The sequence below is a fragment of the Neopelma chrysocephalum genome, unplaced genomic scaffold, assembly GCF_003984885.1.
Source record: "Neopelma chrysocephalum unplaced genomic scaffold, ASM398488v2 Primary Assembly neopelma1_96577, whole genome shotgun sequence".
Taxonomy (NCBI): Eukaryota; Metazoa; Chordata; class Aves; order Passeriformes; family Pipridae; genus Neopelma; species Neopelma chrysocephalum.
In genome coordinates this window covers 2,436-74,524 of record NW_020925222.1, presented here as the reverse complement: position 1 = coordinate 74,524, position 72,089 = coordinate 2,436, and the positions used below count along the sequence as shown (strand labels likewise).

At 40.1% G+C, this 72,089-nt stretch overlaps 2 protein-coding genes and 1 long non-coding RNA gene across 4 annotated transcripts in view; 1 reads left to right on the top strand and 2 right to left on the bottom strand.

Moving 5' to 3' along the window:
* Positions 1-723, bottom strand: part of LOC113981478 — a 4,698-nt gene extending 3,975 nt beyond the window's left edge. For both annotated transcript variants that reach the window (XR_003538431.1, XR_003538430.1), the window contains exon 1: positions 1-723. This exon is cut by the window's left edge and continues 966 nt beyond it. This is a non-coding gene — a long non-coding RNA (uncharacterized LOC113981478).
* Positions 724-21,942: 21,219 nt separating this feature from the next.
* TMEM215 (transmembrane protein 215) lies at positions 21,943-28,225 on the top strand. The gene has a single exon (XM_027708888.1). The coding sequence runs from the start codon at positions 22,124-22,126 to the stop codon at positions 22,841-22,843; it is 720 nt and encodes a 239-aa protein (XP_027564689.1). The 5' UTR covers positions 21,943-22,123; the 3' UTR covers positions 22,844-28,225.
* A 3,227-nt stretch (positions 28,226-31,452) lies between these two features.
* Positions 31,453-69,894, bottom strand: LOC113981477 (atrial natriuretic peptide receptor 2-like). The gene is made up of 24 exons (XM_027708886.1): positions 69,814-69,894; positions 67,609-67,705; positions 64,550-64,682; positions 62,013-62,136; positions 59,436-59,540; positions 58,732-58,834; positions 57,028-57,173; positions 54,388-54,460; positions 53,373-53,404; positions 51,989-52,176; positions 50,479-50,565; positions 50,081-50,224; positions 49,097-49,218; positions 47,310-47,451; positions 44,506-44,554; positions 43,480-43,584; positions 42,410-42,529; positions 41,456-41,549; positions 40,577-40,664; positions 39,687-39,826; positions 36,358-36,510; positions 35,333-35,431; positions 32,858-32,949; positions 31,453-32,313 (listed from the first exon to the last, which is right to left on the bottom strand). The coding sequence occupies exons 1-24, from the start codon at positions 69,871-69,873 to the stop codon at positions 32,164-32,166; spliced, it is 2,646 nt and encodes an 881-aa protein (XP_027564687.1). The 5' UTR covers positions 69,874-69,894; the 3' UTR covers positions 31,453-32,163.
* Between the last annotated feature and the right edge of the window lie 2,195 nt (positions 69,895-72,089).

Here is a 72,089-nt window from a genome sequence, read left to right as displayed (position 1 = left end):
TGCTTTAGACATTTAAACAGCCAATATGGAACAGCCTGGTTTTGGGAGCCAACATGCTCTGCAACCGTGGTGAGTCCTCAGAGTCAAGATGATACTGCAAGGCATGAACTGCGTGTTCAAGTTATGTAAGCAATTTTCACTAGAGGATATATAAAATGCCCAAATCTGGTACTATGCCTTATGTTCCTCTGCTCCAGAGTTTGAACACTGAAGCGAAAAACTGCTGCTGCAAAAAAAAAGTTTTTCAGTCGCACCAGTATCATCTACAAGTTTTGAGCTTTAAACATTTGAGATACCTTTCAAGATCAAACTTGATGATTTCGTAAGGTTTAAAGATTTGGTTTTCATTTAATATCAAATTTTAATGTTAGCATTCCTGGAATTTGGAAAGTTGAGTGTCCAGCTGGATCTCATAGTGTTAAGACTTTTTTTTTTAATTCTGAGGCAAAATAACTCGACATTCACAAAAAGGCAGTTTGTAAGTATCTTTGAAGCCCAACGTGCTTTCCCTTACCATGAATATGTGATTAAACTGGCTGCCAGTACAATGACTGGTAAATGTTGAGAAGGTTTGCAACCAGCCAGAAAACAATCTACACTCCCTTCGTCCCAACTTATACACCATAGTACTACATGAAAATATATCATTATCATTGAACAGAAAGCAATCACATGAAATGAAAGTAGTGAATATTTTCTTATCCAGCCATTAAATGAGGAAAATACTACTTAGATTGAGGGAAACAAAAAAGGGAGAGTCCTATTAGCAGACTCTTGCCTAAAAAGCAATGTGAACAACACAAACTTAAAATGAGCTGGGAGGGGAATACAAGTACACCTGTGTTGTACCACGTTGTGTCGTAAAGGCAAATTATCTCATTTCTCGCAACATTTGTGAAACCAGGAGAAAAAATAAATGAGGATGGGACAAGAAGGGAATTTGAAATATAGAAACAGAGCAAAACCCCATACTCTTATTCAAATTTCACAGCATCCTCATTTGCATATGCATATCTGAAAAGGTAAGTTTCCTCCTACCCATTTTAGACAGGGTATTGTACACATTTCTTAAGGGGCCATAGTTTGAAAAGATACAACCTGGAGTCCAAGGCATCTCTGAAGCACCAGCAGGATAAGACTTGTGCAGGGATAGAGCAGCCAAGATCAGTTCACAGCAGCAGGTCAGCCCCCTCAGCATGGTCTGAGGTGCCTGTACTTCAGAGAGGGTAAAAATAGAAAGTGGCAGGTTTTTAAGAAAGCACCAGCCTTCTGTAGTGCTGCAGGTTAATGATATTCTGTTAAAGCCATATGGATCTGTGCAGACTAAGGAGAAAGGAGAAGAGGAGAGGGTGATGAAGAAACTGAGACAACAGAGTAGGAAAGCTGAGGAAGAGGAGGAGGGGAGCTGCATCTCCACTGGTGTCTGTGACTATTACACAGAGGCACAAGGTCATCCTGAAACTGACATCTAATGTCCCCACATCCTTAACCCAGGGGCAAACATTAGTTTGAGTGTCTACTCCCCACAGGGATTCCCTATTTGGCATAAGGTAAAGAGCAAATAAAGCTCTGTCTGAGCAGCTCATAACGCAAAACCAAGCCTTCAGCTGTTTGCCTGGGCACCAGCTACCTTTTGTCTGGCCAGCCCCTGGCATCAACCCCAAGCACTGGGGTAGTGCGGCATCAGCTCTTTACTCCCCTTCTCCTCGGCAGAGAAAGACCCCGACTGCAACCCCTGCTGGGATGGGTGCTGGTAGGGGAAGGAGGCCAGCAGGTATAGCCTTGAAGCCTTTCTTGAATGGGATTGACACTGGTATGGAGGCACCAGAGATGGACAGCACTCCAGATCACATAAGGCACCCCCTCTGAAAATGCTTCAGGTTATGTGAAAAACTTTGTCAACATTTATGCGGGCATCTAAAGCTGAAGAGAAGAGTGTGGCCTCTGTGCTGGATTTGGCTGGGATAGAGTTCATTTTCTCCGTAGTAGCTAGTATGGGGCTATGTTTTGGATTTGTGCTGAACACAGGGTTGATAACACAGGGATGTTTCTGTTACTGCTGAGCAGGGCTTACACAGAGCCGATGCCTTTGCTGCTCCTCACTCACCCCACCAGCAAGGAGGCTGGGGGTGCACAAGGAATTGGGAGAGGACACAACTGGGACATCTGACCCCAAATGACCCAAGGGATATCCCATACTGTATTGGTGTCGTGCTCAGCATATAGAACTGGAGGAAGAAGAAGGAAGGGGAGGAAGTTTGGAGTGATGATATTTGTCTTCCCAAGTCACCGTTAGATGTGATGAGGCCCTGCTCTTCTGGAGATGGCTGAACACCTGCCTGCCCATGGGCAGCAGTGAACAAATTCCTCATTTTGCTTTGCTAGTGTATGTGACTTTTACTTTACCTATTAAACTGTCTCTGTCTCAACCCACGAGTTTCTTCCATTTTTTTACCATTCCAATTCTCATCTACATTCTCCTCTGGAGAATGTCAATTTGCCCAGTAACACATGTGAAATGAAACCTTTTTTTCTAATGCTTTAACTTGCTCTCTACACTCCATGCCACGTTTTGGAAGTCAGTGGGCTTGGAGGAAGCAGTGTTTCAGGGATGACAGCCTTTCCCCAGGAAGGATGTGTGCTGAATGTGTCCACCTCCAGACTGAGTTCAGCTGAAATGTGAGCTGGCTGACTCTGGAAGCACGTGCAGGAAAGGCAGGCTCTCCGGTGACCATGCATGCGCCACCTCCCTGCTGCAGCCTTTTCTCAGTGCTTCATGTCATGGCCCTAGGATGTCAGTGTCACAGTCGGAAGAGGGGTCTGGTAGGATGACAGCTGCCAGCCATGCAGGAAGGAAGCTGTAAATTAGCACTAAGTGAAACCCTAATGGACATCAGAGACAGACTGACGCAGGACACTCAGAGTTAAACCATCTCCTTCCCAGAGCTACTCCACATGCCAAAGCCAGCCTGACCCAGAAGCTGCCAACTGAAATCCTATCCCTCAAGCAATGCAAGAAGATCGACTGAGCCCCTTGTGGACTGAAAGATAAATGCATCCACAGGTGCAGAAGATACAGAAGTGTGGATTATCCCATCCCACAGCAGCTCCACAAAAAAATTGTGCCCACTGTATCCGGCAGACCTGGGTGCAGATGCTGGGAGTTAACGCATACAACTGGAAATCCTACAGCATGTCCAATAGGATCCTTGAAGGTCAAACAGCAAAGCACATGGTAGAGAACCTTCCTTCTGATTCTTGTCATATTCATCTTTATTTTCTTGAGACCCACTCTCTCTGTAGCCCTCCTGCTGTCAGCTGCTGCCCCAGCAGTGCACAGGTCCCCCCATGTAGATGGTGTAGCCTGGCATCACATTTGGCCATCAGATTGCTTTTTAGCTGTTTGAACTACAGAAGCAAGAGGTTGTTGCTTTCAACCCTGGCATTGAAACATCCTCACTATCCCTGTGGTTAAGAAAAGGGCAAGATTTCTGAAACTGAACAAGGCCTGGAAAGCCCTCTATTCTATGAGACTCTAATGGGACATTTGGATCCAGTCTGACAACAGGGGTCAGGCATAAGCGCTGCAGCTGATTTTGCAAACCTCAGGAGTCACACTAGATCATTAGAACTGGGAACTGGTGGCATCAAAGCAGCATACTCCTGCTGCAATGATTGGACTGAGATCTGGTCAAAAAAACAGAGGTTAAAATGCTTTCAAAAGGAAAAACAGAATAGGCAGTACTGTAGCTATGGGCTTCCCATCTCCAGTAACTATAGATTTTTAAATATTTCTTTCACTATAGATGGACAGCAGCCAACATAGGTGGCACAGGTCTGTCAAGCAACCCAGATGTAACTAATCACCTCAGTGGGGGTTGCCCTCTTGGGTATTCAGAACATGTGCCATGTGAGTAAAGCCTGCCAGTGCACCTGGCACCTCCAGCAACATGCTATCCTTTGCTCTGAGACTTTCCCACCTGTGATAGTTCAAGATCTAGAAGTGAATTTAACCAGCAACACAAAGAATGATGAGCAAGACTAGCAAGACCATGATAAAAGTATGTGTGACCAGTGTGCTTTTTCTTGGAGGACTGTGAGCATTGGAATCATTCTGGCACATCCCAGCAGAGAGATGTAAGGGAATCAGCTCACGCACCACTGAAGAACAACAGCTGTTTAGCCATGTACAGTAGCAGCATGTAATAATCTTATGCTAAGAGTGCCTGAATTCATTAGACCTTTGGAGGAATTGAGGAAGGCAAAGTGTAATTACGTGAGCTGGAATTTATCCAGCCTGAAAAAAGCCCAGGTTATTCCTGGAAAAAGTTATTATGTGGATTTCCAGAATGAAATCCATTGTTCAAAAGGACCCAGAATTCTAGGTTCACATTCCTATTAAAAGCTATCCCACGTTGCAAAGAAATAGGGCAAACTCACTTTTCAAATAAGAGATAATTTCAAGGGGTTAATCTCATGCAGGCAGGTCTGATCAATGAAAAATGCAAATCAATATATACCAATTGATTTTATCAGAGCAACAGAGCTGCTTACGCTGATTTATAAATGCTGCATGCCTGGCTAAGGTATGTTTACTAGTTTGTTTACGACATGATATGGTTACTTAAAATAAAAGAAATAAGCATTAATTTTTTCCTTCCTCTGGCTATCCTGAAGGCAGCTGTCATGTTATAGATACTCAGAAGCCTATTGAGAAGTGACCTAGTGTTAATGTCAGACTGAAAGGTACTGAGCAGCACCACATCTCAATCATTCAGCAAATTTTGCACCAGATGTGGTTTATTTCTTACTTAAATTGAATCAGTTAAAGAAATATTAAGGTAATGGATGAAGATAAGCCACTATTAGGCTAGTGGCTAAGTTAATTAGTACAAACTAGGTAAGTGAAGTGAGTTGAACCGACCATGCTCTTGTGTTTAGACAAAGAGAAATATGCCCAAACTCAGTCCTGAGACTTTCAGCAGCTGGGTCTCTGCAGTAAACTCACCTGGAGCATGTGGTGTTTCAGTTGTCTGTCTATGCAAACCTGCATAAATCCTGAGCTGTCTGAGCTCCATGCATTGTTCTCCAGTCTATCAGCTGCTTGGCATGTGCCAACAAGGGAGGCTGATGCTGAACCTCCCAGCAGAAGCCACCTGGGCTCTGATGCAGTTTGTGTGGTGCTGACCTACCGACCCTGGGGTCTTGTCACCTTGTTCAGAAATCAATCCAATTGCAAGGAGCAATTTAGGGCATGCCCTCACTGGAGGAGGCTCAGCTGCTAAGGTAACAAGAAGCCATCTTCCAGGACATGGTGTCCCACATCTAAGGCGAGTGGGACATTTTTATTATTAGAAAGCTACGATATTTATTTGCCATTTTCCACTAGGTCTTTTTCCACTTGCTTTGTCCAACTGAAACCCTGATAGTATTCATACTGGGTTTTTTGTCACATGCTTTTGATAAACACAGACCTGACAATTACAAGCTTTATTAAAAAAAAAAATTTGCAAAGAGAATACTAAAATTTTTCTTACTCATTCACACTGACTAAAGTGAACACAGGACGACCTTTTAGAGATCATGTGCCTATGGATAGCTGGAATTCATGGAACTTTTGGCTTACATTAATGAATTACACTAATTAATTTTGTTTGGTTAATGGAAGTTGGGTGTTCTATTTGACTCTTCATATCTCAGATGTACATTTAAGAATTTGATCCAGTTAATGTGCACTTAAGCTTTTATCCAGCAAAAATGTCCCTGGCACATATGGATTGACAAAGCTGATGACACTGTCCCAAAATTGTCTCTGTAGTGACAGTGGGCAGCTGTTACACAGCTCAATGCCGAAGACTGATCTGGTTTCATCTGCAGGCAGCCACGGAATTGCCTGCCCTCCAAACATTTCAGCAGAAAGAAAGAGGGATCCTAGCCAAAGGAAATGAGAAAGTGATAGGCATAAAAAGAAGAATCAGCTCAAATGCCGCAGAGGGTGATGGAATGAGTCTAAACACAGGCACAGCTTTGCTCTCGTAAGAGGCTTAGCGCTGTCTTCCCAAAGCTAACTTTCGCACAAGGGACCATTTCAGCTCACTCTAAAGAAGAAATGAAGAGTTTAAAGGCATTTCAAGAATACCAGAACAAATTCAGTGCTAACATGAAAGGGAAAATAGCTACCACCAGCAAAACATTTGCTCTGCTAGCACAGTCATACTGCTGAATTCATTCCTTTTCCCTCAGTACATTTGAGACACACTCTAGAAATATAAATTTTGAGGGAAGACAGAGAAATCATTTCAACACCCCTCCCTGTACCAAATCTCCTGGGAAAGAATAAAAAGTAGTGGAAGTTCAAAACCAGGCTCTGCATCACCAGTGGTTGCAGGGACCAAAAATGCATAGGTGCAATCATGGAGGTAAACTTATCTCAGCTCTATCTAGTAGAAGCCATCTCTCAAACTCAGGGCTAATTATATGATGCTGAGAAAAATTGCTACAGCACACTCGTCTGACACAGGCTACACCAGCTCCTGTCTCAGGTGATTACCAGTTCTGAGAACAGGCATTATCCAAGGAGGAAGCATAATAAATGCCTTTTCCTCCCACCCAAAGATTAGGGGAAAGGATTTAATTTCTTCCAAAGCTATAATGGTATAATGGTCTTGTTCACAAATAAGGGAGAGTCATATCCTAGTCTCCTGAGGTTTTTAGTAAAATGTCCATTAAATTTCACAGGATCAAGACGGGGCCTTTGATCATAGAGGATGAATCTGTCAAATAAATGTTGCTGAGAAATTTTTTATCCAGTCTTTGTCCCTCTGCCTGATTACATGCTGTGCAGCTAGCACCTGAGTAGGAACTGTGGAAAAGATCCTGACAGGGACATAGAGTCTGAATGAATGCTAAAATATCACTAGAAACTTGCATTGCTGAAGTCAGGGATCCTACAACAAGCCATGGGATAACACAGCTGCTGGTGGCTCCCCTTGGGCAAAATAGGGTGGGATTTAGGGCAGGAATTCACAATAGGATATAGGATAGGATATAGGATCATGCTCTACGGTTTAAGCTCAAGGACTACCGGCTTCATGGCTGTTTTCAGTGTATTTAGCAGCAGACCACATTACCCGTGAGACAGCTTTGCCCTGAAGTGGGGTACGAGTATAGAAGAAACCGAATGCATGGTCTGGGACCCAGAGGCAAGGTAGTACCTAGCAATCACACCCGCATGTTTGGTGAGGTCTGAAAATCAAAAAGCAGCATAATCAGGTAAAATGCACTGTTCAGTGTTACTACTGGGGCTGAGCATGCCTCTGCAAAGAAATATGTACCATATGTGGTCACTTGGTGTTAACACATAGCTCATCCAGAAGACCTTGCCCCTAGCCTCATGGTCCCATGAAGATTTTCTTCTCTGGAAAATCAGCAGCAGACATCAGGTCAGCTTTAGAGGCCAGACAGACTCTCAGGCACTGCAACACAGCCAAGTACCCCATCTGTTAATGCACCAAAGCACAAAGGACATACAAGTTTACAACCTGGGGGCTCTTATGCATACAGCATCCTTAGAAACCACACAATGTTCTTGAGAACAGATATATAAAGGTAAATAAAAAAGAACCAAAAAACAACTAGCAGATGGTTTCAAAAGGAGTGACAACTGCAGCTCATCTAACTGCACCCAGCAGTTGACATGAGTGCTCCTGGTAGACAAAGTTATTGTTCTGGCAGGCTGAGCTCTGGCGAGGGAGTTGCACACCAGGCAGCAGTGCCAGTGACCTCAGGAAGCCACTATGAAATGCCCAGAGGACTGGTCAGAAAAGGATAGGAGTAAAAACTGCATCAATGTGGCACAGGCTGCTTATATAAAGCTACTCCTCCTAAAAAAAAGCCAAGCCCCCTTCTTAATAGAGTTCTTGGAGGCTTTTGGCAGGAAGAAATCGAAGCTGATAGCACTGAGCCAGTATTCACCTGTGAGGAGTCTGGCCTTGTGAGTCAACAGCACGTTCTGTCACACAGATAAGGCAGAAGCATCTGCTATGGGAAGAACACAGTGTACATTTTAGAAGCAATTGTGTTCCATCCTTGTTACCTCCTGGCTGTCAGCACTCAGTTTCAACAGAGTGGCTGGGCACTGCAGCTACCCTATGCTCTGTGGTCCCTTCAGACCTGGGAAGTGGGTCACCAACATCCCATCATCCAACCATGGGGGAAGTCGTCAACAGCCTTAAGGATTAGGAGGTGGAGAGCAGATAGCTATAGCAAATGAAGTTGCACTTGATGTTCACTGTAGCTGCTTGCCTCCAAAATGGTCAGACAGGACTGGGAAGGAAGAGTTTATGCATCACCAACCTGCAACAAGGGATAAAAATTGTAATGTGTGTGGCTTTGTGGAACCTCTACGGCATAGCTCTGTTGCCATGACACAGGGGAAATGTTCCAAATTCTGCCCATGTAGAATTTCTGGAAGTGGGAGAGAGTGAGGCAAAAATTACACACAATTAGGTGCTAAGAAATGCAAGCTGATAATCCCACTTAAACATTTAGTTTTCACTTCCTATGAGTTAGCTTAAACAAGAATCTAGGTATTCTAGTTTGGGTCAGCATTTTAGAAAGAAAAGCATGGAAGCTTTTCTTTGACCCTCTGAGCAGACAACTTGTAGGGAGTCATCCCCAGCATAAGCAATTTCCCCAACAGAGTGGTTATGTATACATATCCACAATCGAATTTCAACCAAATGTAAAAGAAAAATTTATCTCTGTGGCTTTCACCTAAGTTTCTGCTGTTGTCTGAAAATGGGGAACTGGCTATTATCCTCCCAAAGGAAAAAGAAAATATATTAGATATTCAAATATTCATTTCAAAGAGACTTTCCCAATTAATTCTAGTGATGATGGAAATACTTGATCTCAGTCATGTGGAGAACTGTACCCTGCTGAAAACCATGAAGAGTATTTAGTTCCTGCCGTGGTGCCACCTTATTCGCCAAGTGAGACCTTCCAGCTCAGGTTCTTCACTCTTTTTCTCTGTCCAGAGCCGCACTTCTCTTCCCAAGCTGTGCAATCACATGCTACATAAGGTCCACCCTGCCATCTTTGCTGTCATCCACTCACCCCTTATTTGGAGTCAAATACTTCACCATCACTGCTAAACTATGTATACATGAAGCAGTACAGAGACAGTAAGGGAAGGTAAAATCCTCCTACATGTTTTCCCATTTGGACAGATCCTCAAGTGGAGATAACCAGTTTGCTTGTTGGTTCACTATCAACCCACATCCCTCCTCTGTTCTGGATTACATCTGAGACTCGTCCAGAATCCTAATGACAAACTGTGCAGTTGTTAGGTAGGGTCAAGCTTTTGAAAGCTAGTGTAGGAAGGGAGGACACTCTTTCCTGCCACCTGGGAGATGTAGGGCCCTTTTCTGGTTCTCTTAGGCTTTGTGGGAGATCCTGTGAAACCCTTGAGGTTGCACATGAAGTCGCACTTCATACACTGATACATGAGTATCAGTGTTTGCCACAGTCACAGATGCAGGGATCATTGTGGTGGCAGGAAGTTTGGTTCCTCAATCTTCACCAAGATGCTGAAAGAGATGATACTCATAATGGAGTGCACTTAGCACTCATGGTGCTCAGTCAAATGACTCTGATGGGCAAATCACATACAAGGGACATTATTCGGTTCTTGAGAACCAGCACTTACTTCAGTTTTCAAAGCCTCTGGACTTGGGTTAATGTAACATCTGAGAACCAATGACATGAGACAAAAAATCAGAAGGAAACAAGTGTTTTGCCTTGATAAGATTAGTACACTCTTCAGCAAAAGTGTCTATTCAAGTTCTGGCTGTTTACCCCATAAATTAATCTAATGAGTCGCCTGTGAAATAAACCGTTAGAAAAGCCCTTGTTAATTTGTATCAAAGTAAATGGTTATCTAAAATAGACTCCCCAGGGACGTTCTTAATTAGTCTGTTGTCAGCTGGGACTGGAAATGCTTGTGGCAGCATGAGGCTAATTAATTACTCATCCTACCACATTGCAGCTTCCTGTCAAAGCACAAGGTACTTGTCAAAATACCCCAATGGCTGATTGCTCCTTTTCAGAGACCGTGACAGCAGTAGATGAAGGTCCCAAACTGGCCTGTGCTCACTCTCCATAGGTGGGTGGGTTGAGGAGATGTTCAAGCCAAGTGGCTGCACCTGGGATGAACTGTCTGTCTAGACAAGGCATCCCATATTCCATGGTTTCGGCTGATGTGGCTTCTTGAACAGAAAATGAAAACAAGTCTTGGGAAGTGGGCATTTGGGTTCAACTGAAAGCCTCAAGGACGTGCTTACCCAAGGGTCTTTATCCTGTGTCAGGGTGGCACTGCACAAGCTGTGCCTGTCTGCTTGGCAGTCAGGAAAGCGGGAAGCACACTGGCTCCTCCTTTAGGAGTGTCATCACCTGCAGGTCTTGGGACCAGACCTCTGATAGCTGTCGTGCTGTACCAGGGCTTTTGAGAGCAGGCCAGTGAAAGAGGCAGTGCTCACACTTGTGGTACACTGACGACCCAAAATGCCATCAGAGTCTGAGGAACCACCTGCACTTTGCAGGAAGGAGAAAAAAGCCTGTTATAAAATTTCTGTTACCATGTCTTCCCTGTCACCATGCAGTGAAAGATGTATTCTTTGGTGGAAGTGAATTAAACAATTTTGCACATATGCATTGGACAGTATTTCACAGCAATCTGCAGAGCAAGAAAGGAATTTGCCACGTGGTCTTATTTGTAGGCCTTATTTGGAAATCCCTTGACAGAGGACATAGATTACCTGATGCCTGATACTGAATATAGAGATGGAGCCTCACCGAGAATGGGTTGTGATGGCCTGGGAAGAGCCAGCATTGGGTAAGTGTTCACTGGGGCCCTCTAAACCCAACAGCAAGGTTAAAGCCCATCTGTGGGGGATGGTAAGACACATCAAATGGAGCTGCCCTGAGTGGCTTAGGATGCCTCTGCTCCATACAGAGTGCAGGGTAGATGACGGTGGGCAGAGGAACAGGTTTGGCCATTCTGAATCCCTGCTCAAAATTTGGCTTGCACCACGCCTTACTCCTGTGTGATGGCTGGAGACCTATATGTGCTCTGCTCCTCCTCTGCAGAATAGGTAGCTGTTTTTTACAACATTCTTCCCTACGTCTTCAGAGGTACAGGTCTGTTCTACAGAAAGGGAGTGAATTAGCTGTATATTTACACCCACACTTGCAATCAGAAGGCTTTTGATATACCCTGATATCAACATGCCAGATTTTTACCAGCTCTAAGTATTACAAGCACTCCAAGTGTACAGCTATAAAAACTTTAATACCCTCCCTGCATCAAATGCCTTTGAAACACAAGAACACCGTATTACATTGGAAGGTGTGTAACACTGGCAAAGTCCTCCCCCATCACTGTCCTTCAACCTTTGTGGTTACACACCTCCTCACGTAGTAAACACCAGAATCTGGTTTATACATTCACAGTGCTGTGCCCTCAGCACAATGAACACATAACCCTACCTTTAAATCCTGCTCCCTGACACAGTGCAGAACTGTGACTTACTCATGGTTGTCGTCAGCTCACCATCTGCAACAGCTTATTTAGATAATGGATACTACAGGTGCAGCTTCAGGAAAAAGGGTTGAATCCATAGAAAGGGAATATTACGATCTGTGAAGCTGCCTCATAACTACCCATTTAGTCCAGTAGGGCACTAAGGTCAATAAAGTATACGTTTAGCCACTCTTATAAGTGGTGTCTGTACAAGTCAGCTCTTGATCTTCAGACAGCCAGTGGCATTCAAGGGCCATGGTGATGCACACACATTTTCCTTTGGGTAACAGAATATCCGATTTTTTCACACTCCATCATAGAGACCTTATGGCTACTACCCCTTCTCACCCATTCCATGCACTATGCATGGAGGAAAACAGCAATATCTTCCTAACAACCATTTCTTCACATCCTTCCTCCCAAAATCCGCAGGGATGGTACCTGTGGCTAAAACTCAAACTGTGTTTCCTCTGAAGTCAATCTGCAGCACCTCACAGTCATTGGAAGAAAGCCTGGGCAGACTTCTTTCACTCCCTGACCTTGGTCTGATGCACCTGATGGCCAAACACAAAAAGGGGAGTTGCACAGCATGTACATGCTGTTGGTTTGATCCCCAGCTCTTCTGATTGCTGGCTCTGGGCATCGGCCACTGGGACAGCAGAGCTGACAGACACCTATCTCATGGCTAATCATTCACCCCTGGGACTTCGGAGAGGGCCTGAAAGATCTTCATCACCAGCAACTAGCTGGGCTGAGGTGAGATGTGTCCACTGAGGAGCCTCTGTGGCCCTGCAGCTGCTGGAGGGCATTGGTTGAGGAAGCTGCTCTGAGATACACGGCTTGTAGGGTGGTGGCAGGTAAAGCAACAGGTATTTCCCAAAGGCAGCAAGAAGGGGGGCTGCTAGGGAAGTGCCTGAGAGCTGAGGCGCTACCATGGGACTGCAACAAGCTGCTCTGGTGCCTTCAGCCAGGTGATGGCTGATGGTCTGGTGGAGCAGATGGTGGAGAGAAGCCACCACCATTTGACAGGGGTCAGACAGACTGCCTCCTGAAAAAAAGCAGATTTCGTATTATTCAAGAACACAGCTGCCCCATGCCTTATGTCACATTGCATTCTTTCCCCCAGAGAACACTTGGTGTACTATGCAGATTTCACCTCCTTCAAAGGGAGCTACTTGAATCCCCTTCTCCAGTAAAAAATGCCTTTTGCCCTTCTTCTGTCTCCAGTGCCCCTGCACACAGCGATGAGAGACTGTTCAGCTCATGCACGCCCACATGCACACACTCATCCATCATTTTCTCTGCCATTAAAGAATCACAGAGTGGTGCACATTGGAAGAAATTCCTGAAGTTCATCTGGTCCAACACCTCTGATCAAGCGAGGTCATCCACAGCAGTTTGCCAGGACCATGTCTAGATGGCTTTTGAGTAATTCCAAGGATGGAGATTCCACCACCTCTTTGGGCAATCTATGCTAGTGCTTGGTCATCCTTACAGTGAAAATGTGTATCCTGAGGTTCAGAGGGAATCTTCTGTGTTTTAATTTGTACCTACCACCTCTGATCTTGTCTGTGGGCACCACTGGAAAGAGCCTTGCTCCATTCTCTTTGCAACCTCCTTGCAGGTATTTATATACATTGACAAGATCACTCTGAGCCTTCTCTTCTTCAGGCTGAAGAGTCCCAGCTCCCTCAGCCTTTCCTCATAGCAGAGGTGCTCCAGTCCCTGAGTCATCTTAATGACCCTTCCATTGAAAAGTCCATTGAGGAATTGATTCTCTCCAGTATGTTCATGGTTCTACTGTACTGAGGAGCCCAGAATTGGACAAAGTACTCTAGGTGTAGCCTTACCAGTGTGGAGGGGCAGGATCACCTCCCAGCTGGCTGGCGATACTCCTCCTACTACAATGCAGCCCAGACCACGATTCACCTTCTTTGCCACAAAGGCACACTGCTGGTTCAACTTAGTATCCACCAGGACCCTCACGTCCTATTCTGCCAAAATACTTTCCAGCTGGGCAACACATAGCATGCATATATGTGTATATATATATATATATTTGTACACACACACATACATATATGTATGTATATATATGTATGTATATATGTATGTATATATTTTTTTAAATTTTTTTTTTCTCTCCATGTGCAGGACTTGGAATTTCCCCTTGCTGAATTTCATCAGGTTTTTGTCAGTCTTCTTCTTGAGCCTGTTGATGTCCCTCTGGATGGCAACATGACCCTCCGATACCAGCTGCTCCTCCTAGTTTTACATTATCTGAAAAATTCTTGGTAGTGTGATCTGCCTCATCATCCAGCTCATTAATGAAGACTGTTGAAGCAACCAGTATTAAGTCCTTGGGTACACTGCTTGTCACTGGCATCCAGTAGATGTTGTACCACTAAACACCAACATTTGGTCTGCTCATTCAACCAGTTTTCTGTCCAACTCACTGCTCACCCAAGCCATATATCAACTGCTTGTCCATGATGACCTTGCAGGAGACAGTGTCAAAGGCCTTACTGAAGTCCAAGTAGACATTATCCACTCATCTACCAGGCCAGTCATTTCACTGTAGGTTATCAGATTGATCAAGTATGACTTTGCCTTTGTGAATCCATGCTGACTGCTCCTGACTGTTTTCTTGTCACTCATATGCCTGGAAATGTTTCCCAGGATTAGCTGCTACATCTTAGCAAGGTGGAGATGTGGCACAAAATAATTAGAGGTCAGGCAATCAGGAGCGTTATGACAATGATTTCACTGCTTGTTTCACATCCACAGCATAGAATATTTTTAAAGAGATATTTGCATAGTTTGAGCTATATACTTTAATGAAGTTCATCCCATTAAAATTTGTTTCAAGTTCACTTGTCTTGGGAAGTCCCACTCTTACAGAGCCTGCAAGGAACATAGAAATAGTCTTTTGATCAGTTCCCCTATTTACTTAATTTTCTTAAACAGACAGGAAGGGTGTCAGCAAGCTTCATAGAAAGAATTAGTCATTGCAAGGGCCATAATACGTAGTCATACATTTCTACACAATTATGCTTAAAACTAATTTAAAGGTGTTTCAGCATACCCAAAATTATTAGCTTCTTCTGTAGAGTTAGGTCAAGACAACCTGACATGGGTTATTTTCCCTTTCTCTTTCTCCACAGACAAGCAACTCGAGTAGAGACACCTATTCAGAAGTGTTTGCTAAGTTTTTGGGATGAAGCATGCTACCCATTATCCACTACTGTGCATAACTCACCATTTTTGTGACTTCTCTGAGTTTATTGCATCTTTTGAGTAATTTTCAATAGAAGTAATAAGGTATATTTAATAAGAAGTTTCCCAAAGGGAAAGAGCATACCAGGAAATATGATGCAGATGGACAAAGTTCCCATTGAATAATACAGGCTAATTTATTACCTGTTGATGTGGCTCATACGGCAGCCTGTGCTTCTTCCACAGCAATCCTGCTAAGCCCCCACCTCAAGATGGATGCTTGACTCACTGCCAGGGTTTTTGAATCCCACTCCTGTGAAGGCTCAGTGACAAAGCACAAGCTCTTCAGGCATCTGTTATTTCCCTTTTGCCCCCTTGTTTATTGATCGAATGCTCTCATCAGGAGAATCTTTCCACATCCAGCCAATCAGCCAGCAACCAGCAGTCAAGCATGAATGATTGTCAACAAAGATCAAGACTCGGGCATCAGTGAACAGCCAGAGTCCAAAAAGCCTCTGTCAGGTGGACTTTTTGTGCTTGAGGACATGAAAACACAGAGAACTGCCTGGGGCTTTGAGCACAGTTCAGAAGCATGGAAGAGCCATAGGATGTAGCTAGACAGACCCCCTAAGAAATATAAATAAGGTAATTTGGTATGTGGAGCTGGTTGAACAACAAGCATTGTTAAGTGGGAAAAAAATCTATTAATTGAGGTGCATGAGGATCACAGCACATAGTTGCACAACACAAAGAAATTCTCAAGTATTTCTTCTTGTGCATGTTGCCAAGAAAACACAATGTTCAAGAAGGCCTGGAGATGGATGTGGCGTGTTCAGCACCCACTTTAGCAAGCAGTACTTGCTATAGCTAGGAAGGACTTAGTGAAGCAGCTCTTGAGCAGGTTTGAAGTGCCTGCCGGTGACCTCAGCAGTATGATTGTCTACCCAGGGTAATGGGCTGCCTCAAATGTGTTCACAAGTGCATAACTGTAAAAGCTTGAAACTTGAGCATCCCAATCCTTACAGAACTTGTCAGCAAAACTAGTCCTGTGTTCCATATCCAGATTATAGGTAGGACTTACATGATCCCACACTCAGAAGCAGTATCAAGTTTTAGCACTGCCACAGAGCTTGGAAGGTGGAAATAAGAGTCTAATTTTACCTGTTATTAAGAACTTCTAGAGTCCTCATATAGTGTAGCTGGGATCTTATCAAAAAGCCGGCTGTCAGTTGTAATGCATTAATTTGAAACTCCATCTCCCAGATCTTTTAACTGTAGGATATTAAAGAATATGCCACACACACTTTTCCATGGATTTTGCAGTACTGCCTGGTCAGAGAAAGGCTTTGCTTTTGCAAAAAGCCATTGACGGAAGCACACAATCATATCTGCAAAGCAACAGGTTCAGAGAAAGGTTTAAGAAAAATTACCTATTACTCAACCGGTACCCTTTCCACCACATCCATCTTCATCCATTCTTTTCTGATCTCTACCATCAAACCTAAAAAAAACCAGAAAGAATGTAGCACATCTAAAGTTGCTGATCTGAATAGCTGTTTTGGTTGTTCCATAGTATTAAAGAAAGATCAAAGAAAACGTGCCCCTCTGATTAACATGGTAGGAAAACTGGTAATAATGGATGAGAGAAGGCTGAGGTACTAAACTGTTTTGCTTCAGTCTTCATTGCCAGTCTCTATTCCCACACCTCATGAGTGGATGGACTGCAAGATCGAGGCCTGGGAAGAAAAGTGCTTCCCACAGTAAGAGATCACGTTCATGATCACCTGAGGAACCTGAACATACATGTCTATGGGATCCAGTGAGATACCTCCCAGAGTCCTCAGGGAATTAGCTCATGTAGTTGGTAAGTCACTCTCCATCATGCAAAGCCATGGCAGTCAGAAGAAATTCCCAGTGACTGGAAAAAGGGAATAGTCTACTGACTACATCAGTGGACAAGGGAAGGGCTACAGATGCCATTTATCTGGACTTCTGTAAAACCTTCAACATGGTCCCCCACAACATCCTGCTCTCTAAATCGGAGAGAGATGGATTTGATGAGTGGACTTTTAGATTGATAAGAAATTCTTGGATAGTCACATTCAGAGGGTAGTGTTCAAGGGCTCACAGTCTCAATGACAAGTGCTGTCCCTCAAGGGCCTGCACTTTGGACCAGTCTTATTTAACATCTTCATTAATAATAATAATGGCCCATCTTCGCGAACGAAGATTTGGGGAAAGGTCTTTTTACCTTTCCAGCCTGCGCAATGGATTTTTTAGGTGAGACACAGCCTGCGCTGAACTGAGCCCACCCTTTAATCCTAAGGTTCATCTGCCGGGGCCAAGCAAGCTTGGACAATGGCAGTGAGGTCCTCAGGACGTAGGTTTGTTTAGAGTGTCCTTCTCATAGATGGATGGCCACACAGGGCTAACGACCTCCATCAGGCCAGGAGACCGGGATTTGAACCCGTGGTCGCAGCAGCGAAAGTCCTGCACGCTAACCACTAGGCCACCAGGGGTCCCACATCTTCATTAATGACCTAGTTAAAGGGATTGAGTGTACCCTCAGCAAACTTGCAGGTGACACCAAGCTGAGTGGAGTGGTTGACACACATGAAGGACAGGATGCCACCCAGAGGGACCTTCACAAGATGGAGAAGTAGGCCCATGGGAATCTCATGAGGTTCAACAATTCTCTCAGCCTTTCCTCATAGGAGAGGTGCTCCATCCCACTAATCATCTTGGTGCCCTACTCTAGATTCACTCCAACATGTCTTTGTCCTTCCTGTGCTGGGGACCCCAGAGCTGGATGCAACACTGCAGGTGGGGTATCACCAGAGTAGAGTAGAGTGGGAGAATCTCCTCCCTTGCCCTGCTGGCCATATTGCTTTTGATGCAGCCCAGGATAGAATTGGCTTTCTGGGCTGCAAGCTCACATTGCTGGCTCCTGTCGAGCCTCTCACCCACCAGCACCCTTGGTCCTTCTTGGTAGGGCTGCTCTTGTTCTGTTCATCCCCCAGTCTGTATTGATACTGGGGGTTGCTCTGACCCAGGTGCAACATCTTGCACTTGGTCTTTTTAAACCACATGAGATCCCTGTGGGCCCATTCTTGAGCTTGTCCAGGTCCCTCTGGATGGCATCCCATCCCTCAGACACATCAATTGCACCACTCAAACCACTCCAAGCAGGTTGACTGCAAATCTGCTGATGGTTCTCCAGCAGTGAGAGTGAGTTACACAGCACTTGTCCCAGTGCAGATCCCTGAGGAACACTACCTATTACCAATCTCCATATGAACACTGAGCTATTGACCACCACCCTCTGGATTTGATTGTCCAAAAAATTCCTTATCCCCCCAGTCAAATCCTTCTCTTTCCAATTTAGAGAGGAGGATGTTGTTAGAGACCATGTCAAACACCTTACAGAAGCCTAGATAGATGACATCCCTAGTCTTTCCCTTGTCCGCTGATGTAGTCACTCCATCATAGAAGGCCACCTGGTTGGTTAGGCAGGACTTGTCCTTGGTGAAGCCATGATGGCTTTATGTCACAAATCACCTCTCTGTCCTCCATGTGCCTTAGCAGAGCTTCTAAGAGGATCTGTTCCATAATCTTCCCAGGCACAGGGGTGAGTTTAGTCTATTTCTTTTTGCAGCATTGTGTAGCTTTTAATAGGAAATGTCAACCCAGGAAGGCTGAAAGGTCAGTAGTTTCCTCTTTCCTACCTTTTTAAAAGATGGGTCTAATATTTCCCGTTTTCTACTTACCTGGGAATTCATCTGACTGCCAGGACTTTTCAAATACCGTAGAGAGTGGCTTGGCAACTACATCAGCCAATTCCCTTGGGAGTCTGGGATGCATCTGTCGTGGTTTAATCCCAGCAAGTAGCGAAGCCCCATGTAGCTGCTCACTCACTCCCTCACCATCGGTATTGGGCAAAGAATCAGAAGGGTAAAACTCAGAAAACTTTTGGATTGAGATAACGGGGAAAGCAAAAGCCAGGCACACAAGCAAAACAAAATGAGGAATTAATTTACTACTTCCTATGGGCAGGTGGGTGTTCAGCCACCTCCAGCAGAGCAGGACCCCATCACACATAAGGGTGACTTGGGAAGACAAACATTATCATTCCAAATGTCCCTTCCGTCCTCCTTCTTTCCCTCACTTCATATACTCAGCATAATGTTATGTGGTCTGGAATATCCCTTTGATCAATTTGGGTCACCTGTTCTGACTGTGTCTCCTCCCAGTCTCCCACACACCCCCAACTTCCTTACCAGTGTGGCAGTAGGAAAAGCAGAAAAGGCCTTGGGTCTGTGTAAGCCCTGCTCAGCAATAACAGAAACTACTTTATGTTGTCACCCCTGTGTTCAGCATAGATACAAACACAGCCCCATACTAGACACTGTGAAGAAAATTAACTCTACCGCAGCCAAAACCAGCACAGCGTCTCATTGGATCCCATCAACTGGTGTGTTCAGGTTCCTCAGGTGATCACAAACCTGATCTATTACACTGGGAACCATTTTTATGCCCCAGTCCCCATCTTGCAGTACATCCACTTGAGAAGTGTGGGAAGAGAGGTTGCCATGGCAGACTGAGGCAAAAAAGTTGTTGAGTACCTAATTTTTCTGTACAGCACCAGCACAGAAACATGCTTCACCTCGAAAGAGGTTGTGTTATTAACAGGATAGAAAATTCAACTATTTGCATTGTTGCTCAGTTATGTTAAGTGATACTTGCTGATCTCTTGATTTTTAGATTTGCAAGACAATTTTAACAATTGTAGCATGATTTCCTGGAACAGGGTGTTTATTTTCCCTCTCCTACCCCCTCTCCCAGGAAGAAAACATCTTGTTTTGAAAACACTCACAAAGGGACAAATTGAAGGCATTTAGTTCCACCTTTATCCTGACATTTTCTGTATTCTTCTGTCCACTAATAGCTTTCTGTTTCAATGTTCTTTCTTCCATCTCAGTAAGCCTGTCACTTAAATTTGAAGGGCCATTTTTATTCCTCTTAAATATTCTGACATGTACTGCAGCTCTTAAGGTATTTTTCCCCTCCACTAATGCCACTAATATTTACATTTCTATGTCATATAGTGATGCATTTTTTTCTTTTTCTGAAGGACTGTTGATGAATACAATTTCAGGTAATTGTTATTTCCAAGCATCAGAGGTTTTTTTTCAACTAAAGACCAATCTTCAATTTTTTGAAAGACTACTCAAATGCAGTAAGGGAGGTGAAGGAAGGTCAGGGAGCAGGAATGGTGACTTTCATGGCATTAGTTATCAACACAACAGTGCTCATAACTTACACTTTACAATATTTTATTTATGTGGGACAGACTGGCTGAAGGTTAATCACTTCCTTTCCTACAGAATTCAGCAGACGGATAAAAAGGGCATTATTAATTTCAGTGTGAAGACATAAAAGCTGTGTATCTGAATAACAGCAGATGGAAACAAGCAGCAAAATCTCACTCTGGAAAACAGGAGCCAAGACACTACTGTCATTTCTTGTACTGCTAAATCCTGCACAGTGGCAAAAGTAGAAGTTAACTTGTGCTGAAATCTGACTGAAAGGTTTTGATTTTTAAGTCTTTCAGTCAAGAAGAGTATTTCTAACAAAGTCCAAATTATTCCTATTTCAGACCATGCAGCAACAGGTGGGAGGTTCAGTGTGGATTTTACTGGACAACCTTCTGGAGTACAAGTTGAAACAATGATCATGGTCCATTACAAACTTTTAATCTCAAACTCAGGTCACTGCCACTGACTTAATAACTCTCCCCAGTGTATACTTCTACTCCCACTTACTCATCCTTCAAATTAAACAGCAAAGGCTATAACTTGACATCCTGTTTATGAAGAAAGGGTCCTGTGAGGCAGGAGCTACTCCCATTAATGAAAGGATATTCTTGGGCAGTTCAGAAACCTACAAGCCAGACGTGCTCTGTTCATGTTGTACTGTAGGGAGGGTAAATAAGATCCAGGTTGTTTCATGACTTAACTTTGAGGAGCATTTGTGCATTTCCTAATTTGGCTTTTCTGATCTTTCCAAATTTGTAGAATGAGGAAAAGGAATCATGTTAATGGGAAAACTTAGAGAAAGCATGGTTTCACAATTTAGTTCAGTGTATGCTTTTCTATTATCTTAATTTTCTTGGAAGCTCTTTGCTATCACTCCTTTTCATCTCCCAGTATCTCTCCCCAGGTGGAAGCATTTACTCCTTTATTTCACTGGCAACCTTCCTGATCATGCTGCTGCATTTCCACATTCCCACACATTTCAGATTCTTTGCTATACTCATTCACCTCGAGGTGCTTACTTTGCCATCACCCAAGTGCATCAAAACACAGGGATGGAACATTACCATCACAGCCGGCACACCTTTGAAACCAAGGAAACCCCTGCGAGATGCATCCCGATGTCTAAGTTCACTCTGGGGTCTTGGGGAGCGAATAACACCGGGAGAGGCTTTTTCCCTAAGGGCCTCCTCCGGGATGAAATCCAGCTGCAGCACAGCATCTCCTGAAGCCTTGCTCCCCACTTGTGCCTAACTCAGGAAAGGACTCGGGGCAAGACTGCTGTCTGTTCGGGGGACGATTTAGTCCGCAAGCCCTGTCCCCACGGAGACAGGGGCTTTCGGGGCGGGGATCCGTACGCAGGATGCGCAGGCCGACTCCCCCGGTGAAGGACACCGGTCGGGGGTCCACTCGGGAGGGAAAGACTGGGCGGAGGGGCGGCAGGGCCGGCCAAGCAGCGATGGCCATCAGGTGGGGGAACCCCGCCGACCCCCCGGTACCGACCCCGCAGCACCCGCGCCGCGGCACTCGGGGGCCGTGCGCCTACTCACGGCTGCTGCGGGGCTCCGGCGGGGCCCGAGGAGGAGGACAAGGAGGGGGAAGAGGAGGCGGCAGGGCAGGTATTCCTTCGCGGCCCCTTGCTCCCCGCCCGCCGGCTGCTTAAAAACGCCCGGGTGTCTCTTCCCCCGCCCTTTGTCGGGGTTTGAACCCCCCGAGCCCACTCGTGAGGGTGCGGCGGGGCTGCCGGAGGAGGGAGGGCCGCTCCCGCCTCAGCGCAGCTCAAGGCGGCTCCGAGGAGTGAGGGAGGGAGGGAGGGAGGGAGGAGACAGGACGGCTCCCGGCTCCGGCCCGCCCTCCGTCTGCGGCTCCACCGACGGGCAGGCGAGTGGTGCCAGTTGTCAGAGTTCTCCGCGCTTCACTGTCTGGGAAACTTGAGTCGCTTGCCGGGGCGCATCTGTTCCCTGCCCTGAGGTGCGCTCCGGTGGAGAAAAGTGGCCCCGCGCCCAGCGGCAGGATGGCGCGGACCCTGAGACCCGACGACATCAACCCCCGGACGGGGCTGGTGGTGGCTCTGGTCAGCGTCTTCCTAGTATTCGGCTTCATGTTCACCGTGTCTGGCATGAAGGGAGAGACCCTGGGAGACATCCCGCTGCTGGCCATCGGGCCGGCCATCTGTCTGCCGGGCATCGCCGCTATTGCCCTCACCAGAAAGACCGACGGCTGCACAAAGTGGCCCGAGAACATGCGTCCGCGGTGCAAGAGAGTGAGGGACCGAGATGTCATGGAGCTGCTAAGGACCCCCTCAGACCTGGAGTCTGGCAAGGGGAGTTGTGACGAACTGGCCAAGAAAACATACCAGAGGGACAGGAGAGTGCTGCGGGGTCAGGAGAATTCCGTGTTCGTCTGCACCACCACTGCTGCCATCATGGGAGAATGCAACAGCCTCATCAAAAAAGCGGAACAGGAGGACATGCTGAAATTCCTGGAGAGCTCTTACCCACAGACCCTGGAGACTGTGTGTGTGGGAGATGGCTCCACGCACAGTGCCTTGGAGAAGAAGAGCTCTTCTCCCAGCAGGGACAGCACCGCTTGCCCTGACATTGAAGACAACATTTTTGTGGCACCTAAAGACAGTATCATTGTCTGTTCTTACAAGGATAACAGCCCTTATGACAGATACTGTTGTTACATAAACCCTACCGGAATCAACTCAGACCAGGAGAGCATAGTGTGAAAGACGTATACTTTACATATATGTGTGTATACAAAAACTGCAACTTCAACTTCTTGATAGGGGATAATATAGCTGACTACACTGCATGGGACAATTCTGATACTATTTCAATTTAACCTGTATGTGACTGACTCAAACCTTTTGTGCCTGAAATACTCTTTCTGTAAGTAAACAAGCATGTTTAGAGGTTAAAGAATTCCATTCTTCATTTTGGGGAAAAAAAAAAAGAAATTACAATTTAATTTTATTTCCTCCCTTTCTCTCCCTTCTGTTTTCCTGCTGCCTATTGTACCAAGCCTGTAGGCAGCCTGGCAGGAGGGCAGTGGCTGTCAGCTGGGATCAAGAGCTGAATCAGACTCAAGCTGTCTGTGGGAAAGAATGTGGTGCTCTATAGCTGAATGAATCTTTGAAATACTGTCACTTCATTTTGGGAGAGATTGAGAGATGTCAACATGCACTCCAGTAGATGGCTGATGTCAGGGAGTGTAGAAGTGATTTGTCCCCCTTCTTCTTCCTGGCAGGATTTTATTTTCCTCTGCATCAAGAAATCAATGTGCTGACCCTGTGGGCTCTTCTGAAAGTCTCCTAGGAACCAGATAGACTCAGAGGACTTTTCAAAGGCTAATCCATCATCAATAGCATGCAACATAGATGTGTTAGCTTAATTCTCCACTGGTCTTGACTTCACTGGAGTGTTTCTAACATTTTGTATTTTATAGGCATACTTGACAAGGAGATTACAACATGATCATGACACAGTTCTTACACAGACTAGAAGCAGATGTCAGTGGACTTAGGCCTTTAAAATATATTTCAGTACCTCAAAAGTTGCCTAGGGAATAGACTTCTATGGGTTGTGTGCAGAGCAGGATCTTACCCTTCTGAAAATGCCATTTTCTTGTGCCTTTTCTAAAATGCCAGATGTTTCTGTATGGGTGATGCATGGTTACAGTCCACTCAGAGGTCTCAAAGCCATGCTTTGCTGTGGGGAGGGAACAGAGGACCTGACTGACGCATCTTTGCTCACTGTTTGTGGGTACATAGCACGAAAATATGAAGCAAGTAATGAGGATTAACCATTCAAAATCTGTGTCTGCAGTTAACATGCAGAAACACAAATCCCAGCTATTCTGTCCAACAGTAAATTGCATTTTCCATGCTGTGTATAAAAATCTTAACTGGCCTTTACTAACTAGGTATCAGAGACATAGTGTAACACAATGTACATGCTAAGCAGCTACTCCAAGGGTTAAGGTCTTAGGTTGCTAAAGCACAGATTTAGCATCTCACAAAGCCCCAGTTCCTATAACTAAACTCTCATAACTCCAAAAAGTTCCTGTGTGATGCAAGTCTTACTAACTGTCTCTACTTAGCTGGTTTTTGTCAGCCATAAATTGCACCAGATGTTTTGAATTACCAGGATAGGAAACAAGAAAAACAAGCCTTCTTTTGTAGCAACCTCAGATGTTGTGTAGAAAGTGCAAAAGAATTTTGCACTGAAATGAGCCTTTCCCTGCCCACGGAGTTATCTGCATATTGAATGTAAATATTATGCATACACTTGTGTGTTTGTTTATTTGTTTAGGAACTTACTTCAAGTAGTAACAGTCGGCCAACCTCTGAAAAGATTTCCAGAAGGAGGAAACAAAATGTTTTACATTGGATAGTTTGATTTCTTTCAGACCAAACAAGATGTTAAAGCTTTGGCCACACTTTAGCATCAGGATACTATAAGGATACATTCAAAAAACACTAGCTAGTTTGAGTCAGGTAAAGCCTCTCAATAGGTGGTTACTAGCAGCTTTGCTGCTCAGGCATGCAGCAAGAATACTGTGATAATAAATAAACTCTTGCACTCTGTACAGACCAAGTTTTATTCACTGAGCAAAGGAATTCCACAAGACAGACTCTCTCTCTGGCATATTCAGCTCCCACTTCCACATAAAAGCACTCTGTTGTCAGCAACTTGCCTCCTGCAAGCTTAGTCACTGCAGGACCTTATTCTGCAGTGTACAGAGCAGGTCTTTGACGGCACTGGGAAATCTTACTTCACAACCTCTGAAGCCAACAGCTAAAATACTGCTGATGAACATGACGAGGAATAGAATCTTTTGCTTTCTGTTTCCAAGGAAAGCAGGTGAGGGTCTTAGTGTGTGCCCATGTGTGCTCAGCATCCCTGAAGATCAGACCCACCATGAGAAAACAGGCTACTGGGTAGCTGTGTGCTGCCTTTAACAGGGTTGTGAGCAATCACTTGCATAAGAGAGCAAAGCATCAGCCTGCTGGGAACCTTGATTTGTACAGTTCTGCAAATATATATCTATATATATGGGAAGAGGTCAAGTTTTTCAATTTTTTTCTAGGATTACATATTCTCTGTCAAAAGTTATATGTGGTTTTTCAAGGCAAGACAGCAAACTCTAGTGACAAATGGGATGGTAAATATCTAACTTGTGATACAGACATGCAGATCTGAGTCACACGCGTTTTTCCATTCTTAGTGTAAAAACTCGAGAATGTTTGTATTAAAGCAAAGTTTAATGGGAGTGAAAACTTCCCACAATATATAAAGATATATTTAAAAAATTATGGTTAAAATGTAATATTTACAAGCAATTTCATCCCTCTAATTCATTTTGCTGAGGTAAGATTTCTTAACAAACTACAACTTTAGGCAATATTTCTAGGCTAATCCACAATGATCCACTAAAGTTGTTTGTTGAACGTGTGAAAATTTGATGTTAAAGAAACATATTAGTATGGCCTCTGAAATCTCTTTCTTTACATTTTTGTCCTTTCTTTTCTGCTAGTTAGAGAATGAAATGGAAATGGACTAATTTGGCCATTTTAAAAATAAGCATTTGTTGATTTGTTTGTGGGTTTTTTTAATAAAGTGACCTTTTTCAAACACCATGGTTTTGCCAGTAGAAATCTACTGCTTATTTTATAGAAGATAGCATGACAGAAGCTTCAAGGTTTTTACGCAGATAACATACCCAGGCCAGAGAGCTACTAGGACTTTATTTTTGTTCAGCTCATGTGGTCTCTTCTGACGGCCACTAGAACTTGCAGTACCAGTGCTGACCTTAGAACAAGAAGGAATAATCATGTTGCTTTTCAGAGGCAGCTTCTAGTCTGAATTTGGCTTCAGGATACCACAGCTTGGGGTGTGACTCTAAGCCACGACCGGAGGTGAGAGCTTCTTTCTGTTCTTACTAGTTTAAAAAACCTCTGGATCAAAATCCCACTTTTCTTCTCAGTGTTATCTTCCAAATAATGCATACAGCTGTAGGGGAGCTCTGCTTGTGGGATAAATGTCTATTGTCATATACTGCTTGGTCCTAAAACATGGGTGGCAGGTTGTACATAGTGTTTGAACTAAACCAGTGATTTGGACATTCAGAGAAGGTTTGTAAGATATATAAAAGTTATTTTTGGAATAGCATTTGTTGTAGTGTTGTAGTAAAGTTTATCTGTGATACATAGATCAATGGTACACAGGGAAATTTTGTTTTTACTTTTTTTAAATTTCTGTTGTCACAAATAGCATTTTTTACACTCATGCAAGCTAATCATTGCAAAGTCTTTAACAGGCAGTTGGAAGTTTTAGTTAGTGTGCAGCTTGTCCTCCTGGGCACTTAGCAGTAGCTGGTCCTTTCTGCCAGGAATGGAACAAGCGGGAGGAAAGTGTGCTCAGAGTCTCTCTCAGGAGACTTTGTCCTATCTCTCAGGACTGGTATTGTGTTCTTGATCTTCATTCTGCAGAAATATCCTGCTCTTCTGCAGGCAGTTCCTCCCCATCTAATCCAACCTCTCTGCAGTCCTGACTTTAGTAACTATTTATTGTGTTGTAATTAGCAGAGTAACAGCTACTATGATCCCCTCTCAGCATTTCTGCTGCTACATACCAGACTGTTCACAGAATGAACTCCTGCTTTTGACCAGGGTGGTAGAATTTGACACTACATCATCCATTTGATGATCCAACTAAATTGTCAGTTCTTTGCAGCACAGGCTTGGAATTTTGTGGTGGGTTAGAGATGGGTGACTGTCAGGTCACCAAGGCAACTTGATTTTCCTTTGCATGTAGGAACTGATCTATTTATTTGCAGAGCACAATCAGCACATAGAATCTTGAGTCTCAACACGTTGCCGGTAAAGCCATATTGCTAGACAATGCAGTTCTGACATGAAGATTTTTAAGTCCTGAAAGGTTTCTGTCTAAATTTCCAAAATGAATTGTATTAAAACATGTAGAGGAGTTTCCTAAGATGTAGACTAGAAGTGTTTTCTTGACAGATTCTTAACACACAGAGTGGGGCATCAGCTGCAAAGCAGCTCGTGCTGAACCCATTTTTACTCTGCAGCCAGCCTGAACACACAATCCCTACTGGGACTGCTCTCGGAGAGTTTGTTATTTCTCTGGTGGTATCTGCCCTTTTATGTCTGGAAACAACACAGAGAATGGATCTAGAAGTGACTTTTACTGCTCTTTGGCAAACTTTCTTCAATAAGCCTTACTGTTAGTTTATCGGTCCTGTCAGTCTTAGAATTCCAGACCCTCTGTGTCTTTACCAGACAAGGAGTTTCAGCTTTCATTGGTGTTTAAATCATGGCTTCTTTTCCGTTCAGAACAGTTGCATGAATTAGCCTTGTGTCAGATACACACAAGTGTTTATGCTTAATGTTTTTTCGTACTGCACCATGGATGGGTGCATATACATTATACATTCGTTTGCAAGAGCAGGTCACAGAATGCACAATGTAGCCACATATTAATCTGAGATCTCCTCAAAGGTGTCTTTCTAATACCTCACCTAACTTTTCTGCTTCAAGCCTATTGTTGCAATTTATAATTCCTTCCATCCTTTAGGAGAAGAAAGTTTTTTTAAGAACAACTCTGTTGTGGCTGCTTAACACAGAGTTCTTTCAACAGAGTTAAAGTATCCCAGGACTGTGCTTCAATACAGCTCCTGTGAAATCCTGGCAATTGAAAATTGAAATTTTCCAGTGCTTTGCATTCAGTATTTCCCCAAACCATTGGTAAAAGCCTTGAACCTTTTGTCAATTCTGAAAGATTCAGTTCCAGTATTTCAATTTCGTGTCATTACTTAGGGAGTGAAAAAGGGTTAAACACTTTGAAAATCTGGGTCTGTACTTTGTTCTAATGAGAGTAGAACAGAAAAAGAAGTGTCCTTCATGACAGCAAAAGTAACCAAATTTGTCAGATTAACTGTGTTAAATTCTGGTCACAGAGGCAATATGTTTAGTGCATTCTGCCATATGTGTATCTTCTCTTCAGTAGCTTTCCCTGAACAGGCTCCTTAGGTGGGGACAGAGAGTGTTTTTCTGCCTGAAGGCAGGATACAAGAGCAACAGAAATAAATTAGACGTAGTGGGGATCTGATGCCAGGAAAGCTGATTCATTTTCAGATCTCATCAAAACACTTATTTGCACATCACTGTATTTTACTATGAAATGCAGTAATAGTCAGCAGTTATACACAGTCATGTACATAAGGATGCTACTACATTAGCTTCATATTTGGCATTCACTTGCAGGAAGTAACTATTTTGTTGCTGTTGAAATCCAAGGCAAAATTCACAAAGGCGTAACGGTAAAAATGTGATGTGAATCTTCAGGGTCAAACTTAGTGCTATATGGAAACTATTGAATCCAGTTTTTTTGAATTTAGTTCCATAAAGGATGCATATGCACTTTAAACCTACTGCAGTGGAAGGGTGAGGTACAATTACAGAAGATGGGGTAGCTTGTTTGCTGTCTGAACCACAGGACTGTGGTTAGTATCCTGTGGGGCACTAAATAACATCAGTAGATGTATGAATGCTCTTCGGAAAGTTTCCTCACAAAATCTACAAAACCCACTCTCTCACATTTCAAACTGGTTGCCTTATGTCTCTATATTAGAAAGTTAATTTAAGCAAATTTAAAATTAGAAAGGGAATTTTCCTGTATTTTCTTTGGAGAGGACATTTTATTGCAAATTATTTCATTTCTGAATTCCAATTTAGAATGTAAAAAATATATAATCCAATGTTTTATACTGGCATGAAGTAGGGAAAAATTCAGAGAGGAATTAGGAGGACAGAGAACTCATTAACTGAAAAGCAGATGGTAGTCAGCTGGAGAATAGTCAGAATAATGTTGCATAGCCTTGTCTTTTTACTGGTCTGAAAGGACAGCCCCAGAAAGACAATCTTAAAAAAACCAAAGATTCTTACTGTTGAGGTCAATTCAAATGGAAGGGCTATTAGTAATTTTTAAGTGTCTAAGTGGGGTGGGAGAGATGTTCTACATACTGGGGAATCTCGTACTAATCAGACATAGATCTTCGAGAGACTCTGCGTCCTTTGACTGCACGGTCAGGCTCAACATTCATATTATGTCCCTGCACTGTCTGCAAAGAACACCTGATTTCATTTCACTTTTATTTGGATAAATTCATGTCTTTGGTTTGACTAATCAGCTGTATGAAGAAGTAGATAACTTTTCTGTTTACAAATATAACCTTGAAACTGGAGACCCCCTGCACATATCAATAACAAGCTAAATATAAGACCTTTGCTACCTAATCTAGGGGATAAAGAATAGCTTCTTGGTGGCAAAACATAGTCTTTTTCCAGTGTCAATTGTTTGAATGAAATCTAGGAAGTTTTACACTTGGAAATATGTTAATGATTTTTTCTTTTTACTTGTTGTGATTTTTTAAATGTTGTGATTATTCAGTCTGTTCCTCAATATTCAAGTTGAAACAAGATAGTGAAAGTTCATCAATCTAATTAAAGACTTTCATAAGTCAGTTTTTGTGTTGTGTGATTTTTTAATATTCCTATCTACATTCCCAGTGCTATGTAGATGGAACTGCAACAAGCAATAATCAAAATGCATAATCCTTCCATAAAATCACCACATCATGAATACAGTATTAGTATCCTCTCTATTATTTTGCATGACTGTGGACAGTGAATGGCTGCTGAGTGAAGAAATGAAGTATCTATAAGGTACATATTGCTTTCACTTCTTCAGCTCTACTATTGTAATTTTTTCCCGTTTTCTGGTAGGAATAAAATGTCCAAGGAAAGGAGGAACATATCACATACTTATCCATATAAAGCGCCATTTTAGAAAAGAATTCCTGCTAGATTAGCTGACTGACTCCACATCTGGGTTGTGAATTTCTGTGGATTTAAAGCATCTCACAGATGAACACTGTGTTGTTATCATATGTTACCAGCTGGTAAATGCTTTCCTGCATCTGAAATATTTCTGTAGCCATTGACTACACTTGTCAAAATCCGAGATAAATCTTAAAATACTTGTCAATTGGCTGAGGACACTTGTGTTTGCATCTGTGACGTTCATTACCCTGTACTTCTGTCTTCTGGAGGAAGAGCATCATATTGTTACAGTCATCAGACAAACTGACATTCATAAGGACTACTGCTCGAAGTTGCAGAAGAGTTATCACAGATTCTATGGTCCTTAGAAAATAATCCAGTTCTCATTCTGGAGATGCTCTGTTTGATCAATAAGTAACAACAAAACCAAAGTAGCGGACACAGGCATCATTCAAGTTGTATCTCTTTTGTAGATAAACATCAGACTCTAAGCCTCCTAAGCCTGCAAGAGTCTGTTTTATCTTCAGCAGACTTTGAATTACTACCTGAAGACTTGTCAGAGGTGAAAGCTGTCAATCCAACAAGCTTGCTAATGGTCACTCACCACTCATTTCTTTCTAGAAGAAGTTAAACTCGTAAGACACACATTTTAGAGCTTTTAATTCTATAAACAACATTAAGATAAAGCAAAAGAGTTAAAACTGAAATACTGCTACAGACAAATACAACAAAACTTATGCTTTCATATCCACATTTCATAAAAACCCCTATCATATGTGCCTTTTTAATAAAAATGTAAACAATGCAAACTCATTTAAAGAATAATATAAAGTATTTAATACATCACGAAGGATTACAACAGAGCAGAGAGTTTGACAATTTCTAGGTAGCATTTGCATGAAGGAAATTGTTGTATTAGAGAACATCTCTTGGCTCTGGATAACTGAAAGGTTTATTTCACAAAGATTACAAAAAAGGTAACTGTGCCTACTAATATGAAACTCAAAAGCAGAGAAAGTATTTTTTTAGGCTTACAAAAAATATAAAACCAATTAAAAATTTTAATTTTAAAAAATTTGACTGGACTCTCATGTGCCAAAATCAGCTACGTCTGTGTTCCTTGCTTTGTATCCTTCCTCTCTCTATTTCATGTGTCCAGTTCTGGCTAAACTCTTCAGATTAGCCCTGAAAGGTAAGTTTTTAAAGGAAGTCTGCTAGTGCAATGCTCACAGAATCATGCTCATCTACAGATTGCTCCACTTGTAGGAATGGGTCTCTCTTTACAGGAAATGCTTGCTCAGGAATGACCTTTTCTAAACTGTGTCCTAGATTACTCAGTGACTCAGAGGGCTGTCTGATTTCACAGACAGCTAGCCAGCAATAGTAGGTTCATTGGTCAAAGCAACTATATAACGTTAGCTAAAGTTAAAGCTGTTTTTTGGAGAAATCCCAGAAGAGCCAAAGACAAGAGCAGCTGTAGTGAACTTTAGTCTGTTTAACAGCAGCATGCAATGTCTTTAGTTTCCCTCCCAAGATTTCAAGATCTCTGTATCAAGACATCAGGTGTCCCTAGGAATGGACTGTATGGAGACACACCAGACTTTCTTTGTTATTTTTTCTATGCTCCAAACAATGGAGATTAAATGGAAGCAGCAGCACAAATTCTCATTTCAATTTGTATCCATTGCTCTGCTTCATCCCCCTCTTTCCATGGACCTTGCTTTCTCACACAGCACACATCTCACTTTTCACTCTCACAGCACAAAACCAATCACAACCACAAGGTTTATTGTACCACTAAATTACAATTCTGCATTGTCTCCTTCTTTCTTGTGGGAACACCTTACAGGCTGGAATGTCTGGCCAGCAGATCTTGAAGTCATGGTGGCTGCTGGCAGGGGATTACTCAGCAAAACCTAATCAAGAAGCAACGCTAAAGGGAGCTACCTTCTGCCCTGGTAGCTGTATGTATGTATTATTCCCCAAGATAAGTTTTTGCTTTTTTGTATTTTCGGTGCCACTAATAGGAGAGACATCTGTGAATGAAATGTGAGCTAATACATTCACAAGGCCAAAGGGGTGTGTTACATCTTTTCTAATTTTCTAATTCAGCAGAATGATCTAGCAAGCCAAAAACCAGAATGGATACTGGAGCAGGTGATTGGCTAGTAAGCAGGGCTTCAGAGAGGTTCAATGGAAAGTACACCTGGTATCAAGCTGTATGAAGTTCTGTTGGCATCATGAGGAGTCACAGAAGTGCTGGTGTTTGTCTTTTGGAGGTCAGAGGCTTTCTTACCTTCAAGCCAGTATGTTACCATGTCTCCTTTCCCCTAAGGAAGAAGATTAGTCATGGGGTTACAATACTATCCATCATTTATGAAATAATTTTCTTAATACAGCACAAAAGAAGTCCCAAAAGGAGATTGATGTGACTGTCAGCCATTTTACATGCAGGGAAAATGAGGCATAAGACCTTCCCTTAAAAGATAATGGCAGCAGTATCAACTAAAACAATTCTTTGAAGTCCCATCCAAAATTGGGTTCACAAGTATGTTAGTTCTCTTATGGAACTCACATGATGGTTTGTGATGTCTCTGAATGACCTTTTTTTTAAATGTGCCATGCAGGACTTCCAAGCTTGGCTAGGTCCTTCATCTCTGACTTATCAGAGTTGTTCCATGAACAAGCCATTTAATTGGTTCTGGTTTAATACTTGACCGCGCTTTCTTCAGATCAGGAGTTAGTCTAACTAAAGGACTGTGAGATATAAAGGACTGCAAGACATAAAGGACTGCATGGGTTAAAATTCAGGGACTCCAGAGTACTTTCACACTCTCCTTTCTGAAAAGCTGAGCATAGATGTTGCATACACACCTTGACTTGTAAATTCCCACGGCATACTAACACATACTCTCCAATCTGCTCCAACAGTTGGTATACACTTGAACTGCACTGTATTTTAAGAGCTGGAAAGAGAAATAGTTGTCATATTATCAAACAATTTGAACATCTAAGACAGATCCACCCCCTAATGTGTGCCAAAGATTTCAAGACCCATTAATGAACTCCCCCTTGTTTTTTTTCATGTCTTCGCTGTTATTCCTCTGTTATTTGAAATGTTAACACACAAGCTCCAGTATCCTGGCCTGTCTGTGAGAGCATCTCACAACAAATGTGTGGCTGTCAACAAACACTACTCTTCACATTCTGCATCTAATAATATTTGTCTACTCTTTGCAGCTGCCTGGCTGGTGCTACTGATGAGCATCCATTTCATCTGGTGAAGAAAACTGTATATAGTTTTACCTCCTGGTCAATAAAGAGCCAGCTCTTTTTTGCACATATAATTTTTAGCAAAGTCTAAACATTAAAGAAGCTGCTATCCTTGCTCTGACCTGTTAATAAAGACAGGTGGAAGAGACAATATTACCATAATTCCACAATTTTTTTTACAACGTGATTTTTTCCTAGTTGAGATTTTACTTTCATGTAAACCTCACCTCCCTTGCCCTCTGCAAATGATGGGGAAGGACGAAAGAAGAGGACAGATAGAAGAAATTCTACTTTTGCCAGAAAGTAAAATTTTGCCAGAATTTTAAAAATTGAAAAAACAAACAAACAAACAAACAAACAAAACAACAACAAAAACAACTCCCCCCATTTTTGTTTTATTTCATTTTGAGGATTTTTCACCTGTAACAATCAGTGACACAGAGTAAATCATTATGCTTCTTTGTTTGAAAAATATGCCAGATTGATGGTACTACTGTCTAAGATTGTCTTAGTGATTTTTCTTATATCAGAAAATAACAGTTTTATAATATCCACTTTCATTTATTTGTTTAAATTTTTTTAAAAGTCTCAGAACACTCCCTGTAGATCAGGAAATAGGTGTTCCAACATGTATAGATATATATCTCAAAAATATTCTTTGCAGTAGGTACATGATATTTTAACTTGTCGTCCTGCTTGAGAACAAGACACTAGCACTCAGATTCCAGGTGATAGCAACTTTTATGTACATTTCTAGTAAGTAATTAATCTATTTTAAAGTAACCAACTTAGGGTGAAAACAAGGTAATGTAATTTGAGATTGTCAGATGTACATGGCCAGAGAAAGAGGGAGATAAAATAAAGGCTTGAAAGATTAAAAGCTCTGTCTTTGTACTTAAGTTTACAGTGTTGATGCACCATATGAGAAAGAGACTGACATACAGAAAAAAATGAATGATGAACTATGAAGAATAATGGAAGTAGATTTTGAAGGCATTAGTTTTAAGGCGGGTCTGATAAGATGATTCAAGGAGCCTAAAAGGAGGAGGAGAAAGAAAGGAGTTATCTGTGAGACTGGCAGAAAGAAAATGAAATTATGTGTGTTGCGCTCAGACTGGCATTTTCTTTGGAAAAATATATAAAATAGTGGGAAGGAATAGATTCTGGTGATTCTCAAATCCCAAAGATAATCTTCAAAATCATCATGTAGGACCACTCCACTGCCTTTCTGCCTTGTTTTTAATGGATCCTGGTAGATATTGAAAGCATCACTTTTTGTCATGAAATTAAACTTGAAAAAAACTTGTATTTGCCTAGTTCACATACATTTACAATGCACTACAGTGTGAGCCATAAAACTATTCACCTGCATTTCATGAATGAAAGGAAAAAAAGCCATCAAGGTCCTTTGACCTTGAATCGCTTTCTTTTCTTATTTTTTTTCCAAATTCTTGTTCATTGGGCTAAAGTATATCAGAATGTGAGGTTCAAATGCTCATACTGGCTAAAGATGAAGTATGCAAACTAAACTGTTATCTCCTGAGAAGAAGTGAAGGTGAGAATATCTCCACGCTTTAATTTCTAGAAATTTCTGTCTATTCTCTTTGCTGGAAGACATATACATAATCTTCTATACCAGCTAAAGACAGACACAGCTCCCATGGTGTCCTACCACCTCTTGTGTTCTCCATTAGAGAAATTTATCAGCAAAAGAGGGGAGTTATGAAAGTATTTTTACTATAAATTCAGCGGGGTGCCAGGTAGAAATAGGAACACTGAGCATAATCATTTGCCTCTCATTTTATCATATTCTTACCTTTTTTTACCATATAGAACTTCACAGCAACAAAAATCCCTTTCTGAGACTTGGGGAATAAGGGGATCTGGTTACAAAAATGGTTGTAGAGAATATCACTGTCATAATTTGTTCACAGGCAGACTGGAACCAGAAATCAAGGACCTTCTTACAGGATTTGCAGTTTCTTGAATAAGTCAGGACTCAAAACTCAGCACAGCATTTTTTCAGAATTCATGCAAGGATGATCAAAATCCCACCTGCAGCTTGTTCCTTATTACCTTCACTGGTAGATTCCATCCTGGAAGCCGTGTTCACAGTGTCTCCAAACAAACAGTACCGTGGCATTTTGGTTCCAACAACTCCAGCTACAACTGGCCCTGTTAAGAAAAATAAGATAAAGCATTTTGTGTTTATAAATCACGTAATCAATCATACAGCCTTATGGCTTTTCCTACACTACTTTATATCTCATTCATTAACCAGTTAAAGACTGAGTGTCAGTATTGTCTTTACATGGGTTACACATCTGTCTTACAGATAGATTTCAGAACTATGGAGGGAATTGCAAAAAGGCCTCAAAGGAGAACAGTGGGGGAAGTGGTGATGTGATGGAGGTGTTGTGTATGAATTAAGGCATCTGCAGAACCCCATTTCAACTTATTTTCAGGGCCAATGAGATAGGAATGCCGTCAATAGGAGTTGCACACACAACTCTCATTATCACATGGAAAGGCGAGAACAGAAAGCAACCTGCTCCTGCTGAAGACAGAAAATGAGCATTTTGGTTCCTTCGTGTCAGCCCCAACTGATTTAAAAAATAGAAGATATGATCTCTTGGTGAGACAATGTATGCTGTTTAATTGGCAGGTGCTGGGCTGCACAGGACAGGTCCAACTCTGACTATCTAACAAGAAGCAGTTGCAATCACACATCAGATTAGATCAGGGAGCTGGGAGTCTGAGAGCAAAGGTTAGATCAAAGAGTCAAGAAACAACTCACAGTTTTGAGAAGAGAACATCTGAAAAGGACAAGTAGCAGATATAGAAAGGCAGTTCTCACTTGCATCAGCAAAGGCACTGGGACCATGGAATATTTCCAAAGTTGTATTCTGCACTGAGTTACAAATATTCCATGTATCCAATAGTTTATTCTGTTGGGATGACCTCTATGATGTATTCTCTCTCATATCAAGAAATTAACTTCTTAATGAAGTTATGAAGAAATTCCTAATGGAGATAAAATGGCCACTACAGAAGTATTTGTCGAGCCAGAGGAAGACACCTTTGCAGCCCTCTCAACATACCTGAATGGATTCCTGCTCTTATTTTTAGAAGGGTGTTGGGCTTGTGTGGGATCTTAAAAGTCTTGCAGACATCCAGGAGGTCTAAAGCCATGCTTGCAATCTCACCGGCATGAAGGATCCCATTCTCTTTGGGTACTCCTGAAACCACCATATCTTAACACAACAATGCAATTGTGTTAATGTTTGACATCACACAGATTTACCAAAGGGTGCTGCCCAAATGAAACAAAAACAACAACCAACCAAACAAAAAGAAACCCAATTCTGTCATATCCTAGGGCACAGTTGTGCCTCCTAAGCAGAGTAAGCCAGAAACAAACAAAGGCAAGAGCAACAGCTTATGCGTGTAATTACCCTAGCTCTGAAAAACATATTTCCTTCTCACTTTTACACAGGATTTATCCCCTCCAACCCTTTCTTTTTCCCTTTATCCCTTAATTGAGAATGCTTGAAGTGGAACAGGTAGTGGGAACATGGCTGTTCAGTACCTGTTGTTTTTGGGGAGCTATTATAAAAAGAGGCAATGGCCTATGCTTCCTGTACTATGCTTTGAACACTGATGATGAGCTCTGAGGGTACCAGAGTGCTGAGCTGGAGGACCATGACTGTGAGAATGACAAACTCACACTAAACCCTGAACTTATATGGGATTTGCTGCTCCAGCTGGATCCCTGTACATCTGTGGGGCCTGATGGGTTTCATCCAGTAATACTCAAAGAGCTGGCTGAAGTCATTATGAAACCTCTCTCAATGCTTTTTCAATGGTCTTGGAAATCTAGAGATGTCCCAGCTTACTGGAAGCTGTCAAATGTTGTCAAAATTTTCAAGAAGAAGAAGGATGACCCTGAAAACCACAAGCCCATCAGTCTCACTTCAGTGCCTGACAACATTATGGAGAAGATTATTCTGGGAGTTACTGAAAAATACCTGAAAGACAACACAGTCATCAGTCACAGCCATCATGGCTTCATGAGAGGAAAGTCCTGCTTATCAAAATTAATTTCCTTTTATGACAACTGATCTAGTTGAGTAAGGGAAGCCAGTTGATGTAATCTTTTTGGATTTCAGTAAATCTTTCAATACTGTCTCTCACAGGATCCTTCTGGATAAAATGTCCAGCACACAGCTGGGTAAACACATCATGTGGTGGGTGAGCAACTGGCTCGTGGGTCAAGCACAGAGGGTGATAGTGAATGGGGTAACATCAGACTGATGACCTGTCACTAGTGTGGTTTTGCAGGGCTCCATCTTAGGCCCTGTGCTCTTCAACATCTTTGATCTGCAGGTAGGACTCAAAGGGATACTAAGTTTGCCAATGATACTAAATTGCCTCAAAGGCAGAGAGAGGTTGGCAAATCAGAGGGCTGAGCAATTGCCAGCTGTATGATATTTAACAAGAGCAAGTGCCTGATTCTGCTGCTGGGGTGGGGCAACTCTGGGTGTTCCTACAGACTGGGGAATGAGATGGTGGAGAGCAGCACTCTGGAAGCAAGTCTGGAGGTTGATGACAATTGAACATGTGATTACCCTTTTTTTTTCTGGAAGATTTTGTTATGAGGAGACAGAGTTTTTGCTTAGGAAGGCTTTCTGTCTAAAAGGTAACTCTTTCTCAAAGGCAGTTTCAACGCTTCCTCCCCCTCTCTTCACAGCAAGAGAAGTTCTCAGCCTCTCTCTCTGAGACATGAGAGGAGAGAGATAACATTTACAGGAATGCTACAGGGCAACTGTGCCCTGGGGAGAGTCGAGGGGGCCAGCAATGATAAAGCCTGGGAGCGAACAGGAGGTTTGCCTTTTTCTTCCTGGGGCTGGTGCTGCAATAAGCACTGTGAGATATTTGTAAGTTTATCATATTCTGGGCTTCTAAATAAACTTTTGAATTCTTTCCACTGTCTTGGCATTTCTGGGTATACCTCTGTATCTTACGTTACAAACACAAATCAGCAGTGCCCTGACAGCCTGGAGGGACAACCTTGTCCTTGGGGGCATTAGGCAAAGCATCACCAGCCGGTCCAGGGAGGGGATTGTCCCACTCTGCCCCGCACTGGGCCAGCCTCACCTTGAATATTGTGGCAGTTTTGGGTGCCACAATATAAGAAAGTCATTAAGCTATTAGAGAGTGTCCAAAGGAGGGCAACAGAGATGTGAAGGGCCTTGAGGGGAAACCGTATGAGGAGAGGCTAAGGTCACTTGGTCTGTTCAGCCTGGAGAAGAGGAAGCTGAGGGGAGACCTCATTGCAGTTACAACTTCCTTGTGAGGGGAAGAAGAGAGGCAGGCACTGATCTATTCTCTATGGTGACCAGTGACAAGATCCGAGGGAATGGCCTGAAATTGTGTCAGGGGAGGTTTAGGCTGAATACTAGGAAAAGATTCATCATCCAGAGAGAGGGTGGTTGGTTACTGGTTCCTCAGGGAAGCACAGTAGCAAGCCCAACAGAGTTCAGGAAGGGTTTTGACAACACTCTCAGGCACATGGTGTGATTCTTGGGGCTGTCCTGTGAAGCATCAGGAGTTGCCTCAATGATCCTTGTGAGTTCCTTCCAACTCAAGATATTTTATGATTCTGTGATTCTTTGATTGTATGACTTTGTAGGACAAGAAACAGGTCTCTTCAGGATCTCTCAGGTGCATTTGTTCAGGAATTTTATGCTTGAGAACACGCTGAACTATGGCACTGAAAAAAAAGAGTTGGGATTTTTTTTCCGAATCTCTTACAGGACTTCCCTTCTGTCTCACCCAAAAGTTCTGTTAGATTCCCTTAGGTTTTTGATGGAACTGAGTTTTAATGGTAATCAGTCTCCAGTAGATTCCCATGGTAGCAAATATAAAGCCATTTTCCTAAAAACCCAAAGAGAAGAGACAGTCAAGCCCCTACGGAGTATTGGAGAGAGAAGATTATCATGGTCTTTGCAAAAAAAAAAGACAGAGATAGTAATATGGAATGACGTCTAGGATCCCATGTAGAAGGCAAATTTTTTGGTTGTGTTCCTGTGATACAGAAGTTGCCAGCTTGATTAATCTGCTGCCAAGGTTTAAAGTCAGACCTTACAGGTCATAGGAACCAAATAAATGTCAGTGGTATTTTACTCAATTCATTTTTCCTGTCCACAACACTCATCAGTTGTACAAATGATCTAAGTTATGCAGGAAAATGTTCCTTAAGTTTGCTGGGGCTCTGGTAGGTAGGACTTATCTCCTAATTGCTTTATGTGGTCTTATCACTGGTAACAAGCTTTCCAAATCTCCTTCATCTGTTCTTCCTTGTCATCAAATTAGTCTCTTCCCAGATGCTCCATAAGCCCCACGATTGTCCATAGCTCAAGGAACTTACAGGCATCTCCTATTGTCTCCACCTTATAGACATCATAGTTATCTATGATTTCATCAAAAGTGGTATAAAGCTTGTTCAAGAGATCTACCACTTGGTACGGTGTGCTGCTGCTAGACAGTTGAGTGAAGCCGACAATGTCACTGTTAAAACACAACAGAAAGAACACACTCATCCACCACCTTAAACATTGCAGATTGGTAAACCTAAACACACAGTAATAATTTCTCGTTGGAACTATGTCAAACTTCTCTCTCAGTATTTCCTTTGCTAAGGATCTTATGGAATAGTTTTTTCTTAATTTATTTAAATTGGCAGCAGACTCCTTCCATTCAAAAAGGACAGACTGACCTAAGTCTTTTTGCTTACCGATGCAGTAAACCATTTTTACAGATAGACTTTAATCTGCAACAGACTAAGTAGTCTTCAATTTTAGGTTATGTAAAAATGAAAAAAGGAAATTTGATATCTGTTCATTTGTGACAAGTGAAGGCATGCCGTTTATATGTTGCTTCATGCACATATAAAAATTTAAAACTGTAAATCCATGTGGACTGCAAGGATAGAAAAGTTTTCTTTACACAGCTAAATGCTGGAGTCTTTACTTAGGCCTGTATTATCAAATATACATTCATGCATGAGTAACACATGTAAAGTGATGTTCTGCTGTACGTTAGAGCTCCACAGTAATCTCATTGTTTATTTAAGTATTTATAATTAAAAATTGATTGGTGTGAGAATTTTGGAAAACACTCATTTGAAGAGACAGCTGGTACAATAGATGGCAGCTCAGATAGAAATTCTGTACTTGGTTAGGAGCTTCACCTCCACTAGAAGCCTAGAAGTTTCTCCAGTAGGAGTAAGTTCTGGTCTTATCTTTCATTTTTGTTTACCTGAAAAAGATGGTGGCACTTGAGTAACTTTGGGCTTGTGCAGGTTTTCCCTGCCTGAGATCATCTGCTACTTGTTTCGGCAACATACCTGTTGTAGAAAGTAGTGCATTGTTACTTTTTTGGCATGGTAAAATCACACATTAAACATAACCTGCTTGTTTAAAGGTGAGAAGCAATGATCAGAAACATGAAATATTACAAAGATTGAAACACAGTTTGGCATCAAAATCTGCTCTGCTGTAATGTGAGAATTCACAGTAAATCTCACTGATAACATGTCTACATATTTCTGATGGCCCATAACTTTTAGTTCTAAAAAAACCCCAAATCTATACATTCCAAGGAAGTATAAGGCTAGATTTTAATAGTATGACTTGGGATTTTACTAATTCCTTCCATGCCAACTCTTTGCTAGTACTTTCTACCTGTGTTAGGTTTGTTTACTATCACTTCTCTATTTTGTTTTTTTAATTGTCTTTATTTCTCCTGTCTTGCACCTTCACACCTTTTTCTTTTTTTCTCTCTCATATGTGTATTCCTGTTCCTCTATGCCTCTTTTCTTGCATAATGCCAGAGGATACACTACAATCAAAAGTAACCAATTGCAATTCCCCAACATTTATAACTAAGCAGAAGGACTGCCATGTAAATCCAAAGTCAGAGCACTAAGGATTCTTGGGTCACACCTCTCAGAGGAGTGTACTGGTTTCTAGGGGGGAAGTATAAAAGTACGTAAATATCTTTCCAACTTTTGTTGAAAAGTAACAATTATATTCATTCCTTGCTATTAAATAATGACTTATCAAAGGGTTGCTGTTTGTAATTAGACAGCTGAAATAAAATTATTATTGAGAAGAAGATCCAGTATTTATAACTTACTATACAATAGACGATCAGTCTTCTGTTTTTCATGCATTAAATCCTGGGTTCTCTCAGAAACCAGTACCTCCAGATGTTTGTTATATTTCTCCATCTAAATAACATAGAGAATTGCATAAAATAATCTTTTTGTTGAAATAGATTCATAGTTGGATATGATTTAAGCATTTGAATGATTCTGCTTGGAAAACTCTCCAAGATAAGAAAAGGTGCAGGTCTAAGACACCTAAAATTTTTTACAAAATCCAAAGATCAAGTTTCTCCTTAGGTAAATTTATGAATCTAGATTTGAAATTGTTGCTTGACAGCAGAAGCTGATTTGAGACTTTTCAAAGTTCTTGTAAACTTTAGGGGTCTAATCCAATGCAGAGACCAAGCTGCAGAGATGGATTAAAATCTCACCAAAACAAAAGGTATCTAAGCCTCAGACTTTCATCAAAAGCTCACTATGTTGTTTTGTAAACTATCCTGCTGTGCTAGTCTACATTTTGCTTTCTTATATCCTTCCTCTGTGTGGGGTAATAGGCTATGGGAGCAGGAATCTCCTTTCTCTGCTGATGGCCTTGAGATACTCTGCTCAAAATGCATCTGTAAACATGCTCTTTGGTGCATGCCGGGATTCTATATCCCTGGTACTGTAAGACCACTGAGTCTTGGGAAAAGGGGAATATAGTATCCTGTGAGCACATTAAACACCAAACAACATTTGACTGAAGAAAGTGTTCAGTCCCAAAGAAGTTGAGAAAGTTAAGAAAAAGGACAGAAATTGAAAGAGAAGGAAAGCTGTGTCTCAAGCAGAACTACAGCTACAATTAGCCCACCAGAGGCAAACAAATAACTGGGTTTTCTCACCAAACAAGGGGTATGAGATCAAAAAACAAACCTGAAGGATAGAGGTGAAAGCGATTGCAAGTGAGCAGACTAACTTGGATTGGAATAAAAAACTAAATTTACCAGAGTCATCATCATGTCAACAGGGCTAACTTTATTAGGATTCATCTTGTACAACATTTTTTTTATTTGTTCAAATGTAGGCCTTTGGGATGGATTATTTTTTCTGCACCTTCTGATTAACTGCAGAAAGAAAAAAAGAGAGACAAAAGCAAACAGCCTTTTATCATTCCAAGCATAGGCAGTTTTAAAATTATTACTATTATTTTTTCATGCAAACTGGTCATCTACAGCTGGTGAAAAGTGTCAGAGGTATACTGAGGTCTGTGGAATTCTACAAGTTTTTGCTGAACAAAGGATGTTAGTTCATAAAAATGCTGCTGTGGGAAATCATGAATTAGATACACACATTTCTTCTGCTGAACACTGCTTAAGCTCTCGTCTTATATTTTAAGATAGTGTTATGCTGGCGAACTCACATACAGTTTTCAGAGGACTTCTCTGTACATCAAACTCACAAAAGATTAAAAACTCAACTACTCTTTAAGAATGTTAACTCCCGGTTAAAATCAAGTGCTGCTAATGAGAAGTTTGTTACATTTAGATTGCTACAAATCAGCAAAGTCAGTTATATTGCACTTAAGCTGAAATAAGGACACCAAAATCTTGTTCTGATTTAAGTAAAGGGAGGCGGGGGGGAGGTGTACTTTATCAGGCAGTTTGAGGCTACTGAACACACAGACCTGTTGCATGAGAATCAAACCAAACTGATACTTTGCCTGAGACAGAAACTTTATTATTTGAAAGCCCTCTGCCAGTAAGCTGAATAGATATTACTGACATAAAATATGTATGGAATTCAACACTTTATAATAAAATGAAAATGCACAAAAATGAATGATTGCATATTAAAACCATAACCTATTACACTGACAACTGGAGGGAACAGCTGAATGTTTCATTATCACAATGACTTTTTTTTTAATTAAAGATATTAAATAATTTCATTGCGCCTTATTTGAGGAGTACTTCTTGATTTCTGGTTTCTTTACATACTGCTGTAAAAATTCTGGGACATGACATAAATTCACTTCAGTAAAGAATCTTTGTACACAATATTATATCTTACTTACCTCTATGTAATCTGTGGGACATGGGCAAGAATTCTCAGCCTTTCCTGAAATTAATTCTGACAAAGGTGGGCACCAAAAATATTCAGCTGAATGCATACCATCTTTCTAAAGTAAAGGGGATCAAACAATGTTGAAATTAGTGGCATGGTTATCATGCCAGCCATTGAAATTATATTACTATTACCATCGTTACTTATATAACATCTTCCCTTATCACTTCCTGCTCTGCTTCTTTACTCAAGGGTGCAAGAAAGAAAGTAAAGAGGATAAAAAAGCATATAACTAGTCTAAACTGGGTCACCTTTTCTAAAAGCTTTTTCATGGCTGAAAGGCTTTAATCTCAGTGTTTATATGAGATAAACAATTGAATACCTGGCAAGATATTGGGAAACATTTAAAAATCACAAGGCCTACATTGCTCTATCACACACTGTCATGATTGGAAGAATGGTAGTTTCAAGACTTTATTGTTACAATTCTTGTTAAGCAAATTTTTTCAGAGACAACATGGTTACATATCCAGACCATCAGGTTTAATTTCAAGGTGCATTTTTTTGTGTGTTTGCCATTTAGCACTGATCACAAGACACACCCAAAACAGAGATTTTCCTTATGGAGAGCAGCTGATTTGCCTTTCTAGCATTCAAGATTCCACTAAAAGGGCTCTTGCATGGCAGGAAAAGGAAGAATAGAATAAAAAGGAAGATATTAGGACATATGTTCCCTCTGCATCCCTTCCTGCCACCATTAAGCCTCACAGAACTAATCAAAAGTCAGGTTTGGAGCCACGTTATTTTTATCATCGTCTCTTTTTCAAAGGTCTGAAAGGGAAGACAGGTGGATATGTGAGGAAGCCCTAATTGCAATGTTCCATGGGAACTGAACTAACGCCGAGAAAATCACAAGGAAAATGTGTACTCAAAAAGTAACTCAAAGGTGCAGTTACTCAAAGTTTGGTTTATGTCTTCAGTAGAAACAGAATCAAAGCAGTCGTGCAAATTTCACAGGTAGTTCATCTTTACTTACTGGTATAGGGTCACTTCTTGTGGCAATTTCTAGTAAAATAATGGCATAACTGCAGAATAAAAACAAAGCAAAATCTTAATGAAATAACAGTCAATGGAGTCAGTGATTTCTTTTTTCCATGATTTCTTATTCTTCCTTCTTGTATGACTGAAAGCCCAGTATCTCAAAAGGAAGGATGGCAACAGTACTGCTGTGTGTACTGCTCTGTGTTTTCAGAGATCTGTTACCAAATGTTTCGTAGCATTATCCTCTCACAGTTATCAAGCCCAGAGATAAAGAGTTTGAATTTGATGGATAGCAAAGCAATTTTCTCTGGAAGAATTAATGGAATCCAGAGATGATATGTGCAGAGATACGTACATAATCCAGTTAAACACAGAGGACGGATTTGTGCTCCAATCAAGGGGCAGGAGTAGGTTCATCGTGACCATCAGTTGGAGGAGTGGCTTCTTTTCAGCATAGATCACTGTCTAAAAAATCTCCATAAAGTCAAGGATGACACGGTGTGTCCAGAATAAATATTTTGTAGTAGACATGTCTACTTGTTCCTTCTGAATCATATTTTCCTTATCATCATCTTCCTCAGTTGAACCAAGGTCAAATATATTCATCAAGGATGAAGAATGGAAAAAGACACTAACAACTGGGTGTTTAACGTCCTCACTGAACCCACTAGAGACCTTTTAGAACAGTGATCTCTCAGAAGAAAGCACCTCCTCAAGCCAACAGGCCTGACGAAGATGCTCTTGTCTCTTTATATAATGAAACAGTGTAATAATTAACCCCCTGCATGCAACTCTGCTCGGTAACATTTACTTTTATGGACAATATTGGTTTGCAGTCTGTTGTGTTGCTAATGGTTGCTCTGTTCTGTAAGACATTCTGGTTGTATAATGGGATATGTATATCTGTCTTTCACTCCACTTGTGGACCACCACTGGCAAATAAAATAATAAACTATGCTGAATACTGTAGAAATTAATCTGACGAGATTTTTCTGTTAATTTTGGGGTGATGTGGTAGTAGAAAGCAATATCAAACCTGGTGAGACAACAAAGTTAAACAGGTTTTAGAGGAGAATAATTAGATGATGGTAACTCCGATAAAGTAGTATTGATTCAATTCAGCTTCATCAGCACTGCTCAATAAAGTCCTAATATAGTGGACAGTAAGATTCACATAATGATTACAAATCAAGGGGAGCTGATCTGGGAGAAACTGTGAGTGGTAACAGCCTCTTCAGCTCAAATCAGGAGCTGCTTTCATGCTCCTGTTCTCATTTCCATTTTAGCTTTCCCATCTGACCAACACTTTCCCTGGAGAAGTTTAAGAGCAAGTGATTCATCTGTAAGAGCACAGTAAATTACAAGTCCCACTCCTGCAGCTTCTACTAATTTTTTATTTGGGCCTTACCTTCAGAAATACTAATGGAATTTTTGTACAGATAAAAACTGAGGATTTCTTCAAATTCTGAAGAATAGCCCAGATAAGAAGATTTTTTAAATTATACATTATTTACATTCCCTGTCTGCATGTTGATATTCTCCCTTTTCTGATTTTATCTCTTATTATTTTATTTTTTTTTACCAAGAAAGGATCAAGTGCAGTACCACAAGAGTAGACCTGGATTTGGCAAATACGCAGATTGACAGCAAGATAGATTCATTGAGTCTGTCAAAAGTTCATTGTAGTCCTGTATAACATGAGTAAAGCAGATTTTAAGACTATTTTAAGGGAAGCCCTTCACAAGAAATGCTTTCAGGAGGCCGAGTTGCCTGCAAAGTCAAGTAACAATATCTATTCCGAACAGGAGCAAAGTGAGAACAGACAAGACTAGGAAACATTTTCTTGGCAATGATAAACTGGAATGTATGAGACAACCCTAAAATTATTGTTTAATTGGAACAAAGTACTTTCTAACACCACTCCATATTGAAAAAGTACAGACTGACACAGGACAAATGACAGTAGCCAGAAACACCAACACAATCACAAACTGCCTTAGCTGAACCATTTTGAAGCAAATTCTCAGGACATGTTTAAGCCTATAGACATAAATACTACTGAGATCTCAAATTCTTGCTCAGGTAATCTGACAGAATGAATTAAAATTAATAGTGTTCTAGCACATTTAATATGCATACACTTGTTTACAATTGTAATCCCACTTATCTGAAAAGTGGTTGTATAGAAGCTATCCACCACCGGCAGGGCTAAACCTGATAGCCAAATAAGCCATTGGAAAATGATATTCTATGAAAGCTTTCAAAAGGAAAGGGATGAAGCTTTTCACTAGTGCATCCATTCTTCTTCTCACCTTTATTTTTTCCTCTGTAAACCAAAAAATGTCACTGTGTATATGCAGCAAATAGTGTATAGACATTAATTATAAAATTACGGGATGCATATGTTTATTGTGACATCCTGGAACATTGGTTCTATTAACTTTTAAAGTATCACCATTATTGAAAATAATCCACCTTTTTATAAGAAACAGCAACAGAAAAAATGGATAGGTATATAGTAGCATATCTTTATGCCTTTTTATCTACCAGTCTAGAGTGACTCCTTATAATTCATTTGGTAAACTTTCCATTTATATTCAGTGAATTCAGTAATTGATTATCTACCTTGAAAGAGAAGATCCTATGATATCTGTGCTGTTCTGTATTTCAGGACCAATCTTCTAAAAACTACAATCAAACATATACTTGGAGCAACAGTAGAATTATACTGAGCTTAATAGTCATTTAAATATACTCAAGATGAGATTACTAAGTGCAAGATCAGGAAAACTTAACTACCTGTAGACATCTGTCATAGAATTGGGTTCAAACTCTGAAAGTGAATGTATTTCAGGAGCTGTATAAATCTGTATCAAATGCTGCTGGTATGAGTTTGATCCCTCAGGAGAATCTTCTTTTCTGTATGACTGCAAACCATAATCTAGCATGAAAGAAAACAGGTAACAAACTATTCAGTGGGTACTTCTCTGAAACACATGCAATAGTAGACAGTAACATAACTAGTCTAAAGGTATTAGTTTTCCCTATATTAAATGCATGTCTTAGTCTAGAAATAGTGTGGTTTTGGTGGTCTTGCCTCCCTAAACAATTGTAAATATAGCAACTGGAAACCAAATATATAGGTAGGACTGCATAACAGCAGGGAAGTTGAACTACAGAACCTCCTCCAATCAGAATTATTTTATGATTTTATCAAACTATATTCAGATAAGGGTCTCACCTCAGTGCAAGAGCTAGCATGTAAATGCAGGTTTTTGTTCTACCTTGTCCCTTGATACTTATCTCTGGTGGCAGGTTGCTAAAGTAATTACTAGTTAGACAGAATTACGACTGAAAAGCAGATGGTGGGTGTTACTTGCATACCACTAGCACTAGAACAAAGGCAGCATAGATGTGAAACATCTTTCCATCTATACTTCTAGCCTAATATAGAAGGGATGCTCAGCATATGACTCAGAATCGGTGAGGAGGAAAAAAAAAACAACCGACTTAATTTTTCTTTTTTACGTAAACAGCACTCTGCTGCCGTGTATGGGAAGGTTGGATGCAGATGTCTCCTTTTATCTGGAGTGACCTCTGAATAAGATGGTCTTAGAGATTAGTTCGTTATGTTGGAGGTAATTTTTCAAATAGCTCCCGCATTCATTATTTGTGATGTTGGTTTGATATTATCACATCCGGATAAGCCATGAAAACTTGAAATTGCTACAGTGCAACTATATAACTTCTGAATTATTTCACAGAGATCCTATTTAACTGAGACAAGCTGTGCTAAGGTGATGTAGCTGATGTAATCCAACTAAGTCTATTTTTTATGCTTTTCTCAAGAACAGGCTCTAAGCAGAGCAGGCAGTTCCGAAGGCAATAGAATACTGAATAACTTGGAAAAGCAGGCCTGTCCCTGTGTAGAAGTCTTAGTCATAGGATGTTCCATTGCAAACCAAATCTGTTGCTGCTTCTTTTAGGATGGCTAGGGGTTAGAGGGTGTGACAACTTCTCTGGAGAGAAAGTAGAAGAGATGATCATTGCCTTAATTCCCCTTGGCATCTGCAAACTAAACTAGACTCTTCAGTGGCATTCTTGCTTCCACAGGCTGTCTTCCTGTACCAGGAGCAGACCAGAACTGTAGCTCTGTTTCTGGGAGAATACAATTCAGTTTTGTGTAAAGGACTGAAAAGCTCTGAGCTGAGTCTATTTTCCTCCATGAAACTACATTGTGTTTACCAATCAGTCAGCATTACTACACATCTTTGTCCATGGCTCAGGTTTTCTTGCTGTATCAAAACTGAGAATGAGGCAGAGTTTCTGCTCAGACTGATGTTGACAAACTCCATTCTTTGTGGGGTCTGATGAATGCATCAGTGACACATATTAATTCACCTCACTTGATAATGTAACATGAAACTTGCTTCAGCACAGGTCACTTCTACTGAAGTTTGGTACAGTTGGTAATTCCACATGAAACATCAGCATGAAGGCACTTGGAAAAAGTGTTGAGCGTGAAATCTATGCACATTAGTGGGTTAGCAGACAGTTTTGAAATTTTTTTCTTATCTACTTTTTACCTGCAATTTTGCAAACCCACCGGTCATCTATCACACAGTTAGTAGACTTCAACCGTCCATGATACATTTTGTGGTGGTGAAGATAAGCCATTCCTTGTGCAATATCAGTAGCAAAAGAAAACCTGAAAGATAAAAATCAGTAAGCTGGTATTTCCACTAAACTTTCAGTCAAGAGTGGCTCCAAAGCCTACTGAATTTTACAGAAACACACCTTATAGCTTTCAATTTGTGTTACCGTGCTCAATTTTCCAAAATATTTAAGGTGGGTGGCTAAAAGCCCTTAACACCCACTCATTTGTGTGAGCCTGCAGGCCTTCAGCCTCTATTAAGACAGCTGAGTTTCTTCTAGAAATTGCCAGTACTTTTGTATCCTTGGGAGTGTTTTCAAATGTTTACAAGAGAAACAATTTTATTAACTTCCTCACTTTATTTGGAAGTTTTCTTTCCTCAGAATCTCTTTCTTTGCTGAAGGCAAACATAAAGCAGAAGCAGAAAGGGTGTGACAAGAAGATCAATTTCAAAAAAAAATGTCATTGCCTTTGTGGAAGTTTCATTGACAGTATGAGCTCATTCTCTCTACTAGTAGGTATAATAATGCTTTTGTAGATATGCTAACCAGGTAATCAATATGTCTTCATAAACAAAGGTGCAGTGATTTTTAGTTAAATAGGGATGCTCAAGACATTTGGGAACAAAATTAAGTTACACAGGAAAAAAGGTTTTAAAGCAGTTTCTGCAGGTCTCTCTAGGGCAAGAGTTGAAAAGTCATTGCCTTAGCATGACCAACACTAAACATATGATTTATCAAAAAAAATGAAAGACAAGTTGGACTGAATATTTGAATTTGCTTGCTTTCTTCTTTATTCTCTCCATATGACAGTAGAGGCCTCTCTCTCCAAGAACATCATCTAAAATTAACATCTTTCCCTAAACAGCATATATCACAGTATGTCTCATTTAACTTCTCAAAACTTTTTTTCCTACCTGAAACCCCAGTTCAAAGGAATGTCTTCATTGAAGAGCACATCACTCAGGCTTCCCTTGGGGCAGTACTCCGTGACAATGGCAACATTTGGGACTTCTATACAACCTCCAATGAATTTGCAGAGATTGGGATGGTCAAGTTCCCTGTGAAAATCAACAGAAATCACAGCATAACAGCAATTTTCATGAATGTGCCTCCTGCTTTTTATACTGTAGCTGGAAAGTGCCTTGTCTTACAATATGGAGAAAAAGTAAGACAGGAATAAGGAGATTTTAATCTGGTGTTAAACCAAAGTCTGAAAGAAAGAGGAATATGAATTTACGGTCACATTTGGAAAGATTTTAAACCCTAAAGAACCAGTCAAAAAAGGAACAACACTTCAGATTTCACTTCTTACCTCACTTGCTTTACTTCTTTACGTATGGATTTAGACAATGTGAATGTTTTCTTCATTATTTTCTTTATGGCCACTGTTCTACCATCACTGAAACAGAATGAAATGCTATTCACAGAGTTTTAGACCAAATTCCTAAGCCAGCAATACTACAAAAATGGACAAGATATACTTTCTAGAGTGGAACAGTTTCATACAATTAGAGGTGAGGCAGAGAATTTAAGCATTTCCATATGTGATTGTAAATCTGAATCTATGACAGACAACAGGACCCTGTTTCTACTGACAAAGGAAGGATTAGTGATTACATTCAAGCAATCTTGATCCGTGAACAACATTTGGATTGTGAGCGTTAGGGTCAGTTGAGGCGGTTCAATGATGGAGTAGCAGCAAAGGAAGTGTCAGAGAGAGAGAAACACATGTAGCCACATCCCTCCTTATCCATGACTTCTGGCTACCATTCTGTAGATCCCTCACTGACATTTCACATACTTCTGCTCTCATGGGGCTAAGCATTCTCAGCAATGAAGCAGCTGAGTTTGATAGACAACAAAGCAATTTTCCTTGTTAAAGGAATCCAATGGAGATACCTGCAGGAATTTAAGTGATACCCACCATATAAATACAGAGTATGGGGTCTGTGGTGTAGCAGCTCTAGGTGCTTTGCCAATGAGACTGAATGCCCCATTCTTACATTTTTCACCCTTGCCGAATGTTTTTAACCTTGAGGCATCTGAGGAAGATGATAATGACGATGATGATGATAATGTCACCATTCAGAAAGAAGAAGCAAAAATGCCTAATCTAAAAGATCAATGCTGGACACAGTGTTACATCAGTGAAGTGGCTGTGATTTTCCACAGTCTATGCTGAAAATGCATCTGTTCCCCCAGCCAGAAGTAAGCTTTATCCTGCAAAGCACAGATCTTTCCCTATGTGTTCCAGTGGTAGGTATTGCTTCCATCTTTGCACGTGTTCCCCTCCTACCCCTTATTTATACTACTTTTATGTGAAAAATTGCTTTCTGGATAGCAAGATATGCCTATACTATCTGTCTACACAGATGTGCACCTTAATAATTTGATTCAGAGGTAAAAGGTTCTGAACATTCAGTCACATTAGCTGGTTTAAGAACAAGATTTCTAACATGCCGCTGTAAAGGGTGTCACTCTTTAGTGCAGAGAACCTAGCTGTGCTCTGCCTGCATTTTAGAAAAAGGGCTTCATAAAAACCTTGGTTCAAAATATGTTTGAACAGCAAGGACCATTCTTTAACAGACTGTAGTCCCTAAGAGAAAAGGAGAAATGAAAGACAAACCAGAAGCCTGGCATATAAAATACTCCACAGACAATATTTGGTACAGAAGTCAGACGATGATCTTAACTTACCGGATTTGGCCTAACAAGATAAATTCTTTTTTACTGCCTATTCAACAGTAAAGTGGCAAGAACCAGAAATTCAAGGTGAAATTGTAATATTCTAGGCACAGTAAATTAGTAATACATTGACTTACTATCTCCCAGTCTGGGTGAAGTATTGTTTCCTGGACATGTTGGCAGCTGCTGTGCAAGAGCTCAGAGCAGTGATACAGCTGACATTGGAGATACTGGGTGCTGGAGGAGCACTCATCACGCTTCCCGTTACTGTCCGTATGACGTGATCTAAATGGGATGTGGGATGAGAAAAGTGACCTGAAGATGCCTATTTTTGCACAGGCAGAGACTCCAGAGGCAAACAAATAAAGGGAATTCTCCAAAACTTTACAGCCAGTTGCTCTTGTTAACAGTTAAGACAGAAAACCATTGCTTGGGATGTGACTGCTGCATAAAAAGTAAAAAAGTTCCAAAGATGATTCATTGCTAGAGATCTTTCTCACTAATTTTCAGGATCTGATGCAATTTTTACTTCTCTGCTCCTGAGATGATTAGCCCTTGCTGCTACATAGATGCTGAGGACAGAACCCAGAGAAGGAGAGCAAGCCCTGTGCTATACTTTAACAAGTCTATTTGGAGCTCCTAGAAGACTGTAAAGTACAGGAATGTGGGAAGTGATTCTGACACCAGACTGAAGTCAGAGAAAAGCAACAATGCAGAAAGATGAAAAAAATACACAGTGATCTCAATGTATGCTTTTTAATCTCTGTTGACCAGCTCAAGGTGACAAAGGTACTTCAAAACAAATTCAATAATTACATATTGTGTAACCATCTCCAATTAAAATCCAGATTTAGCCAATTAGTCTCAGAAATGCTGAGAGCTCTCAAGTCTCCCTAGTAGAAGTATCCAATAAAATGCTGCTCAGAAAGTTCAGTATCTCAGCTTGGATCAGAACTGCCATGTTCCCACACCACAGTATTATCCATATGCAGGTCAAAATTGCATTGACATTTTAAGCCTTTCTACAGCATTCCACCCAGAAATATATTAGAACTCCCTGAGATAGCTTTGAGAATGAGTGTGTATATATAAATGTGTACATCTATATCTCTATATGTCGTGCAAAGCAACAAAAAAAGAAGTTATCTTGAAAAAATAAGGCTAATTTTCCATCATACAGGCTACATACCCTGGGTAGAACACTGATGATCTGTTTCCATCTAGATAACTGTGCATTTCAGGCTACAGTGGGTAGCTCTGAACAGCTTTATCCAGAGAAGACGTACTGGTTGTTGCTAAATCTCATAATGTTATCAGTCCTCATTTAGTTGTTAATTATCACTCCTAGGTCTTAAAAAATATCGTTGCTTTGCAGGCTTCTCTCCTAGAAAGCTTGTCTTTCTTCTTTGATTTTTCAAACTAATTTTTAATGTGTTATTTTTTGGTCATGCTTCTAGTTTCCCTGAGTCTCTTTCTAATGTTTCTCCTCATGTGTGATGTTTATGACATTTTCTGATTCACTATTAGCTGAAAATTTGATCTTGTTAAATTTGCTATACTGAAAGACACTTTCCTCCATTTCTGAATTCACAAATCTGGATTGAAATTCATTTTGGTTTATGTAATCAAATTAATTCCTAAGCCAAAATTTCTTATGCAGCAAAAAGAATATCATATGAAAGCTATACAAAAATTAATGTTCAAGTGTAAGCCTGAAAGTATCTCTACTATATATTATCACAAGAACATCTTGACACTAGCAACACAATAACATAACACAGATAAAGCAGACATCTGCTTAGCAGTTCCTCACAGACACACACAGTGAGAGTGTGCATCAGTACAGACCTACAAACTTCAGCAGATTTCTACAGATTTACACTTTCTAAAGGTCTAGGTATTGTTTTCCTTCTGAATGCTAAATCAAGAAACAGCAAAGTAAATAATCTATGCCTATTTTAAGTGTAGCACAGAAAAGCATATAATAAGATCTGAATTTATTCTTAATTTATTTAATTAGAACTAATTAAATCATAACTTACAGTCAGAAGATAAAATAGAAAAAAACCCATTGGCCACAATGAATTACTTTTTGCAGCAAGTCTGTCACAGATAGCATACACTGAGAGAAAATATGATCATGTTGTATCACAATATATTGGTGCAATTTGGGGGCAACTTAGTCAGAGACCGATACATACAGAATGATACACTCACTGAAGTAACTGTAATTTATTTTGTCCAAGTTCAGAAGTTATCTGTTTATTTTGGCATAGGCTTGTCTTTTTCAATTGACAAATCAATGTAAATAAAAAGAAGGAAACTATTTAAAATAACTTTGACATCTAAAGCTTCAAGAAACAAACATCAGTGACCAGTTCACAGAGATAACAGGGATGAAACATTGGATATGTCTTTCACAGATTGGTTCACTTTTTTTAAGACCCTTGAAATGTAATAATGTACTTATAATGGAGATTATTTCTCAAAATTATTAAGGAAACTGATCACAGTATCAAAATGACAAGTTACTAACCTTGTTTGATGCAGGTGAAATCTATAATCCAACTTTCATCCCAAAGCATCTTTTGCTTCTGATATTGAAGCCACTACAAAAATAAATCAAATTCATTCCTAATGTAGCCCCAATGCCTTTGAAGAAATTAAACCAGAGATTATTTTTATCAAATATGAAAGTATAAGTGTATAAGTATCCAAACCAAATCTGATATTTAAACATTCAATATACATCTTATAAGTAACGTTTGAACCAAATGTATTAATAATAGGCTTAGAAGAAAACAGCACATAATAAATATATTAAAAACTGTAATCTATGTTCTAGAAGTAATTACTTGTCATATTTTGCATTGGCTATAAACTCTCCATTATTATCAATGTTTGTGCATTTATATTTGAGCCTGGACATCAAATGAGTGGTTCACATCCCCTCATGTCATTGACATGTGTTATGCTATGTAAGTGCATGACAAGAACACAGTACATCCCAACTCCAAGCCCCCAGTCTACAAATTAGGCCATATTATGTCAAGTACTCTAGCATCGACAGTATCAGGTAGGGAATCTCTGGCTACTTGAATCATCAGTGAAGAAGACATTGATCTAATAGCTGATTTTTTGTAGAGCTGACATGAAAAACTAATATACAAAGTATAAATACATGATTTCAAATAAGCACCAGATTAAATTATACAGTTTTAATGGCTACAGTCAATGCCAAAATGTCAAATCAAAGCAGCATTTTACCATCATTATAGCATTTCACCATCATTATAGCATTTCCTAGAGAGTGGAATTATACTAGGAATGATGCATGTTTTCTCTGAAACAGGTGACAAGTTCATACACAAGGAACATGGTGTGGAAATTGTATCGACATAATTGGGAGAAATTCAAGGCAAATATAGAGCCCATTAAATCAAATTATTTCATCCCATTTATTTCAAAAAGTTTTTGAGGAACGAAATCTACTTTTATCTTGTAGAGGTATGACTGTACAAAGACTTATTATCAGGAAGTGACTACCAGGCTTGATATAGACACTTGATATCAAACGAATCCTTTCTTCTACTTGAGTGATTAAAGAAGGCATTAGTTTCCCAGATGTTTCTTTTTACATTTTATCAGTAACTGAATTGGATAAAATAATCTTTCCTATCTTGCTACAATAAAACCAATAAAACTTTTTTTTAAAAAAGATGCTGTTATTGAAGAAGTTGTCATTACATCATTCCCATATCATTACGCATATAAGAATATGTATACAGAAATGCAAGAAGAAAAAATACAAACTCAAAACCGGCAGAAAAATAGCAGAAATAATAGCTAAATATTGCTACAAGACATTTAAATAAGTCTATGCAAGGCCAAGAAACTTGATTGCTCTTTCTAAAATGCAAATGCCTGTTTATTTAAAACTTTCCGAATTTCTCATGTCCAATTACACATTTCTGTCAAATCATATCATTTCACAGGACAGTTACCATGAACTCATTGTCACAACTTTTGTGTGGACTATAAATACTCAAATAGTTCTCAACATTGCTTCTGTTCCTAACTCGGAAAGCCACAGAGTGAGGTACAGAATAGAGAAAAAAATCTAATTGTGATTCAGGCATCCCTTAGTACCTCAATTTATGGACCATCAGCCTTCTCCTGCTCACTCTCTCTCAGTGCAGTTGCCTACTGCAACTGCAGCACAAGATAGACAGAGGAGGAATTCCTGAGGAAAGAGTAGCTTATTGTTTTATAGGATTTATAGGCCAAGCTCCAAACAAATTATCTGCAGGTACATAATCACTATAATGACTCTACAACTGCCATATTCACCTGTTAAATCTTTGTTAAGAAAATCATAAATGTATTATTTTCCAAGATGTAGACATATAAAGGTTATAGATCATCTTTCCCAGAAGTACTGTGAAGTAATAAGCCATAATAGCATGCTGTCTCCTATTTATACAGACTTTTTTATTCAAAGACACACAAAACTGCTTCTCGATTACTCATACACTCCTCATTCCCTTTTTGCTTTTCCTACATGAGTCTGTTATAATAATTGATAACCACTATGCAAAATTAATCCCTTTGAACTGAACCAAGCTGGTTCAGCTACACTAAGAAAATGAGCCTATTAAAAAAACCCAGCCAACCAAAACAGAAAAAAAATTCTCTTCCCATGATTTCTTTTGAGAATATCTCAAGTTGAATGTTTTGCATTACAAGTTGTGTTTGGACTCTGAGATTTAATGGCCCCTGAAGGAGCTAGTCCCCTAATGAATTTACCTAAATTGTTTTTTAATTGTTTTATAGTTCTGGCCTCCATAGGGTTTTTAAGCAGTTAATTTTGTAACAGAGTGAAAAGTACCCTTACTTTTCTGGGGTCCCCTACTTCCCATTTTGAAAAATCTCTTCCTCCTTTACAGTGATATATCCACCCTGCTGTAGTCTTCTCTCTACAGAATGAAAATTTGAACACAATGAGACTTCTCTTACAAAGAAGCCTTAATAGTTTTTTCCCTTCTTTCTGCTTTCTTTCACAGCACATAGGTTCTGGATGAAGAAGTTCTATCCCTCTACTAAGAGAGAGCTCCACTCTATCCAATGAAATCATGGAAACAAGAGAAAAATAGAAGAGGAGAGAAAGGATACTTACCATGACTGTCAAAATGAAGCCAGTGCAGACTAAACATATTGGTAAGGCAATTGCTATCCTGGCATCAGCAGAAAGTGGGCATTCCCCACAGTCTGGTGGACAGATAGAGCAACCTTCCTCTTCCTCACAAAAGCCATCTCCACACACTGATTAAAAAAGGATACACGTATCAGAATATTTTAAGGCAGTTTTATCCATTTATGAGGTAGTATCCTGATCTAAACACATGGTTCTTGAGCTGGGAAACCTCAGAGTGCCAGAAATAATAATTTTTGAAGAATTCAGAGATATCATCTCAGCAGCTGAAAGAGCAATCTGAATTTCTGAAGTGATGCAGGATCTCCTTCATCAGATTAAATGTTAATTACATCAGAGGCTTTGACACATTTTGTGTATAAAACACTTCATCACTACTACTGTGTTTTTCATTGTTCATATGGGGACAAAGTTCTTCAGGGCAGGCATTTCCTTTTTTATTCTTTGTACTTATTCCAGCCCTTGTGATCCCCAGAAGCCAGTGACCCTTATTCAGCAGCAGAATACACTGGGAACTGCAGAAAGAAATCTTACAACCCATACTTCAAGGATTTCTTTTACTCCAAGATCTTATATAAATCACCCGCAGCATCTGATGGGATGTAAAACAGAAACCCTGAAGGACAAAACTCCTTCTCCCATGTCCTGAATGGTCTTTCAGTGTTACCTCTGTGACTAAACTAATATCATGCTATACTTCAGCCTTGTGAGATGAGCTCAAGCAATGTAATAATGTCACTATGTACCTTTTTTAAAAAAAAAAGCCTTAACAAAACAAAATCCACTGCTCAGTAATAATTCTCTCTCAACCCCATTAATTCCAGTGTAATGCCAGGATAATAACAGAAGTCACTTTCTGCCTGAGGGGTAGAGCTGCATTTTTAACATTTTTTTTCTGATAAAGTGTAAGTTTCCTGGAAAACTCAGCTGCTGTTGCCTTGAAATGAATAGAAAATTCTATAGCAAAATACTTCCATTCACACTGGAGTGGCTTCTGTCCTTTTTTTCTGTTCCATAACACTAGAAAATATATTCTCAAATTTCCAGAAGGGTAGCTGACGAGTACTGTGATGACATTCCTATTTTAACCAATATTTTTCTTCAGGTTGTGTGTCTAATTTATTAAACAAAGTCCAATTTTTAAATTTTACATTGCTAAGAGAATTGTTACAGTTATTTCTTCTTCCCTTCATGCAGCTATACCAAAGTTAATGAAAGACCGATGCCTTTGGGAGTAATTTTATTTTTATGTGAAAAAGAGAACCAATATGGATTTCTACTAATCCAATTTCCTTAACACTTGTCTGCTCCTCTTCAGATGAAGAGTGTCCAGATCCTCAGAACATTTCTTAGAATATTCTCACATCCCCACAAACTGCAGACAAGCCCTGTAGTACCTGAAGCCATTGATCATGGTATTTGATCATCACCTTACTTATTTGACAAGAGTGGCTTTCTGCTGTTCTAGATTAATACATGTTAGAAGCTCAAACATTTTTTGGATATTCAGTGTTATGTGAAGAAGAATTTCGGAAATACATTTGTGTATTTTCAATGCTAAGTTGGGGTAGGAGGTACTTTTGCTCTTGGTCACCATACATGAATAATAAAAGCATTCAGATTTGCAGTCAGTAAGCAGTTCCCTCACATTTTCATTTTATATCATACCTACTGCAGGAAGGACTGTGGTTTTTGCTTCCAGAGCAGCTTGCATTCTCCCAACTCGGATGTGCGCAATGAGAGAAGTCACACCCATATGAACTAAAACAACCTGCCAAACAAGTGAAAAAAGCAGCAAGCATCAAAGTTTCTCTTGCATACACTAGGCTTTATGATAAGAACTGCCCAGTTGTGATGACCTTCAAAAGAATTTGTACTTGTTTTTCAGAATCAGGAAGGGCAGGTGTCCTTCACTGTGTGGGCAAAATGAAGCAGAAGAGACAGCTCTTGTGAGAAAGGCAGATCTGACTGCCCTCCTGGTGTGTATTCTTTTCACCAAGCAGGGCTATCAGGCCTGTACATTTTGCCATGTTTACTTCCCCGTTATTTCTGCCAGCCAGAAAGCCCATAATGATCATATGAACCTGCATTACAGTCCAGTCAGTAGTGCAGTATATTGTTAGTGTTGGCCTTAAATGGACTCATTTTCCTCCCATCCCCACTACTTCCAATAACTACATAAGGCATAAAACTGATGCTTTCAAGTCAAGTCAGTTGGGAATTGATATTACTCAGCTATATGCATCATTTACACATATAACACACAAATAAATGGATGGGGAGAATATACATGAAAGGCTTTAAATTACTAGCAAGTAAGTTCTGAAAAGAGCAAACCAGATAAAATGCCATATGCAATAAATATAGTTTACCTTGGCAGTCCAGTTTCTTTGGCTCATTTTTCCAGCAGTAGACAAAGTGTGAGTAAATATCTGCCCATCATCTGGGATCCATGGACCACAAATTCCTCCTTTACCCTTTAGTAGACATGTTGCTTACGTCAGTAAAGCACAACACAATGGAAGTCCTAGCTCCTCTTTTTTACCTTCTCAAAATTACTTATGTTCTCTAACAGCAAATGAAGCGATATTTTATAGCTAAATCAATTAATATGCCAAAACACAAGCAACACTGTTCTGTGACAAAATAAAAGATAAAATAAGAGACAGGCAATTGTTCCTATATTGAGTTAAAATGTCACAAATATTGTTACTTTTTAAAATACATGAGCCTCAGTAGTGTACTCACAGAATGAGTAACCCTACGAAGCTAATGCACTTTTTCAGAATTTGCTATATTAGAACCAGAATCATATCCCACTTTTAATATTTTTCTCAATGGGTTTTATTGAAGTATTACTTTTGATAGAGCAGCTTATTTTTTCCTTTTTCTTTAGCGAGGAAGTGAGGCACCTTTTCATTGTCTGTTTGCACAGCATGTCTCAGTAAAGCTATTAAGATGTAAACCTCCTACAACTGCAATCATGGAGGACTATTTTGGCTGTCCAAAGATCTTGTCGTTTTTTGGTTTTTTGAAAGGATTCAGTTTGTCTCCTATCTCCAGGTATTTCTTCAGGTACTTGTTTCAAAGGACTATAAGAAATAGATTAAATCAAAAGAAATGGAGTCAAGCTAACACAAATAGAATGTTTTAAAACTCATGATACTGAAAAAAAAAAAACCCAAAAGTGAAAATCAAAACCTCCTCAGACAATGGAAAAAACTTTCTTTGAAGTGTATTTTCAATCTTATGCAGTGACACTCATGGCCTTGCTGTTTGACAGTCAATCTGCTTAGATTTCCTCTAAACAGAAACTAAAGTATTTACAGTATTATGAAGAAGCCAGATGATGCACGTCAGCTAACATGCTTTTGCCATTTCCATACCTTAATTCCAAGCAGTACTAATTGTGAAAGTGAGAAGCAACGGAGAGGTCATGACAGTGGTGGGATGTTGAAGTTCTTTACTATGGTTCTAGACAAAAGTATTGGTGTGATGGTCCAACAGGGATTCCTCTTTTAAACCAAAGTTCTGATATCAGCTAAGGCTCTCAGGGAGTCATTAAGAAAACAGCTTTTCAAAGGGACTGCCAAGAAGCAAACTGGAGATCTTGAGAAGTAATTAGGCCTTCTCACAGAAGGGTACATGAAACAGCTGCAAGATGTGTAGACTAGGTTTTCTATTACACCATCTTTGATCAGGAAGAATGTCACATTACCAGAAGGGACCTCAACTAGAAAAACTGGGCAACTGCATGAAGGTTAGTATGCAAGGTAAGGCTTACCTCACAGATTAAAAAAAATTAAGGTGTTCCAAACTGTGTTTTTAAAATCAGAACTTTAAGTATTCATTCAAAGAGAGACAGGCCAAGCAGACAAGCTAAGAATGGATCTTGCTAATACTGCATGAACAAATTTTGTTATCCTTTATTTGGATTCTTTTTTTTACACTGATATAATAGAGAAAAATCATTCTATCTCAGGACATGCGCATACAGGCTTCAGTTCTACAAGTCACAGCCAGTGATATTCATCCCCCTCAACTCTAGTAATCCAAGCAAATCATTCATGTTCCCTCTGTAAGCTGGAGAGGCAGGAATACCTTCAACAGAAAATTTGCCCTGCTTGTTTTAGAATGCAATGATCTGTCTTTCTTTCCTTATTGACTGCACAGCAATCCGAGTCAGGTAATCTCAAAATTATGAAACTGGCCTCACTAAACATAGTGAGAGATTCTGGATACTGCCTTGCCCAAGGATCCAACCACTTGCTTTGTGGCCTCAGCATCCAGTGCAAAAAAATTCTGAAACTGACAGACATCGTCACAGCGGTTTTAGTGAACTATAGATTTCGTCTAATTGTAATTACAGAAAGACTTCACGAACTTCAACCTTGTAGCAATGGATTTATGGAAAAAGTCCTGCTAAAGATGGACTGGTGAATCAGAAGTTTTTAATGTTATTTAAACATGTATTAAGATGGCTTTTTGCAAAGTCACTGCTCCTTCTTCCCGACACCCTCTGTAAGACCCCTTATCTCTCAGGTAGGAGTGTCCTGGGAAGATGTCCTAAGGTGTTCTCATTGGTCTTTTGTTAACCCCTTCCTTATTTGGCTGTTAACTCCCTACCTGATTGTTTTTTTGTAAGACGCCTCACCTTTAATTGGTCCCCTTTGACCCTCCCAAGAGCTTTATAAACCCCTACCCCACATTAAACTTCCTCTTTCGTCCGTCCCTCCCTGGTGGTCAGTGTGTGTGCTTCCTTTGGGGGGGGTCACAAGCCACAAGGTGGGGGGCAAGGTGGGAGAGCATGCACCTTTCCAGGTAATGGACTGAAGCCAGGGCCTGAAGGTTCCCCCCTCCAACTCATCTACCGTTACAACCTGGTTATTAAAATGATGTTTCATCTAGTACCAAGAACAGAGCACATTATGCTGTACCATCATACTAACCATGAAGGCCAAAGGACAGGAATGAATGTTGGCATGGTAGACACAGCAGTTCTCCTCATTTGCATCTTTCCATCTGGCAGGGCATTCATGCTCCTCACAAAATTCCTTCGCAGCAGGAGCATTGCTAGCCAAGCAGGAGAGAGAAAAACTTTTACATCCATTCCTCATTCACAAAAATTGCAACAAGTACATGACAGCTTGTTCTTTATCCTTCTCAGAAAAATTAGCAGCAAAAACATATGAAGAGACCTAAACACTGCTGCACCACTTCTTTCTCTTCTGTCCCCCTTCTGTTTGAAGCACTCCTGGAGCAAAGAAGATTGTTGTCAACTGGACCACTGCCCACTGCCATGCAGTAGGGACATCTAGCAGGTACTGTGCTGCAACCAGGGACCAACCTCGACTTCTCTCCCCAGCCTGACTTCATGACCAGGTGAGATTAGTTGGCACGACTTCATCCAGCACAGAGACATCATTCATTACTTGACTTCCACTATCACTATATGTGTCCCTGGCTACTTTCAGTCTCAGTGTTTTCAATTATATACCTTCATCTATGCACATGATTCATACAGATTATTTAGCTCCAGTCTTTGCTCCACAATTGAAATTGCCAAGGAAAATAAGTATATTGGATAATAATATCAGATACAATTCCCTAAACCAAAAATGTAAAGCAAAAATCAGACTTTATGAATAGACTGTCCTACAAAACAACTTTTGAAATTTTATTCCTTAAAGATGAATGTAGTCACCTGGAAATGTGTGATGCAACACTGTTTCCTCGGTTACACTTTCAGTTGGTTATCACTCTCATAAATTTGGCTTTAAGATAAAATAATATTCTGCAAACATGGTTTATTCAGTAGATACAGCCAGACTTATTTGCAGTTTAGTTTAAATGTTATGCACTTGTGATGGATCTCTATAAAACAGTTCCAGAACACAAGGATTTATTTTTCAACTTGTTTTTACTGAAAAAAAGGCCTAGTAATGAGTAGATTTAAGACAAGACTGTGTTTATTATAAGAAGACTGTGTTAATTTTAAGAAATAAACACAAATATAGAGGATTAGGTTAATATAGATTGTATTCATGGCTAGACTTACAAAGGCATAAACATACTCGAAACCTGAGATAAGCAAATCTGTCAATTGCCCAAATATCTGAACAGATAAAATATTAAAATTTATTGGCCTTTGAATTCATACTTGGAATTAAGAAAAATACACAATCAAGCTGGTGCTTAATTCTCTAGGGCTGCTTTTTAAAATTTATCCTGTATTCTGTATTTTTTATTCAAGAACTTCATCATGGCTTCACACAATCATGCTGATGCCCATACACTGACTTTCCAGCCAGATGTATTTTAGTCAGCCATTGTAACCTTTTGTCAACCAGATAATCTTCTAGTTAAAATGAGGTGCAGTGAAAAACTTCACCATAGATTTCTCTGTCTTTAAAAATATTTGCCATCTGTTTCTATATGTGTACATATAAGTACACGAGAGGACGACTTTTCCAGATTCTTTAGTGATTTGAGAGAGTGGGTCTCCCTGGGAAGACTATAAAATCAGATCCATTCCCAAGAAGTGAAAAAATCTGCTTCATGGTTGAGATCTTTGAACTATTAGTAGTCATACATTTCAGAAAATGTGATAAAAAACTTAAAAAAACTTTGTAAACACAGTACACAGATGATAAAAATAAAAAATATTAAATTTTTGCCATTGCAAATGAATTATAAATCATCTTTCAATATAAAAAAAATCTCAGGATAACACCTTTTAAATCTTAACTTTGCAATGTAAACACTCAGAACAACAGCAAAAAATGTGAGGTTTTCCATAAACTTCTCTTAGACTAACAGAACAGAAAGTAGGGAAACACAGCTGCAGCCTCTGACCCAGGTATTGCTATAAATGGATAGAGAATTGTTATGCACAGACAGAAGTGTAAAATTAGGGTGTATTAGGCCTGGATTTGTAGATCCAGATCTGTAGATCTGGAGCTGTAGAAATAAACATTCTCTACTTAGCTACTGATGTCCACAACACAGTCCCTGAGCTGATATATAAGCTTTTGTACTGATTTTAATCCCATGGAAAATAAAATGTTTCACCACTGAATTTAGTGGATTCAGTGTTGGACTGGTGTCTTTTTCATATCCATTTTGTGGACTTCAATCATTCTTATGATTAAAATGAGTTTGAGATATGTAGTTAGTCTCGTGCTAAAACTTCAGTTATAAATTCCGTGTGTAGAGAAGCAAGAAGTGATGTTCAGAGTTGCACTGATACGTTAGTGGTGTGCTCCATCTTTGACCAAGCAGGCAAGTATGCCATGGTGGCTGCTCTGAGAGCAAAGTCATTGCAGAGGGGGAAATATCAGGAAAAACAGAGCTATAAGAGACCTCAAAACGTGCAAGGAATCAGTGAGGAGCCCCAGAGCATATGTTCCAATTATATTTATGAATATGTACACATAGAATCCTCACATAGTCATTACCATGATAACATTTCTATGGGAAGCAATACCTGTGGGAAAGGATTCCATTTTGCACTGCATATTGATAAAAGTTGTCTGAAGCAAAGACTGCGTAGGTCACGTTGAAGGATTCCCCGCTCACAGCCTTTTCTGGAGGCCTTTGCACCCACACCATCTCCAGTCCTAGAAATGACACAATCATGGGCCAAAATATTTGCTATACTATTTTATTCAACAGATGTGCATCTGTTGATGCACATACAAATGTAAAACTTTCTGTGTATTGATTTTCATCTATTCATAGAATCATAGAACCGTTTGGGCTGGAAGGGACCTTAAAGATCATCTAGTTCCATGGGTCCTCCTGCCATGGGGTAGGGACACCTTCCGCTAGTCCAGGTTGCTCGAAGCCCCATCCAACCTGGTCTCAAACATTTACAGAGACGGGGCACCCTCAGCTTCTCTGGACAACCTGTTCCAGTGCCCTACTACCCCCTGAGTAACCCTCCAAGTATTCTTCCTCTGCTTGTTATGAGCCCAAATCCATCATCAATTTTAGTGGCTACATAGGTAACCACAAATGCACATTCATTGAAAAATTCTGACACTCATTTAGAAAAGATCTTGCAGTTGGAGAAATGTAACAAAAAATCTGTTCATTTTACATAATCTAGCTTTGTTTCCAGTATAATGTATTGCTGCTTGTCCTGATATATTTGCTTTCCCCTTGGATCACAAAATAAACATTACTCTTAATTCTCGACTGCTCTCACTCGGGTGCATTTTATTATGGAAGAAGAACAGATAACTCTACCACACACAAAATTGAGTCAAAATCCTGAACCTCATGAGACATAAATTATACATACTAATAATTATATATTAAAAAAAACATTCTTATTTTATAGAACTCTATCACATCTGGAACAGAGGACAGTAGAAGGAGCTCTACTCAGACATCTGTCATTTTCCATTCCCACTCTTTTAAGTGGGAAAGATGATTTATCCCAATTGTCTCTCTTTTCCCTAGGACTCCATGTTATCTGCTCTGGGCCTAGGAATGAAGTGAGATAAGAGGTGGGAGAAGTTTCAAATCCATAATCTTTAATAACACCATCAAAAATCTTTCCACTTCATTCACCTACCTTTTCATATATTATTGGTTGAAGGTTTTAATATGCACCACATCACATTACTTACATCCTGCAACTGTGTTGCATTCAGTTTGCCAAGAAGTATTAAATCACTTCTGCAGAGAATGGGTAAATCTGCCTTGCAAGAGATTCCCTTTTCTGTTGTTGTTGTTGTTCAGTTATGAACTCTTTTGTTACCTTGCAGTTGTTTTTATAAGTATATTCTTCACTTGCACTGTTACTGCAGCCACTACTTTTTTCTCCTAAACATGATTTCCTGTCAGATATAACTGGGTAAATTGTAAGATAACCTCTTTATTTCCCATCTCCCTTGAAAAGTAAAAACTCATTATAAATACTCACACAAAGAAACTACAATACAAAGATTTACGAAAAAAAAAAGCTAGAGTGATTTGCACTAAGAGGTGAGAGAGTTGAGCTTCAGAGAACATGAGAGAATGAAGGCAAAAGGTCAGCATAAATTTTAGTTAAATTACTTTCTATTTTTTTTAAAGGTCTCATAAAGGTAAACAAACCTCTTCTTTCAACAATAGATACACCCACATATGAAGAAGAAGAAGCTTTGAAGATCTTTTGTTAAATCCACAGCAGTGAAGCTACAGTATATGTGTCTTTTGGCAAATGCCCAGAAAATGGCAAGGAGAACCCCAGAGAAAGGCAGGATAGAGCTTGGAGTTCATTCTAAAACTGGTTGTAAAGGGTGTATGTTAATTAAGCAACTTACTTGCATTAGTCTTCCTTGTACTCAGCTCACACTTTGATTATTAGTAAGAATAGTTTTAAACAAGTCATCTGTACTGATAAATAGCTGTTTCAATGTTAAAGCAATTGTAAATTTTTAGAGGGATAAATGTCTTACTCAAAACCATCTAGATGCTCTTTTCATTTGCTCTTCCAATAGAATGAATTGGAAAATGTTTAAATGTAACATTGAGCTCAGAGTGTGACCCAGCAGTGTATTACCTAGAGTGTTTTATCAGTATCAGTTTCTCAGGCTTTTTCTAAAATCTCTTTTGAAATACTTGTCTCTGGTCCTATCTTTTACAACATAAACAAAGTGTTCCTTTACATCAGTGATTTATTTGTTACAGAGTCACAAAGTCACAGAATATTTGAAATTGGAAGTCACCTCCGGAAATCATTTGTTCCAAACCCGTGTTGCTCAAGGCAGGGTCATGGAAAGGAGGTACTCTAGCCTTTGTCTAATTGCATTTTGAAAATCTCCAAGAATGGAGAAACCACAACCTTGCTGAGAAACCTGTTACACTGTTTTATCACCCCTGACGTGTAAGAAATTTTTCTCATACTTAAATTGAATTTCCCAAATTTCAGTTGCTCTCTAATTACTTTTCCATCTCAATCAATTACCGACATAAAAATTATTCTATTTTTTTGTTGTCTCATCATGTAAATTAATTTTTGAAACTGATAGGAGTAAATGGTTAAAAATCTCAAAGGTTTTTGAAGTACTCATGGAACAAAGTTTTGAGCAAGGTGGAAAAACATGACACATAACATCAGTGATTTTGCTTACTGGCTGAAGGTTTTAAGCTCAGACCACTTTTGAACTGACACTAGAGATTTTAAGCAATGACTCAATAGATTTGCTGCAATGCAGAGTTGCCAGTCTGCTTTGTTTGGATTAAATTGCATTTGGTTTTCTAATGAGAAAGAAAATGTTTTCTATTTCTTTCTGTGGGAAGGGATTCAGCTGTTGCTATTACTTTTCCTTTTGGAACCACTCAATACTGGACAAATAACTGTTCTGAAGTATGTTTTAGTTGTTTTCTTTCACTTATTTCTCTAGGAAGAGAAGTTGTTCCTGATTCAGTTGCTTTCCAACATGGATAGAGTCATCATGAGTGAGGTATTATTCTGAATACTTCAATTTTGGGTTTTCAACCAGTCCCCAAGTAAGATATCACTTTTATTGATCAGTTTAACGACTCACTCACCTCCACAGTCCAGCATGTTATACTCATCTGGTTTTTCCAGGGGCCAACAGTCATAGTCTTTGTTATCCAAATCATGCCATGCCTCCACTAATATCACCTGCCAGAAAAATAATAAAAATTAATAGACACCATAAAAAACAGTATGAGAACAGGGGAAGGATGAGTGCCATCTCCCAAGTTTATAATTCTTCTACAGAAATCAAACCGAATGCAGAAACATAGCCTGGCATATCTCACACTCTTCAACTTCTGGAGGGAAAAAAAAATATTTTCTAGGGGTATACAAATATGATCACTAAGCTATTTTGATCTGTCCAATGATAGATAAAATTAAGATTGCATAAGCTTATTACAGGTAGAATGCAGCATTCTCATACCATATAAATTGAACTGCAACAATAACAGGATATACATAATACTTGTGTATGTATATATATATATATATTGCATTATAACAGATATATTAGTCATATATTAAAATTCACACTCTCTATATGACCAGAACAGAATACTCTAAGATAATGCACCCTTGGCTTATTCTAATTCTAATAAAAGACAATTTCTACTCATACAATCTGCTATTGTTTTTCTATATATTATTAAAAGATATTCATCCACTATATTATACAATTGCTCATCACAACTTTAATGGAATAAGATAGAATGATACAAAAAATTTTTCCAATATAGCCTTCTATTACTCTTGGTTTCTACATTACTAAAATAAAATCCAACAATTGCCTGGTATAAATAGCTGTTTCACTTCAATAAATTCTTTCTCTATGCACAGGAATAAGTTCTGGTAAGCAGAACTAGGCAGTGTACCTACCAATAAACTGAGGAGGATTCGGATCTTTAGGGTTGGTGTTTTGACAGCTCTCATGCTCCCTAACATGCACCCAGCTCACAAAGTGTCAGAGCTGCTTCTGATGCTGCTGTGGCTTCTGAATTAGATGCCCTTGCCTAAGAAGGGGTGTTGCTAGGCAGGCTGATCCTGGCAACTCCAGCTGCTGCAGCTGTTCTGCCTCCTCCTTCCTCTTCTCCCCTATCCCACTTCATGGTGCAGGATGGAAACAGCACCTCTGTACCTCTGCCGAACCTCTCTGAAGGTCCCCACTTGTCTTAGTGGCAGCCCTGCTCTCAGACTGTTGAAATTTATGCCTCTTTCAACTCAAAACTAGAAAAGCAATGGGGGGATTTTATTGCACTGCCTTGTCAAATGTGGGCAGCATCCGAGCCTTAGGCAGAGGAATCGATGCTGTGAACATAAACACAGATACACAGCTGGGCCTAGGGGTGGAGAGATTATAAGCTCCAAGGCAAGAAAAGATCACCTATGTAAGATAAACTGTAAGACTAGAGGTTGACTAGATGATCTCCTGAGTTTCCTTCCAATCTGAATTTTATGAGACCCTATGACTTCAATTTCTCAGTCCCTGAAGGTGCAGGACAACTTCTACCCACATGTTCTGCTACATACACAGGTGAAACAGACCTCCATGTAGTCATTCTGGTACAATAAAGACATAGATGTGTCCATGACTATTTATGTTTGCTGAAGCCACTACCAATATAAATCACCCATTATGACTCAACTCTCCTGAATATTTCCTTTTTTTCTCTTGAATTCTGGCTCTCAGCCCCTGATATTAACAATCTTAGTCAAAATGCTTGGACTTAAATATTTATTACATCAAACTTGCATGAAAAAAATGCGATGTGTGCCCAACTACACTTGAAAGGTCTCTGGATGGATTAAAATATCTGTTTGAATTCACTCATAAAAGAGATATTTATATAAACTAATATGTTTTAAATTGGAATTTTATGTTTGTAGTGAGATCCTAAACCTCTTTTGTCTTCCTGTGCCTCACAGTGACAATTTCACCAAAATCATAGGTTTCACTGTGTAGAAGTCTTTTAGAGAATTTCAGCATTCCAATTTTTTGGGGTGTTTTGATTCAATTATCTACTTAATAGAATCCTACGTATATTAACATCTTGAAGAGGTTTTACTGGTGATGTGTTTTAGGATACCTTGTGCTTAACGAGGAATTTGCTGCCAGGGAAGCTAAGGATTACAACTTGTTAGACACTACAGCAGCCAAAAGATTACCAGACTGATCCTATTTTCTTTAACAGGACTGTCAAATATTCACAAGACATTAATATCATGATTCAAGGACTGTAAATATCGTACATTACCTTTACAGCTGCTTGTCCATCACCAAGTTCAGAATTCCTGGAGAGTGGCCATGTGCACATGGGAATCTTGAGTGAAAGGCTGATGGGTAGGAATGGCTAGTGATTACCTGATTTACCAGCTGTTTGAGGAGTACATTACCACTTCTGCATTTAAGCACTGGAAATGTTAAAAAGAAAACCAGTGAAGACTATTTTGCGATATAAATATATATGAACCTTGAGACCCCTGGTGGCCTAGTGGTTAGCGTGCAGGACTTTCACTGCTACGACCACGGGTTCGAATCCCCGGTCTCCTGGCCTGATGGAGGTCGTTAGCCCTGTGTGGCCATCCATCTATGAGAAGGACACTCTAAACAAACCTATGTCCTGAGGACCTCACTGCCATTGTCCAAGCTTGCTTGGCCCCGGCAGATGAACCTTAGGATTAAAGGGTGGGCTCAGTTCAGCGCAGGCTGTGTCTCACCTAAAAAATCCATTGCACAGGCTGGAAAGGTAAAAAAGACCTTTCCCCAAATCTTCGTTCGCGAAGATGGGCCATTATTATTATTATTATTATCATTATTATATTATATATGAACCTTAGTTAAAAGAAAGGATTGACAGCTAAATGAGTAATATATTCTTCAGGTCTACCTAAACTCTCTGTATATAAAGCAAATAAAGTGAGATGGTCATCTCAAACCTAATAATATTTGCTTTACATTTGCTCCTTTTTGTGTTTGTAAGTTATATGCAGTTACATAATTTGCATTAACATCTTAGCATTACATCGTACCGCAAATGAGTTTATTATCACAGTCAGACCCAGTGTACCATAGATTACCTACTGCTGCTTGACTTGCTAAGTGAAATAACACGGTTCTTTGGCCTCTTCTTTTTGAAGGATCTCTTAATCTGAAAAAAATTCTGGGAAATTTCTACTTACTGAAATTAAGTTTATTAAATAATATAAATATATATATATAATAATAATAAATGATGGCCCATCTTCGCGAACGAAGATTTGGGGAAAGGTCTTCTACCTTTCAAGCCTGCGCAATGGATTTTTTAGGTGAGACACAGCCTGCGCTGAACTGAGCCCACCCTTTAATCCTAAGGTTCATCTGCCGGGGCCAAGCAAGCTTGGACAATGGCAGTGAGGTCCTCAGGACGTAGGTTTGTTTTAGAGTGTCCTTCTCATAGATGGATGGCCACACAGGGCTAACGACCTCCATCAGGCCAGGAGACCGGGGAATCGAACCCGTGGTCGCAGCAGTGAAAGTCCTGCACGCTAACCACTAGGTCACACTTTTTGTTTATGGATGTATTTCTGTTGTGTTGGCTGTGCTCAGGTAGTTCCTAGCTACATCATTTCCATTTCATTAATTAACCCAATAATAACTTCTACCATAAAAAAACCAGAGTGAAAATAAAGATTTTTTTAAAAATGTGAGTACCATAACTGTAGATATTGTTAAAAACATGCATTCTTATTAATGTTTCAATAATCATATAATTAAAATATGAATATATTATGCTTGTAGTAAATAAAAACAATAGATAAAATGTTGCTGAACAAGAGTTGTTAGGTGTTTTCAAGTAGTTTAGGAAAGCAATTTGGAGCAATAAACTAAAAAAAAATTACTGTAATGAATAGATATCCTTGAAAATACTTATTTATTCTGACATTCAAAATTTCCAGATGGTTCTTGTCTCAATAACAAGCTGAAGACACTTAAAAAAAAAAAAAAAGCCACCATTTATCAGGACTGTGTTGTAATTTGTGAAATCAGTAGCTAAAGCTTAAGTTCTTGATGTATAAATCTCTACTATGCATAGTATGTTCATCCTGCCATGGATTGGCATCCTACTCAATGCTACGCTGCTCCCGGCTCCTGGTATCCACAGGGATGTAAGATTACACATACTATTCTCATTTTACAGTGAGAGCTCCAAAATCATTTTAAGCGACTCAGAGTCTGAATGCTGTTGTTACTGGGACCCTAACAGACCAGGAAAGCTTCCTCTACTGGCGGTGCTTGCGGGGCACGGCCAGAGCACTCTGACACTGCTCTCTAGTGGTTTCCTTGCAGAACAACACCAGGCAGGTTCCCCACCAGGCCGCTCCGCCTGGTTTAAGTAAAGACTCCCCTTGATGCACGAGCTGCCACAAATGGAGTACAAAGCAGCAGTGTAGCAGAGAACTCGCCTGCCCTCAAGTTCTCACCCTTGGAGGCAGCAGAGTGATGCACCAGACAGCCACAAGAAATTCCGAAGGCTCTGGTGTGTGGCCACAG

Excerpts from the sequence above, each read along its gene's own strand:
- TMEM215 (XM_027708888.1), top strand. The coding sequence starts at position 22,124 with ATGGCGCGGACCCTGAGACCCGACGACATCAACCCCCGGACGGGGCTG.
- LOC113981477 (XM_027708886.1), bottom strand. The coding sequence starts at position 69,873 with ATGTGCACATGGCCACTCTCCAGGAATTCTGAACTTGGTGATGGACAA. Across the intron at positions 62,137-64,549 it reads AATGGAATCCTTTCCCACAG|CAATGCTCCTGCTGCGAAGG; the intron begins GTATTGCTTCCC and ends CTGCTTGGCTAG. Across the intron at positions 57,174-58,731 it reads CACAGTCCTTCCTGCAGTAG|TGTGTGGAGATGGCTTTTGT; the intron begins GTATGATATAAA and ends TTTTTTAATCAG.